At 36.6% G+C, this 72,089-nt stretch overlaps 1 long non-coding RNA gene across 1 annotated transcript; it reads left to right on the top strand.

Annotated features, from left to right (window-relative positions):
• The first annotated feature begins 25,243 nt into the window (after positions 1-25,243).
• LOC115427586 (uncharacterized) lies at positions 25,244-51,016 on the top strand. Its single transcript, XR_003936517.1, has 3 exons — positions 25,244-25,496; positions 33,590-33,599; positions 51,004-51,016. It is a non-coding gene; the product is annotated as an uncharacterized LOC115427586 (long non-coding RNA).
• Positions 51,017-72,089: the final 21,073 nt, after the last annotated feature.

The raw sequence follows: 72,089 nt of genomic DNA, 5'->3' as shown, positions 1-72,089 counted from the left end.
ATTTTGACATTTAAAGGGGTCATATTTTGCCAAACCTACTTCCATTAGTCTTTGGTTCATTTATTTGTGTATTTGGACCCTAATAGTTCAAAAAGTTTAAATTTGAACCCTCCAAGTGCTGCAAAGGTATCTGTATATTCATTCTGGCAAAAATCAAATGGATTTCTACAACCTGTTTAAATTCCTTCTTAATTTGTTACGTCTATAGCTAATTACGTCACAACATTTGCACATATAAGGTCAAGACTTCCGACGAACATTTCTCAGAGTACGCCATCATTGTTTGTCAGCAGCAGTGGTTGTAGTAAAAACTGAAAATATGTCCAGACTTTGAGCCAATTACCTAAAATGTTCAATTGTTGCTTGTATTAATGAACACAAGTGGCTGAACGGGACAGAGCAGCACAACACAGGTGTGAAGTGGCTCATTTGCATTTAAAAGGCCAGCACTCAAAACGACCTTCCTGATGTCATTACTCAGAAATAGAGTTGAAGATGGACCTGTGGAGTTGAATTAATGAAGAATTCAGACCCAAGGATAGCATTTACAATTTATGTAGACTACAGGGAAATGTTTTAAAAATCATAATTCCATTTAAAAAAAAGCAAAATATCACTCCTTTAAATACCTTTTAAAGAAATTATTTGTAATTTTAAGATTAAAAAATGCACAATCTGTAGGAGGCCGTGTGCACTAGAAAGGTGTATCACTCACTGAAAATTGTGTAATGTATTCATGCCATTAAACATCACAGTCCAATAACCGTTCACTCTTATATTCACACCTATGGGTGATTTAAGATCTTTGGACCTTATGAGGAAGCCAGAGTACCTGGACAGAACCCACACAGACATGAGGAGAACATAAAAACTCCACAAAGAAAGGTCCACAATGGCTGGCACTGGAATTGCTGTAGCTGGTCACGCTAACTGTACCACTAGGGATGCACAGATACTGATATGAGTATCGGGTATCGGCTCCGATACTCAGTGTGTGTACTCGTATTCGTACTCGTAAAAGTAATCCGATACAAATGCACCGATACCACTTACAGCAGTGTGACATTCACAGTTCAGTGCAGCAGGTACGTGGTGAATTTGTAAATGCGAGAATTTGTAAAACTCTACAAAACTCCTAAAATGCAAACAGTCAAAATTGATTGCTTTTTACCAAGGAAACAGTGACAACAAAAGTGTTTATTGTCACTTAATTGTATACTCAGTGCCAATGAAAATGCAACACTTGAATGTGTTTTATTGTTCCTGAGCTGCATCAATATGTTTAAGTTTCACCTGTAGAAGATAATCCCAGACAATTTCTTAACCTGAGACGGGTTGAGCTATTGTCACGCTTGAACGAACTTGTCTGCATTCATAAGACTTGTTTTTCTCATTGCTCAGCAATGAACTGCTCAACTTAAGGAATTGTGGTCAGTTAAGGAGTGGTCATGCTCTGTATATAAAGGCAAGCTGAAAAGCACGAAAATCATTTGCAATAACTCAGCGATGCCTAGACTGACACGTGACCAAAGATGCCATGCTATGGGGCTCCTGGAGGCCGGAATCTCTGCTCGGCAGGTGGCGCGCCGTTTTGGATGCAATGTGTCCACCATAGTCAGGATGCAACAGAGGCATGAAGAAACTGGCTCAACTGCAGACAGACCTGGTCCTGGACGAGCACGTGTGACCACGCCACAGCAGGATCGCTACATTGAGCTGCAGCACCTCCGGGACCGCTTTGTGACTTTTGGTTTTGGGGGTCCTTGAGTTTCTTTCTTTATCCTTATTTTTTGTCAACAAATTTGGATATGATTTTTTTATTTTTACTTTATAGAAATGGTCTATGATTAATTCCAAAGAGCTTATGGAATAAAAATCCTCATCGATTTAAAAAAATATATAAGAATCTTCAAGTGTAGCGTTTTCATTGGCACTGAGTATAATTGTACAGACAACTTCAGTGACTGATATATTTGGTACACAAAGTTGCCTCAGTTGGTTACATAACTAGTCTGAACTGCATACCGGCAAATATTGACTTAAGTGGTGCCAGCCACAACAAACCCCGCCCCTTGCATTTAGCTTATTTTGGTATCGATCCAGCTGATGTCATCATGTCTGTGTGTGCGGATGTCATATCAATTGTCTCTCTATCTGTGCCAAGTTTGAAGTAAACTGAAATAAAATTGATGTTTTTATAGACATATGAAATTTTGCCCATTATAAGTAAATGGAGAAAAAAAGATTTTAAAAATACATGAAAAATGTGAACTTTGACCAACTTTTCCCAAAATATATTTAGATGTATTCTGTGTCACTGGGAATCTATAAACCCAATTTGGTATGAATTCAACCAGTAGATTTGTTGCTAAAGTGTTCACAAACAAAGAATTTATTTAGTTTTTGTTGTTTATCCTACCTAAAGTGCCAGGGATCAAAGGAATATTACTTTATAGTACACATTATCATTCTAAAAATATGTTAATTTTTCTGTTTGAAAGTCTTATCCCACTGAATCAACACAAAACCTCAAATGTAACAAAGCAAATAAATATCAGGCACTGTCTTTATGTCTTCAGTACAATGGCATCTTATTGGTTAATATCAGCAAACACTGGGCAGTACTGATGTTCGGCCAGTAGATTGTTTCATCCATACATGCAGTATTCATAATTGTGTTTTCATGAGCGCATAATCGCCTGAAAAAAGTGTTTTCATTACTTTGGAATGGACTGTTCTATGTACAGACGTTACATTTTCATAACAGCTGTTTAATGCTATTTCTGTCCTCTGCTGAAGTGATTGCCTCTGTCATAATGAAGACAATATCATACTAAAGCTGCATAACACAACTGATTAACTATACAACAAACCATATTCAGCACCTGAGAACAATATATGAAAACCATCAAAATATAAAAGGAAAAAAAAAAACAAAAAAACACTCATGTACAGATGGGTAAACTGCCAGTTCTATCAGCTGCTAAAAAACCAAAGTGTTATTCAGCCAACAGTTGTGTGGAAAAATGCTGCAGAGAAAATAAAGTTTAGCACCAGAGAGAAACACGACTCGGTATAAATGGAAACTTTAGTTCTTAGGCCTAATCACAGGTGACATGCATGATGTCTTCACTGATGTTGTACACAAACAGCATCGAGTTAAATTTAAAAGCAGTGTCCTTGGCAAGTTAAAGGAATACTGATTATGATTCAGCAGTTGGAAACACCTAAATCCCTTTAGAGTCCCTGCAAGTGGATTCACTGTCAAGGTCCGACGGTGACAACAAGACTAATTACTCCATAATGGGAATCATCCCTCTCTGTCTCCAACGCCAGACAGGAGTCTTGAACGGCTGAGAACTGGCTGGGTGATTACAATGTGGCCTCATAAGCATTGGCCATACATACAGATTAACCGTGACCCAATCCATCAAAACAGAAAGCTGACTGTTAGTGAGGCGACGGAGCATGCAGTTACATAAAAATGCCCCCTTGCACGATTTTTGTCTAGTCTGACTTTGTTTTCTTGCGGGTCTGTTTCAACTGGAGCTTACATGAGGTGATACATATTCAAAAGCCTTTAAGATATATGCTGTCTGAAGGGGAGATGGAACACTTTTGGAGAACTTTTCCTCTTTGATGTGTTCATTTACATGTACAGTAGGTTTGCTGAGATGTCTGCGCCCCCTTGTTTACCCAAATAAAATCAGTGATCTTTACTTTCAAATCAGACTTACAAAATGGTGAATAAATTCAATTTTGATGCTGTGTGTTCTATTTCATGTGGCTTTTATTCAGGAAAAGTAAAAGGACATTGCAGGGATGCTTCTACTTTCCTTGTCATCTTTTTAGATATACAAAAATCTGTTAAGAAATAGAACAATTGTGGTAAATGGTAGGGATGCACCAATAGCAATACCAGTATCAGTTTGATACTGAGCACATGTACTAATACTTGTACTTGTAAAAGTACTCTGGTACAAACACACCAATACCACTTGACAGCAGCATGACATTCACCTCATAGGAGTAATGTCAGCAATGTGAAGATTTTTCGAAATAATCGACGGTGACAAAAGTAATGGTGACTGCAAGTTATGTTACCCTATAAAGCTTGAAACATTAAATCATTGACAGAAAATTCCAGTTCCTTGAAACGAGAGCCTTTATTGGTCTTTCTGAACAACCAAAACATTTTTTTTCAAATATCAATTTCCATGTATGAGTTTCAATTTTGTATCATATTTGATACATCGGGTCTCAATGCTGAAATATTATTATTTTTGAACAAATACATAATATAACACAAACATGTCAAATAAATTGGTAATTCCTTTTCAAAATTGGCAAAGTTCTGCCTCCTTCCTCATTAATGACAATCTTGTAGTGTCACTGGAAAGGCCTCTGGTGAGCAAATTCCTCCCCCCTGGTGGATTATCTGTGTATTGTATGTATCTAATTGTATTCATCAGGTTTTTCAAGAAAAAAAATATCACACTGATCATGTAGAGAGCTTTGAAACTCATGTATCAAATATGATATGTTTGGCGTTATAGGGTTAAAGACACAGACTGATACAGATGGAGTGAAATGTTCGTCCCCTTGTACAATCCGTACGTAATTCTGTCCTTTTTCTGGAAGCCTGCAGATACGTACCCAGAGCCATATAAAGATCATCATAAGGCTCTGTGTGTGACCAGATGGAGAAGCAGTACCACCAGGAACCGTGGAGGTAGTGGATCTTTTCAAAGAGCGACTGTGTGAGTTAATGAAAAACTACTGACATATTTATGACAACAACCCTCACCAATATCAATATCAACATTAGTATCCACATTAGTATTACCTCCTCTGTTGTTGTCATGTTTGTTATTACTGACTTTCTTCTTCTCAAAAAACTTTACTCTTCTTTGTGGTATTTGGCAAATATAGTTAATTAAGAGCAGCCCCCTCTGGTGGGTTGATTTAGAAACGCTCATTCCAACACATTAAATGTCAGTAGCAGTACTTTGTTACAGTCAAACTAATGATAATGACAATAAAGCACATTTTCAAAAGTAACTAAGAACTGGAATAGTATTATTAAGTACTTGTATCGGTACTCGGAATTGGCCAGTAATCAAATGTAAGTACTTGTACTCAGTTTTGAAAAAAGTGATATCGGTACATCCGTACTAAATGGACATATGTCTCCTAAACTGGATTATGTATAAGACATGCAGATGAATAAAAACAAGCACATTTGTTTGGAAATTCTTTTGAATTCTTGTATAATCCTGTAAAATCGATCAATTCAGTCTGCAGTTCCCACGATAACAGAAACAACCCTTTATCTGAGTAAATTTAACTTTTCAGATCCCTCATCTGTCAGAACATTATTGAAAAGCTTAAATGTTTCAACCAACAGAGACTTGACTTTCCATTTTTCTCACAGCAAACACTTAAATCTTTCCTTAAAATCAATTTTTTTCCCTCGGTAAGTTTCTCCTCCAGAATTGTTCTCTTCACATTTTAGTGCTGTGTATGTATTACCCCGGTGTCAGATGACAGCTGGCATGAAGTGTAGACTGACATTTCGGAGTAGATAGACAGCTTCCATCCCCACTCCTGAGCACCAGAGACAAATGTGACGAGCAGTGAGGCAGAGAACCAAGCTGTGGCGTGATTGATACAGGTGCCATCGTGAGAGGTCAAAGCCATGCCTCAAAAAACGGGGCCATCGATTCTCCTGCCCTTTAAACAAACAAAGGGACATCTCTCCACTGAGCCTCTGTGGTGCTGTTATAGGCTCCGACTTGTGCCAGCCCCTTTTAAAACAACATACAGCTCAATGGTCAAAAGTACTTAAATAACACCCATTGTGTTTTACTAACACAGGTTTGTCAAGTGTTTTTGCATTGTCACCCTTCTTTGTGCGGCTCAAACCCAATTTGGCTTCACTTTGGAAGAAAAAGCGCGCTGCTATTTTTAGTTTTAATGCCTTTCCTCTGTCTCCATTTGCCTCATGTCTTTTTCCTGATAGAACACTGTTGAGAGTTGCCGGAGCATTGCCGAAATCTATTCCCCTCCTGCTAAGGCAGCTGTTTAGAGGCTCTCATTAATAAGAGAGGACTGTAAGGAAACCAGCATGAAAAAAGCCCCTTAGTAATACCCACCACAACCAATCTGAGGTGAAAGAAACCACAGTAAACACGAGCCTTGGCGAGAAAAAAGAAAAAAAAAAAAAGTCTTTAAGTCCTCTAGTCTCTTGGTGGGCTAATAAAGGGAAATGAGGCCTGTTATTTGCTGCATATGTGCCAATGGTGTAATCCAAAGGAAAAGGTGTGGCAGGCTGGACACATGTTTTCTGAGGTGATTATCTCTGGAAATGCAGAAAGAATTTGGCGTGCATGTAGCGGTTGGTGGCCTGCAGTAAAGGTCAGGCTTTAAGAGTGAGTGTAAGAGGTCTGTACACTTCAAACATCCTGCTTCACAATATGAACACTGTTCTGTTTTACATCTACGTCTCCCTGCGGTTCAGCTGGCATATGTTAGAGCCAGATAGCCTTCAATAATACAGACCGCAATCATGGGTTTTTTTCCTCTCCACTAACCACTCCAAACAGCCTCATATCAGAAATATGCCTTTGTTCAAGCCACGTTGGTGCCATATGAAACCATTTTTGATGAACAATGTGGTTTTGACACCAAAGCGATGTTTGATATAAAAAAGCTTGTGGTTTAGACACTGTTTGGACTTTTGGCAGCATGTTTATGGAACTGTGAACTGAAAAAGTTTGTCATTTTCTTTGCTGTTTGTGGTGGATTCAAAGGTTCAATGTGTTAGGTTCAAGGGAGTCCTATTGCAGAAACTGATTATAATATTCCTTAATATGTTTTCATTAGTGTCTGATTATTGAATTTTCCTCATCTTAAATCAAATTATTTATGTCTATACAGGGTGGGGAAGCAAAATTTACAATGAACATTTCGTTGTTTTTTCTCAGCAGGCACTACGTCAATTGTTTTGAAACCAAACATATATTGATGTCATAATCATACCTAACACTATTATCCATACCTTTTCAGAAACTTTTGCCCATATGAGTAATCAGATTTCAAAAATAGTTGGAGTGTCCATAAAGACTGTTTATAATGTAAAGAAGAGAATGACTATGAGCAAAACTATTACGAGAAAGTCTGGAAGATACTATTAAAGAAGAATGGGAGAAGTTGTCACCCCAATATTTGAGGAACACTTGCGCAAGTTTCAGGAAGCGTGTGAAGGCAGTTATTGAGAAAGAAGGAGGACACATAGAATAAAAACATTTTCTATTATGTAAATTTTCTTGTGGCAAATAAATTCTCATGACTTTCAATAAACTAATTGGTCGTACACTGTCTTTCAATCCCTGCCTCAAAATATTGTAGATTTTGCTTCCCCACCCTGTATATATATATATATATATATATATATATATATATATATATATGTATATAAATTATCTGCATGTGTTTCAGAGCAGATGACCTTTTTCTCTCAGCTACTGAACCTTTAATAAATAAGCTTATCTCTTAAAAATAAAGCACAGTTACTTTGTGAAAATGGCTTGTATTCATGCAGGTCGAATTCATTTTGCTCAATTTTAAGTTATAAAATGCCATTAACACCATTTTGTCTAGTTAGTCTTAAAAATGGATTGCATTGTGAAGTTAACCTGTAAATACCTACAACTATTTTTGTGGGAACTCTTCATTTAACTTTTCCTAAGTAACGTATCACCATTTATTATAATATTATCCTCTGAATTAATACTTTTCAGAGAATGACAGTAATTTTCCTATATTTAATTTACTAACCATGTTGATATTCATAAAAGTTCAGAGTAAATTCAAAGGTTATTAGGTCACAGAGAAGCAAAAGAGGCAAAACATATCATTAACTGAACACACAAACCAAGTGTTTACATCCACTGCCATTTGTCAAATGACATGGATTTTCCTGGTGAGTCAATGTTGGAGAACATGACAGTGTTTGTACGTTCACTACGGAGCCTCTGAACATTGTATGGGTCATATCTGATGCTGCTGACAAGTTGAGAAACTGTATTTTACCTGAATTATTTACATGTATTGTTAGATTAGTGGTTCAGAAGTTGTGGTTTCTTTGTTTTTTTGCAGTTTAGATCAGTGATGTTTTTGGTCTGGTGGCTGCTTAAGTGTTTGGGGGATGACATTATCTTTGTACAACTACATTAATTTCAATATTGGTATTAATTTTGTTTTTGGAAAAATTCATCACAGTTCTTTAAAAAAACAAAACAAAAACACTATTTTGTGAGTGTTTGTGTGTGTGTATGAACATGGAGTTTCAGCATGATGAGCCACTTCTCAAAGTATGTGTTGTGTTCAGTGTTTGTGTTAAATGTGAATCGTTCATTTTAGGGATGCACCAATCCGACTTTTTCAGTTCCAGTGCCCATAACATTGTTGGAGCCTTGCGTATTGGTCGATACCCGATAATGATCCGATATCATTGTTGATTTAGAGTCTTTGTAGATCATCTGTCAACATTATCTGTGTACTACCTCCAACAGCGGCCGCTCCTTTTGATCTGTTGAGCTGCTGAAATTCCTCATCCTCCTTTGCGTGGTGCTTCTGCAGGGGCTTAATTAAATTTGTTGTGTTGTGTTTGGCAGTGCTACCACCACCCCTGGCAACATTCGCTTTACAAGCATTAGCTACAAACTGCCATCGAGCTAGCTGGTGTGGTAAGGCTGAAATACCTCCAGTCACAGACCCCTTAGGTCGCTCTATGTTGCCACTCAACTGTCGGCATGCATGATGTAGCCCGTGTCGCAAAAATTTAAAGGGGAAGGATTGGCCTTATGAATCGGTTGCTTTTACAGATCCTCGATCCAGCTAAAATGTTAATATCGGGGCTGATATCCGATCCTAATATCAGATCGGTGCAACCTTAACACTCTAAGAAATGATTCATGGGGTTAGTAAGTTAAGGATAAAATCAAGAGCTTTTTCTGCTTAAAAAATTAAGTTTGTTACATGTACGCATTGTAATCAGTTATTTTATTAAATTGGTCTAAATGAAAAACAGCTAAAACAGTCTTAACTTAGTAACACATCGATTTTGAACAAACATTTCTGCCTTAACAAAGAAGTGTAAGTTAGTACAGCTTAAAAATCGTGTAAACTTCCTCTAAAAGTTCAGTACAAAGCTGACGTACCTGGACATGTTTAACTGACAGACCGCACCTGACACAAGAAATGGAGGGAAGCACAGAAAGAAAAGGGAGAAACACGATTTTGTACAGAACTTTACTAAACTTTAAGGCTTGATAAGTATAATTTTGCTTTGTTTTATTCAAAACAGCTAATAACTATCAACACACACGACAACATATTGTTTTTACACCACACTAAAGTCTTTTCGTCAGCTAGAGGTGGTAGTGTTTAAGCTAGTAACGTAAGACTTTTAGCTAATTGATGTAGCAGTTCGACCATTACATTAGCCTTGTTAGATTTTGTTTTACGGAAGCCGAATGGTGATATGGTTATTAATTAGCACTGAATTTCTGCAACAAGTTCATTTCCTATAGAAGTAATTTCCATATCTGACATAAACTTAAACTGCATTCATAAACTGGATTAAAGATATTTTAAAATGTCTTAAATTTAACTTACTGAAAACTGGTATTAGTGCATATGGTATTTATTAAAATGTAGGTTAGCAATTATTCTCCTGTTTTGTTGCTTGTGTGATTTATGATAATAAACCTCCTACTGTTTTGAGTCTTTTTTTTTTGGCTTCATAGCTGTGAACCCACTAGCATCATTATCTTTCAACATGATACCACAAATTTGTTAATATTTTAAGGGTGTCATGTTTATGAGAACAATGAGGGAGACTGTGAGAGCGCTGTTCTTCGAAACGTCTAACAATCAGTAGAGATTTTTGTCATTACTTTTGAGAAGAGAATTACAACAAAAAGGAATAAAGTTCAATACAACATATATTTTATGTTTTAGTTCCCTTAAATATTACTATTCCTCCAAAATGTTATCACGGACAGACGTGACAGTTGTGGAGTGAGGATGGGAATCCTGTTGTAAACACACAGAAAATGATTAATAATTATATGGATAGCAATAAAATCACTTATTATTTCAAATCTTTAACAATTTCCATCTCTAGTGTGTATGATGTAAAATAATAAACATGGACAAATCGGTTGAGAGACAGTACTTGATATCATTTAATGAGACAGATTATTCAGGTGCATGTGGTATTTCCACCCTGGGCAGTAAATATAATCATTCCCTGTGATTAATTTTATAGAATTAGATTGGTGCGCTTTATTATATAAATCTATTAAGACCTTTACGGAGATGAATGTGCCTTATTTACCATCATGGAAATAGCTCACCATCCATAATGTAATGTACTCAACGACTGCAAAATTGAACTTCCAGGAAAGAAATCAAATGCATTAAATGTAAAATTAGGCTTTGGTGGAAAGTCCCAGGAAGGAGTTACTAATAACCGGATTTTTTTCTTTTTTTTTTTACAGATTTTTTTATTGGAGTCGGTGATTTATATGTTGTTCTCCAAAGACATGTCAAATATTCACAGTTTCCATGAGATTTGAATTTGTCAGAGCGTAGAAAAACCACTGAAACTGCCTTAAGACCATCATGGGACAGAAAAACTCTCTGCAGAAGTTTGTGTAAGTGGATTAGTAGCTCCTCGAGGAAAGGCTATTGATGTTTCATTACACGTTTTACAGAACAATAAATCTACTTGACCCCAGTTAACATTCAACTTGTGTCTGTTATGTAACTTGTTATATTTTTATATAAGCGCATACACACACGCAACACAAAAAACCAAGTCAGGTAGCAAGCTGTGCGAAAAGTAATTGAGCTGTGCTTCAGAGTGTATTGTCGAAAATAGAGGCGAGCTCTCAGTGGGGTGTCCACCAAGTGATGTAAGACATTGGTGTATACAGTGAGTGGAAAGGTCATCAGTGAGGGACCCATAAATCGTTCTGACACTCAAACACTCAGGCACATGTTTCTAATCAGCTCGGGTTCAAATAATATTATGGTTGAAGAATTCACCGCCGCAGTCATTAGCTGTTATCAAAGACTAACTTTAGTGTGGGGAGACTTGTGTGTGTGTGTGGTGGGGGGTGGGTATGGGCTTTAAAACCACTGGGAACCTGAGGCATGAAGAATAATTATGTACATTCACGGTGAGTGGTTAAGGCAGGTGGAATGCTTTCCGCTTTTCTGCCCAAACTCTCTTGTATTTTCGACGGCCTGATCAAATATTTTAGTTAAAACGTCAGCCCACAGAGGAAAACATTTTGCAGCGTGTTTTCCACCTCTTTTTACACACTCACGACACAAACACACATGCCCGTCTTGCTCTCCAGCTCCTCCAGCTGGATCTTAACCTTCACGTTAACCAATCACAGCTGCGAGTCCGAAAACCTAAAAAGTTAGCATATTTGTCTCCCTTCCTGTCTACTGTGCACAAGCAATTATTCCACTCCATATATCTCACTGAAGACTGTTTGGATACCCATTCTGCACCGGGGGGATGAGCTTGGCAGCGGTGTGTTGACAGTCATTTTCACAATGGACTCCCTTTTCAAATAACTTCAGCCAGTAATTTGCTCATACATCTTTGGGAACAGCTCACCCAACCATAAAAAAGCCTTAAATCCTGGAGCTAAAACAGCGATTCAGCAGTAGAGGAGATGCTTCTTTTTGTTTTTACTTTTTTCCCTTCTTCCTTTTGAAGGAGTGTGATAGAGGAAATGAGGCTGTTTCGAAAAGAGAGTCTGTACTTCCTGTGTGTGTTGGTCTCTGAGGTTAATATTACAGTACAGACAGTAATTTGCTCTTTGTATTGGTACTTATCTCCCCTCACAGCTGGTGTGTTTTGCCGAGTGGACGGCCATTAATCAAGCCTTTCTCCTGCAGGAAGTTGGACTATCCATCACCTCTCTCTCCCTCTCTCCCTCCCTCTCCCCCCTCGGCTGCCTCTTCTGTCCCACCAGGCTGTAAACCTTTTCATTTTACATGCCCAAATGCAACCTTGAATATCATTTTGGCATTTTCCTGCACTGATGGGTTGAGTGAATCATGTGTGCAAATTGGAGCGTTTTACAGGAAGTGGGTGTGATTGGTTGAAGTGGGCTGTTGGTCTGCCATTCAGGAAGAATGGGCAAGAAAATGCAATAATTTTACATCCACTCAGCTTACACTGAAATACCTATTCACCGACTCCAGTATTAATCACTGAGCTGTTAAATTCTGATTCATTTTACGTGGCAGTAATTGCTCAAGAAATAAAGCAGGAGTGAAAAACAGTCAAAAAAAAAAACATTGTTGAAAGTGTGGAAATTCATAAATACACCCAGTCTTTTAGCTTTGGAGCCGTCAAAACCTTTTCTATCATATTTTTATAGTGCAGGTACCAAATGTGCTGAGCATCAGATAATGTCAAGGTTCTGTTTTTACAACTGATGTCACATTATGTTAATAGGAAAGTATACTACACACTTCCTCATGGTGTTTGTTTTTTAGTTTAACCAATTAATTGCCCAGTATGTAAAATCAACCACCATGGGGTTCCCTATTGTTTGCAATCATATTTATCAGCAAAGTAATGCAATCAAGCTTCATTTTATTCTTTTAATTTCATTCTCATGAGTAACTTTGACCAAGTCATACATTACATTTAATAAAATTACATAGATCTATGGATTTGTTGGAGACATATAGTACTATGCAAAAGTCTTAGGCCACCTTTAGCTTTGTTGTTTTGCAGGATTGAAATGTGCATATATTTGGGTGCTTCTATGAAATTGGGTTCATTTTGGTACCTGGCATTTTGCCAGCTTTTTTAGACACAATAATAAAACAGAAATTTAGACATATGTTCCCCCAGGATGTACCTAATGATGACCTCAGATAAATGTAAAAAAAAAAAAAAAAAAAAAATTGGCTCTTGCTCTGAGCCATCCCAAAATTGATGATTTTTTAATAAAATATTGGGGCCAAAAATGGGACCAAAATTGGGACAGGAAAAGCTACCTAGGTGTCAGTGCATTTGATCTGGAACACATGGCTGTAAATGGTCTTAATACTGCTATATATAAAGACCCTGTGTTAAAATGGATGATCCTAGTGTTTTTTCTAATCCAGACATGTGGGTTTTTCATGAGTCGGCAGTGTCATTCCAGATTTTGTGTGTAGCCCATCGTGTCCACTCGTATTACATGCAGAACCTGCCCATTTAAACACATATAAATCATGAATAATTCTGCAACAGCAGCCATTTTTGTGAAACACTCTGCCTTGCATAATTAGTTTGATTCCCAAAATGTACCTGTGAGAGAATTAAAAGATAATCTAAAAAAAATAGTAGTACATAATTTTTGTGTCCTTTTTACCGTGTTACATGCAGATTTTTGTATAAAAATAATATGAAATTGTGTTTTATCTAAAAAAATACTCTTTTCTCTCAGTAAATATTTATTTTTAAAATAGACCCAAACTTGTGTCATAACATTAGTCCACATCTTGTTTGAATTTTTAGCCCCATGTCCTGTTTTTAGGGACCAGCTTCATAGAAGCACCCATATGTATTTGTCATTCTTGTTGGATACGATAATAAAATACAATACAAGGAATATGTGCACAACCTTAAAAGACACAGAAAAACTGAACTAAATGAGTCCTAAAGGTTTAAAGTCACAATTTAATGTGACCTCTGACCCCATGACAAGAGGCAGCACAAACAGTTATAAGTATAAGCATTTGACATGTTTTGAATGAAACCTGGTATAAAACATCAGAAAATTAGTGCAATAAATCTCATATTTTCTCAAAAAAGGGTTAAAGACGTTAAGTATAAAGGGAGGTCATGCTAAATGGTGCCACTTTTATAGTTCATAGAGTCTGTTCTATACTGCTGTACATACTTCCCATATATTCAGATTGGATCTTAATACAATGACAGGAAAATCTATTACAACTTTACTTAGCCAACAAACCTAATGCTGGTCTAGTACATTTGCACATGACTGTATGAGGTAACATAAGGACACAAATGAAAAAAATACATTATATAAGCCTTGTAATGTTTAGACATGTGAATGTGGAAATCTTACATATTTTATCTTAGTGGATTCCACACTGAAATAAAAAAGTCTCAATAAATGAATGTGGGTTCTAGTCGAATGTTTAAATTTGCAGCTCTGCATTACTGTACTCCATTTGTGAAACTTACATATTTATTGTTGTGATTTTTCTAATAAATAATGGAGTGGTACCAGATGGCAACATTACATAATTAAATATAGAAATGAAAACATGAAAAATTCTTGTTTACGCTCAGCTAATTACTGAGACATCCCAGTTTGTTTATGTTATCATGGTAGTGTAATGTCACATCATGTGGCAGTGCTTTGGCATATGCTACTGTCAGCTCCATAGTTAGTGTCACGAACTAATCCTTTATTTAAAGCTGAGGAAAAACTCTTCTGTATTTACTGTAAAATGTAGCTTGTGTGGGTACTACAGCAACATCTGATCAATGAAAGAGTTTCGCCATCAGAAACTATTTCTGGATGGCAGCGTTACCACGATCTGAAGAACTTTTAACTCAATAGCGAGCTACATGTAGCAAAGGCACCACAAAGAATAAAGAAAATACAACTGAATGAACTGTATTTCATGTGTTAAACACGTCCTAATGATCACAAGAACACTGGTGTATAAATAATGCTTCCAGAATAAAAGTAGTAAATATTTACCAAATTTGGGTCACTAATACAGAAAAATTAAGTCAAAAGTCGATGTGGGCGGGAGATTTGAAGCATTGAATCTGAATTAAAATTAATAAGGGAAGTCTCTGAGCTACCACAAAACCTAGTCTGCATACCAGAACACAGTCACTAAGATTTATATAAATATACAGTATATTAACCTATATATATATATATATGTGTGTAATAACACTTTATATCATCATATATCTCAAAAATATTAACCAACCAACACTTTTATCATCTGTTTTCCAGTAATTCTTGTCATATGTATGTAGTAAGTATGTAATTTAGCACATTTTATTTTTGAAGCAGATAATTCCCCCATAAATATAGATTAATGTAATGAGCACATTCAATTTGTGAACTTGGACTCTTTACACAAACATATATGAAAGAATTACACGTATAGCCGAATAGCTTATTATTATTACAGGGTGGGGAAGCAAAATTTATAATGAACATTTAGTTGTTTTTTCTCAGCAGGCGCTATGTCAATTGTTTTGAAACCAAACATATATTGATGTCATAATCATACCTAACACTATTATCCATACCTTTTCAGAAACTTTTGCCCATATGAGTAATCAGGAAAGCAAACGCCAAAGAGTGTGTGATTTGCTGAATGCACTCGTCACACCAAAGGAGATTTCAAAAATAGTTGGTGTGTCCATAAAGACTGTTTATAATGTAAAGAAGAGAATGACTATGAGCAAAACTATTACAAGAAAGTCTGGAAGATATTATTAAAGAAGAATGGGAGAAGTTGTCACCCGAATATTTGAGGAACACTTGCGCAAGTTTCAGGAAGCGTGTGAAGGCAGTTATTGAGAAAGAAGGAGGACACATAGAATAAAAACATTTTCTATTATGTCAGTTTTCTTGTGGCAAATAAATTCTCATGACTTTCAATAAACTAATTGGTCATACACTGTCTTTCAATCCCTGCCTCAAAATATTGTAAATTTTGCTTCCCCACCCTGTATTATTATTATTATTATTATTATTATTATTATTAATAATAATAATAATAATAATAATAATAATAATAATAATGGACTGGATTTCTTTAATGCTTTTCAGTGCACCCAAAGTGCTTTACATTATTGATCTATTTTTGTTTGTGTAACCTAGATCTTTCTTGACCTTCTGAGACCCAGGAAAGTAAAACTTTTGGCTTTTTTATGTTAAATATTTACCTTGATTGGAAACGGTATGATGCCACAGATTTTCAAACACTTTTTTTTTTTATTCTTTGCAGCGGACATCTCTCTTTTGTGTGAAACCCTTGTCCCCTACAGAGGACAAAAATGCATTGTGGGGTCTCAGGAGGTTAATCATAATATTTTAATATGTGACTTATGTTGTAAACCTCAAGCAGATCTGGCACCTACTATGGAATGAAAACTGCATTTATTTATTTATTTATTTATTTATTTATTTATTAAATTAAAAACCAGAAACTTTGTAGTGGGGCAAATCTTTATTTCACTAATGAATTTCATATAGAAGAAATGTAGACATAACAAATGTAAATGTCCAAATAGTGAATAGACTGACATTTACAGATACTATTTAAAAACATGAGGAAACAGGGAACCATCTCCAGTCTGTACTAAGAAATGTAAAAAAAAGCCTTTATCACATAACGGCATCAAAGTGGCTGCACCAACGTTTTGTTGTCATGGGCTTCATACAGGGCGTCAGTGGACTGCCATCACTATCGGCTCTATTCCGTTCGTCTTTGCTCTGCCACTCAGTATCACATCTGTAAAGCAGTGGCTGATCTGCTAGCTTGCGCCTCTGAAGACCCCTTTTAAGTCTTTTGTCTGAGATTCTGCACACATACTGACTCAGTCACATCCACACACTCGAATCCTCATCAGAGTTATGAGCTGTAACCCCCTTGCATCCTAAATAATCAACAAAATAATACAAAAGGGCCTTCAAGATGTAAAAAAAAAAACAAAAAACAAAACAATCCCCTTCACACTCAACATGGTACTGAGAGGACTTGAGTAACAGCGATTGTAAACCGCTGCTTCTTGCCTTAAACTAAAATGCACTTATTCTGTTTTTTTGCGTGAGCAGAAGCATAAGGGCTCAAGCTGAGTAAAACAATGATTCAAGGTTGCTGTGATAAATGAGCGTGTCTGCTCTGATAGCAGAAGGTCATGTGCATCGGCCCCCAGTGAGCGTCTGCCATCTAGCACGCAGCAAGGGTGCACTGTTGGCATGCCACGACACGACAACGCTTTTTCCAGCTTCAGCGATCGCCACGGGCCAGTTTCATTGTTTTGTGCATCGTGCTTGAGGCACGCTTAAGATGAGCTCAGGACACAGGCAATTTAGCTTAACTTGTCCAGCGGCTGTTGGATTATTATATTTTTAGGCTTTTAAAAATGAAAGCGCGGCAGACGGGTTTTTTAAGGACAAATACTTGCTGGTACATGATTTTTACTGCAAGGGTCAAACCTGAGACTTGAAGTGAAGAAACAGTCAGATAGTGCCCAAGTACGAACTGCAATGCAATTATTTTTTATGTGCAGAGGGCAACGAAAAATCACAAACAACTACATTAACATATTGAATCATTTTACTGTAGGCGTGCCTGCCTGTTCTCATGGTTTCTTCAGTGTTTTAATTAAATAAGCAATTGAAAACTAATGTATGAATACAGGCAGAAATGAGCTAACTTCACTGTCTTTGCAAATTCTGAAATTAAATGTGTAGCAGAACATTGACTTCAATACTGTACATTTAACTTTTTGCATAAGGTTTTTGCATAATGATTATGATAAGACTGTGATAAGACTGGTCTACTGTACTGTATATGTAAGTATATGTAGTATATGTAAAGTGTCATGAGATAACTTTTGTTATGATTTGGTGCTATATAAATAAAATTTGGTTGACTGATTGAAGTAAAGTGCTTCCAGAATTAAAGTAGTGAAATTTTACCACATGTGAGTTGCTGACAAAGAAAAATCAAGTCAAAAATGCTGTTTGGCTGAAGTTTCCAAGATACGTACAGTCTTGGGTCAAAATGTGAAATTTGAGAATTAACGAGAGAATGGGTTTTGTGTCAGAGCTACCAGATCTACTTCAAAACACTGTCTGCACATGACAATACATTCACTTTACAGAATCTATCTAGTGGAAGATTTATAAATCTATTATGTAAATGTACATAAACCAATATATATATATATATATATATATATATATATATATATATATATATATATATATATATATATATATATATATATATAATATATATGTGTGTGTGTGTGTGTGTGTGTGTGTGTGTGTGTGTGTGTGTAATAACACTTTAACATATACATTGAAAACATCAGCAAACCAGCACTTTTGTCATTTATTTTCCAGTTAATCTTATTAACCCATAAAGACCCAGTGATACTTTTGTGGCAGTTCGCAAATGAATTTTTCTTTCTAACTTCAACAATTTTTAAGTGATTTATCACCATGAATGATAATATTATCCTCTGTATTTTGCATTTTTCAGTCTAAATCATCCATTTTCCTATATTTAATTCACTGATCATGTAGATGTTCTTAAAAACTCAGAGTAAATTCAAAGGTTATTATACCAGAAAAAGAAAAGAACTGAAGAAAAGGTGATTTTTTTTTTTTTAGCATAGATGTCAATAACTGAATGTAAAACCCAGTGTCTCCATCAACTGTCATTGATCCAACTCCATTGGTTTTACTGATGAATCAATGCTGTAGAAGATGACGGTACCTCTGAACGTCCGAATGGGTCACATCTGATGACCATGAAAAGATGACAAACTGTATTTTACACTAATTATTTACATGTATTGATAGGACTAGTGGATCAACAAATATTAAACTGTTTACATTAGTAGATGGTTTTGGTCACTGGTGGCAGTTTGGGTCTACGTAACATTTAGCACATTTAATCTCTGTGGCAGATCATTTCTAAAAAAAAATGTAGATGAGTGTAATGAATACTTAACTAGTACTCTTCACATGCAGCTGTGTGCACATCTACATTAACGTGCCATTTCGCCTCCCGTACAACACTGAAGGAAGAATAAGTGAATGCAGCTGCTTGTGCCATTTTATTTATTTATGTCACAATAGTTTTCCTCTTTGCTCCAATAGTGTTCTTTAAAACATCTGCACTATATCGTTGAACATGCACATTATCTGCTTACATCCAAAAACTTCTCAATAGCAAAGCCTTTAATAATATTGTTGACTGCAAACCTGTGAAAAGAATACTCCTAAAATCTTATTCATTATATTATACCACATGTTTTAAAGGTGTGTAACATTTAGGATGAATAGAATATAACACCCATAATTATGTCTTCATTAGTATATAATCACATAAAGCTATTTTTTTTTTTTTTTTATCATGTTCCTTCATCGAGTCACATTTTATATCACGTTTCCACCATAATTTACAGCCATATTTCTACAGAACAGACTTCTTTTTCTTCTGGCATACAGTATTAACGTGTATTATTCTCACCTACTATGTTTGAGTGCAGACTAAAGTTATTTTCCCCTAAACAAAACAAAACAAAACAAAACAAAACAAAACAAGCAGTGTCTCCAATGCAGGCTTTTGCATTTTTTACAGCCTCTGTAAGTGAAGATGCAGGGTATTCACTTGGATGAACGTGTAACTTCACTGCTAGATTTCAGTCAATATCACACAGTGAACTTATAATTAGAAAATGTGGTGTTCAAGATAGGGCTTTATCTGAAATATCCATACAGAATAATGCTCGTATGTTCATCTGTCATCAATACGAAACACAGAAGAGTAGTATTTTTCAGCTCAACCAAAATACAGTTCTGTGCAGAAGTCTTAGACCACCTTTGTTATTATTGTAATTACAGGGTTTTACTCAGCTGCATATTTATTTCTTAGTATATTTTCTGCAAACACAAGAAAATATATTCACAGTATCAGTAACACATAAAAATCTGAATTAAATTCCTTCTATTGGCTATATGTATGTAGTGTGACCAGGTTCATATGATAACAAGAATTCAAAGAATAAGAAACATCTGTGTAGAATGAAATATGTCAGACATCAGCATATTAAAGTAGTAAATCACATATTGTCTGAACAAAAGAGGTAAAGATATACTGAGTGCAGGTGGAGACCGTACTAAGTAGTCGACACATTGCCTGTAGAACTGGGTTTTTCCTTAAACTGAAGGTATTTGCTGTACATATTTCCTGCATTTCCAGGTTGAATCTGAGAATTGCATGTGTGGTCCTTAGAACTTTGCCAAAAAAACAAAACTAGTGTTCAGAGGTTGCGCTAGACATTTTTATTGTCTGTCATTTTGACGGAGAGGGTCGTAAAAATTCCGTCATAACATATTTTCCGTCATTTCAAATTTTTATTTTTTAATGATAATGAGATAAATTTAGTAGTATTTAATGTTCAAAAACATCTCAATGATGCAGCAACTGTAGTTGCTGCTGGCTGATAAACCAACGTGATATCATGACTTGCATAATTATATACACCACTTTTAATTGGTATGTTATGCACTGAGGGTTAGAGTTCAGGTTATGTGAACCAGAGATCTACGCACAAATTGACATGCCATCTAGTAACACATGAAAGGTAGAAAATGTGTACATATAGCACACCAAATGCCGTAAGAACTGGCGTATTCTTTGCTTGTCCGTCATCCTTCACCGCATCAGTTCCTCTTTTTTCACCACATTTATCAGTGCCATCACATTTACTGGGCTTTAAAATAACTAAGGAGACTCGGCTGTCTGCACATTTTGCGCTAGCAAAGTAGCATCTAATTTTGGCTATAGTCAGCTAAACAACGACACAAGACTGACACTGACTGATTAATATGTACACTCACCATTAACTGGACAGGGGGTCTACTACAGGTGGACTAACGGTGAGTCATGTGACTGAAGTACCGTTGTTGTATTCAGTGTAGTTGTGAACAGTGGCGCTGTTGGGTTCTATACAGGTAGTATACTGTTATGGACTGTTTGATGCCTTGTTAAGAGAAAGACAGACCAGCGATCCGGCAAGCAGCTTCTGTTCACAGTGTTGTATGAAAACTTTCTTTGGTAGATTACCATCAGTATTTTAATCTGTCAAAATGACGGACGGCCTTCAGAATTTTCTGTCATTTAACGCGACCTCTGCTAGTGTTGACCTCAGACTTTTGCACTTTACTGTAACTTACATCTAAAAGTGAAGACACACCAACCCAACTGCCGATCGTCACCAGAAAAGGTAGCCCTACTAATCAGTCAGCTCCCACCCCCTCCAACACAGTTAAAACAGTGTGAAGAACACACCAAATTGACTACCGACTTCAGCGTACATTCTGCATTTGCGCGAGACGTAAAACCAGAAAATGACGAATAAACACAGAGCTCGCTGTTGTCAGTCATTGTTGTCAGCAGAGAGTGTTGTTACCAAGAAGGGTTGTTGTTGTTGTACTTGTTGAATGGATGACTAGTAATAAGAAGATTGGCGTTGTCAACTCTAGGGCTTCTTGTGGAAGAAGAAAGATGTCGCAGGCGAAAACTAAGGAGAAATCGCACTATGTTAACAATGCTGTGTTCATTTCACTGAATGAATGAAGTCCATAGAAAACCCTCAGTCTCTGTCTCTCTCTCTCTCCTTGAGTAAATCCTATTCTTCTGATCATTAGCCTATTAAATACTTAATAGTTACAAATCAATCACTAATTAATTACAAATCGTAATTACACATATGCTACAACTGACTGGCATTCATTCAGATATGATATGAGCAGTGAATGGTCTATTATAGAAGACAATAATAGTGTGAAGTACCTTGGCACAGCTGTATTCACATGAAAACTTCTCCTTCACTGATTCACTAGTCAAGGGCTATCCCTCTACCATTTCACATGTTGGATCGGCCAAAAAGACTGGCAACGGCATTAACAATGGCCGATTGCACGGAACACACCAACTAGACTCAGGTCACCGACCTCGCCAGACTGCCCGACGACGTCCGACTGTCGAAAATCGGGTTGGTGTGTCTTCACTTTAAGGCTATGTTCAGACTGCAGGCAAATGTGGCCCAAATCTGATTTTTTTGCCCATATGTACCCTGTATCCAATCTGTTAAAGACAGTTTGAACAGCTTAAATCCATTTTTTTTCAAATCCGACCCAGGCCACTTTCATATGTGGTCCTAAATCCGTTACGTATCTGATATTTTACAATGCGACTTCAGTCTGAACAGCCAGGTCGCATTTAACCTTTACAGGATTGAAATTTGACAATCGTCACAATTCCGCATCCCAGGAGGAGGAGCAGCGGGAAAAACATATTTACTTCTGTAAACACAGTGCATGCCTGCATGGTCATGTATTAAGTCAAGACCTCTTTTGCACATGCGGGTCACTTCAGGGTCACATTCAGTTCATACTCAAAACTGATGGAAGTCGCATTTAACGTGTAATATGAACAAGCACACAAAAATTTCTGATTTTACCAAAAAATCCAAATTGTGCATTAAGACCTGCTGTCTGAACGTAGCCTAAGATATTTTATCCTCTTAACATCCAGTCTTTACCAACAGTTTGATTTTAACTCTTTGCCTCTCTGGCTCTTCTTAATTTTTTCGTTGCATCTCTTTTCACCTCTACTCTCCTGGGTTCAGCTCCCTGTTTGACAAGTGCTTTACTTCTTCCAGCTTTTCTTCCACAAACAGGTCAGAGGAAGATCAATAATGTGTGTGGATAGGCTCTTATCTCTGTCCAAAGGAGGCCTTATCTGTCCTGCTTAAATGGTGTTTCATGAAAATTCCTTGAGACGTAATCCTCCTGGAGATGGAAGACAAAAGAAAAATGGCCCTCTATCAAAATCTCAACAGTGTTCATGCAAATAAGTTTTCACTTATCTGTTTGCTGAATATCACAACAATAGCACCTCCAGAAAAAAAATACTATCACTTGAGGTAAAGAAGTGAAAAGCTTGTTGCACTGATGAATATCCAAAAACAGAGTGTTTACACTAGTATTTATCTTTCAGAGTGTACTTGACTGGAGGGGAGGTTGTGCTGATAAGCTCTTTCTATTGGAGTTTAGCAATTGCAGGTAACAAAGAGAAGGTAATGTGGAAAACCAGAAAAATGCTAATGTTTTTTTCTAAGAATATGGCAACCAACACCAAAAAACATTCATAAGTATCTAAACTGCATTGGAAAACTGTGACAAGTACTTGAGTTGAGCTTTTAGCTGCAAATACAGCAATTACATTGGTTACATTAGCACCCTGCCTGAACAGTGAAGCAGTGTCACATAATTGAACAAATGACTGTGGCGCTGGTTCATTTATACCATCCAATGGGATAAAATTATGCTTTTACACACTTTTATTTTTTTTTAGCAGGCTTATCGAAAAAGAGGTGAAAATTATTTTGCTTTCAACAAAAATGAATGGAAACTATGGATTCAAGTTGTTTTAAGTATCAGTATTCCATTACTGCGAATACAGGCTATTTTATAAGCTACAGGAAGTAAGCTGCTACATGACACTAAGTATTAGGTAGAGGTTTACTTCAGTCTTTGCAGTTGAAAATGTGCTGAAAGCTGTTTTTTTATATCACTAAAAAGCTAATATCATTTTTCTGTCATTTTTGTCAAGTTAAGAGGGTTTTCAAGTTTTTTTCTTTTTTTTCCAAGCAGTGGATTTCAATATCAAAAACACCAATGCCAAATGTACCTTTTGTCCTCGATCTCTGCTCACTGGAACATTGAAGTCTTTTGAGCCACAATCACCAGAAAGACTCATGTGCTATGAAGCGTACGTGAAACAGATTCAACATATTTTTACAAATGTCAAACTTCATAAAGGGGCATTTAGCAGCCAGCAAGAAATCTATTACAAGAAGGTAGTTAAACCCAACTCCGCCAACAATAGAAGACTGGTATGGGATCATCTGGCACATATTCAAAATTGAAAAACTGACTTACTCTATCAGAATTCAGAGGGATACAGTTTATCATATTTTGGACAGCTGGATCAAATTTGCGTCCAGTAGCCGCCCAGAACTTGTATCACTTCTCTAAAAATGTCCTCTTTTATATAACCTCCTTGTATTTATTCTTTATTTTATGTTTATACAGGGTTCCTACGCAAGTATGGATAGTATGGAAAAGTATGGAATTTGATTTTAAACATTTCCAGGTCTGGAATAGTATGGAAAATGGAAACAAATGTATGGAAAAATATTCATGTTTCCAAGACTGTTACTTGTGTTCTATTTTCTAAAACTCTTGAACACGCCAGTAACAGTAAATCTCAAAAACCACAATTAATTTTGGTTGATGAATTTACCGCATCAGACATCTTTATATTTTATACACCGGGTACTCTTTTCACTTTGCTCAGACTTAAACTGCGTGCCCATGCAAAACACATGACTGCCAATGTTTCTCCACCATACTCCAATACTTCTGTAAAAATGGCTGTCGGGTTAAATCCGGGCTGCCCCAGAGGGGGGTTGCGTAATTTAAGTTAACTCACCAGTTATGTTTCGGATGGACGGACCAACCCAGGAGAAATGGAAGAATGCACCAAAAAAGAAGGTTTGAGATTTTTTAAAAAGTTAAAACAAAACTTGATTTATTTGCTTTAGGCAAAAATAGAAAAAGGTTACAAAAAAGAAAGAAGTCAGTTATCAGTTAGTCTAGCATCAAACACACTATTCGTCTCCGACCTTGTCTCATCTCATCATCGCATTTTATAGTCTTCAGTCACTTGGAAGACTTCCATATTTGGTACATAATCTCAATGACTTGTTGAACACTTGCTGCTGGGTAAAACATGTCACAGCTTACGTCAATAACTCCACGTAAGCTAATTCTAACAAAAAACACATTAGAAAGTTCACCTGAGTTAATCACACCTTGGTTTGATATTTGCACCAACAATTTAGCTTACACTGCATAATTAAACCACAAAGAGTTTTCGTAAGTACGTCTAGTTCTAACACTTGAACAATTCTTGACCACAGAAAGTCCCTAAGTTCATAATCAAGATGAACTCAGGTCGCTTTTACCACAAAGCTGCAAGATAAGATCTTTTTCTGACCTTTTCTCCGAGTTCAGCACACACGAACCTGACCTGACACTGACTGTTCAGTACAAAGGACACATCTGCAAAAATAAAAGATTCTTCAAGCAAAACAACCGGCAACATTACATTTTTCCTTCTCCATTTTGGTTCATGATGTATGATGTATGATATTCACCTGACATTGTAGAGCAAAATTTAAAATCACATTCAACTCCCATTTAATACAATCCGTATCACAAAACATAAAATTATGAATATCTAAAAAAAAGAAATGGATCGATCTGTTTTTTTATGGTGCTTGCTAGTGCAGCTAAAATGTTTGTGTGAGAGCACATACAGTAGGCTACGCATCCCAGAAAACATTTGTGCAGATTGACAAATTGAACGCCCAGCCTTCTGCTCTTATCCAACCCATTTTAAGCCCCGCCCAGGTGTCGTCAAGTTTCACTGCTGCTTTGACGGACAGGTGATGTCCGCACACTGTTGGTGAGCAAGCTATTCACCATGCCTTGTATGATCGTTGGCAGAACTCATAATGGGTAGATGTATCCCAAATATAAAGACTGTTTGGCTGGTTGGAATTTTTTTACCAGGACATCTGGAAATTAGGGTCTGGAAAAAGTATGGAAGTTTAAAATTTCAAATGTGTATGAACCCTGTATATATATTTATTTAATTTTTTCTATAATGTTTAAAGAACCCAGAGGTACTGTAACACTGTGATTCTTTTTAAGTGAGATATACCGACACTGTAAGCACCCAGTTCATACTTTCATCTTTTACTTTTGTATGTGCAATATATGAAACATGAAGGGGGCTCTAATAGATATCATCTGTAAGAATGGTAATGTTGGAGATATTTTGTCACCTTTTCCAATAAAATTAAATTGAAAAAAAAAAAATTAAAAAAAATAATGATAATAATAATGTCAAACTTCCAGTAAATCTAAATAAGGTAATAGATGTGATTCCATAAAAATACCACACTGGATTTAACAGGATGTGAATGTAATCTGTTAAATTTGTGCTGAACTTCCTCTGTGTCTCTTCTTTCCTCTCCAGGCAAATCCCTGCCCGAGGGTTCCTGCAATGAGGAAGCTTTGAAACAGTCTCATTTGGGGTTAGTTCCTAAGCTCTTTGTCTTAATCTGCAGATCGCGTCTTTATCTGATCACTCGTGTCTGGATCAGATCTATTTGTATGCAAAACAGGGAGTTCTGTGTCTGTGTACAAGTCGAGTGCTTCGGTGCTCTTTGATAGCAGACGCAGGTTTTTGCATTACTGTTTTCTGGGCGATAACCGTGCAGTGCTGAGTGACGGAGCATGTACGAAGACAGTAGAGATGATGTACAGCAAATTTCATGAGTCAGATTCAATCGTTTATGAGGTAGCAGCTTTATCTATTTCTATTACCTGGAGCTGACACTGCAGCCTGTCCCTTCAGTATTAAAAAAAAAAAAACAAAAACATGCATGCAGTATTTAATCAGATGTTCAGCTAGTATTCTTTTGACATTATATGGAATAGATTGTTGATTAAATATGTTTTTATGGTTTTATCTTTATCTTATGGTCTATTTCCATTATTATTATTTTTGCATACCTTTCAATATAAACCTTTTAAATTCTCATATTTTCACTTTTATAATAGCAGCGGTTGAGGCTATTAGTCGTAGTACTTCTTCAGTAGAAGTTCTAATCAATCAGTGGAGCAGAACAGCAGCAATATCAGAGGTGTGGAAATTTCTCAATTCAGGGTTGCATTGCGATGCAGACATCATTATCGGATCTCCAAACCTCGACTTGTAATGCGCTACAGATGATTTCTCTTTTTTTTGTAATGTTTACATACTGAGGCAAGTCACACGGATTCTGATGCAGATGCAGTCGCTTATATCACAGACTCTTTTGGAAGGAAATATGTACCTGGCTGCTTGTATTAATGGATGAAAAAGTAACATCTGAGATAATGTTGAAAGCTGAGAGTAAAATAAACTGAGGTGTGCAGTTGAATTGTTGAAGACTGAAGATTCACTCTAATTATAGCCGCTGTACTTGTATTTCATCTTCGTAGTAATAATGATAACACTACTGTAATTTGAGTTGTCTCAGTAGCTCGTGTAGTTTTAGAAGTACACCATTAATTTGTGTTATTTATAGTGGTGGTAGCTGTGGGTGACTTAGAAAGAGCTGATAAATTGCTTTGTAATATCTGTAAATGTGTGATAACATGCGTTCAGCACAGACAGAGAAATTCACAACAACATAAAGTGTATATGAAACATGGATACTAGTTCTGAGTATAGTTTTTCTGCCGTATAAATCATTTAATTTATAACATATAGACTTTTACAATGTGGATGATGTATCCACTGTTCAGTTTTCATGTTCGCTTCTTCTCTCAGGTCTGGACTGCGTCTGCTGTCTCCCTCTACTGTCAGAAAAATGCATTACAGTTGGAATAACAGACTGTACATGTAAGGATTCTGAGAAGAGTCTTAGATGCCTCTTTTGAAGGTTACTCTCCTAGCAAAATGTTTTTATACTCATCTTCACATTTCATTTATTTATTCACATATCTATTAAAAGAACTAAGTGTGAAAACATTGCATTTTGCATTTACATTATGTGAAACGGGACACCCTGGGAAGTAGAGCTTTTGAGAGGGGCCCAGGCACAAAAAATACACATATCCTTTTGCAGTCTAAGATGGTGTAAAGAACAGTAATCATGTAAGATGTCTCTCCTGCGATTACAAATAGTTACTCTTTTTATCTTGATCATCGTAAAGATATTATCCATATATAAATGTTGACCCATTTGTGTTTGACCTTTGAAATCCCACCTGAAGAAAGACGATGTCCTTCACAAAATGTGCCTGTCTTTGTACTCTTAGTCTGTTCTTTACTTAAATGCATTTAAATGCTTAAATGATGTTATTATTATTATTATTATTATTATTATTATTATTATTATTATTTCTCAGAGATTGAATGTGCTAAATATTACATACTTTAATAAGATAAATTGGAGAAAATATGCCATTTAGCTGATGTTTAAATGTATATTTTTAAGTGTTATTACACATATTGGTTTATGTACATTTATACAATAGACATAAATCTTCCCCTAGAAAGAACCTGAGTAATGAATGTATTGTAATGTGCAGACAGTGTTTTTTTTTTTTTTTTTTTTTTTTTTTTTAACTTAATTTTTATTAAATTTTCTCTTTTTTTTCAGTACAGTACAATTATACATTCAATTATACAGTTCAATTAATTTCTTTTCCCCCTACACAGCTGCAAATATATTCTCATACACCTCCACAGACACATATGATGAAAGTTAAGAAAGCAGTAACAATTATAGCAAACAATGATTACTTCAAAAAACAAAAAAAAATAAAATAAAATAAAAAAGGCTGTAGATATAAATCTTCGTCAGAGGTAGATTGACAGCACTTTGATAACATGGAGTGTTCTTGCAACACCAGTAAATATTATTGCAGTAGTAAAGGTAACATAGGTTCCCATCTTTTAGTAAATATGGTTTTCTGAAGCCGGAGCAAGTGTGTGATCTGCTCCATCTGGTAAATATCCCAAACTTTTTGAATCCATGTATTATATGAGGGAGGTTCTGGTTTCATCCAGTTGATGGTTATAGACTTTAAGGCAGCGGTGAATAATATATTCAAAAGGTATTTATCTGCTTTTCTATCCAGACCTTCAGGTATTACTCCCAAAACTGCCACTGTGAAGCTTTGTGGGATGTTCATTTTAAAAACCTCCTTCACGGCATTGAACACCTCCCTCCAAAACACACTTAACTTAGGACAAACCCAAAATATATGAGTGTGATTAGCTGCAGACAGTGTTTTGAAGTAGATTTGGTCACTCTGAGACAAACATTCCTTTTAAGTAAAAACCTGTTCTCTCATTAATTAATAGAATTTCCCATTTTGGTCCAAGATTGTATCCTGGAAACTACAGCCAACCAGCATTTTGTTTACTTATTTTTTATTTTATTTTATTTTATTGGTTTATTTAATACAAACCATGCATATTTATGTACATTGCTGTATAAAAAACATACCCATGTAAATATGCCAGAATTAGTAAAAATAACTACTTTTCATCTACAGTCCCTAGGCAGGTGACCGAACAAGACATATAACAGCCAACACTGATTTAATTTTTAACTTAATTTTTCTTTCTTAGTGACTCAAACTTGGTAAAGTTTCACTACTTTTAGTCTGGATTGTTTTACTCATAGGCCAGTGTTGTCATAACTTTGTGAGTGAACAAAACATGACCCCCACTTTTACTACAACGACTGCAGGAGGAGTTTCCAAGTCTCCTGTGCGATGGAAGTATAATCAGAGTACGTTAGCCCCCTCTTGTGGCTGCCTTAGATAGCGTAGGTAAAAGCCTGGTCTGTGCAGGTTTAGACATTACGCCCTGTTCATGTTTTGACCTTATAGAATCTTATGTGCATTGACTTAAAACTAGTCCCTAGTTGCAGATGCTCCCCTCGTATGGCTCACAGGACTCTTTGAATCCAGTAAACTCACTTACAAGACGATTATGGGCTGAATAACCAGTGATGGGATTTTATTTTAGATGAGAGCAGCAGGGTGGCTGCATTTCTCCTCTGTATACAATTACAAAACCCAATTAGAGAACAAACCATTAAGGAATTACCAGAATTTTCTTAATTTCCCGCCAGTGTAATAGAAGTTGCTTTGAAATGTGTCCATTTAATGGTACTATCATTATGTCTTTGGGATGTAATCCACTTTAAATGCACTGGGGAAATAAGACACTTAGATGAAAAGACAATAAAGACTTGAATTCGGACAAAATAGCTCAGTATACTGTTATTGTATGGTATTAATTTAGATTTTATTTATTTAATATGGAACGTATGACGTCTCCACAATTGGTAATCTGTTGTCTGTTTCTTGAGCCGGTTGTACTTTTACACCATTTTTATATTCGTATGATATGAAATGTATTGGCGGAATTGCTGTTTAATTTAGTTTTACGCTGCAGTAACAATTATTTCCATTAATCAGTTGAAATTCTTAAAACTGCAATACATTACAGTACAACCAAATACATTATTCATTTAATTATTTCAACCTGTATTTAAGCGTTTCAAATATTTAGGTGTTTCTGATTGGCAATGATGTCGATACAGAGACATTTTTAGACAAAACACACAACATGAAGAATGGTATAATAAGAATAAGAATAAGAATAATAGATTGGATTTTGCTTTTCAAGGCACCCAAAGCGCTTTAATTTTTTTTTTTTTTTTTTTTACATAAACCTCTTTTTGTCAATGTAGCTTATACTGAAACTGACATTTTTTTCTCCAGGTAAGCCTTTTTAGAAGACGCTGAAGTATCGTTTTTATGGCCCACCATGTCTTCGGTTGCTCATCGATTGTTTCCGTGCTAATGTTCCTGTCTGATCCTCCACACCTGGTCCCTGCTGAACACCATCTACTGCAGGTAATACACTCATACAACCCCACACATCTCTTCACACCTGCTGCATTTGTCGATAAAGATAATAAAAGTCGAAGAGGATTGATTAGTAAGACTGAAAAGCTCAATAATAATAATGGGAAGTGTGGGTCAGAATGTTGTCTTTGTGATCACCAAACTTCTAGGAAAGTTTGAACCTTATTTTCCAGAGATATAGTAACAATGAGGGGGAGTACAACAGTAAAAGTTAGGCTGAATCCCATTTCACACCTTGGCCCTCACCCCTATCCCTCTGTTTTATGCATACACATGAAGGGCTAATGTTGTCCCAATTCTTGATTAGACAGGGAGGGGAAGGGCTGAGGCGGAGGGCTGTAAAACCCTCGAAACGGAAATTTTCCAGGACCACACTACGAACGGAGGGATAGGAGAAATTTCCCATAATTCTGTTCGAATCATTGGCAAGATGGAGGTAAACACAGCAAAAAAGTGCTGCAGTGAGATGAAAGAAACACACAAATGTACGTACTTTCTTCATAAACAACTTAATCATTTGATCGACTGTTTAATGCCGTTTCAATGTGTTATAGATTGCATTTCTGCGGTTGACAGTTGATAGCCGCAAAAAGACGACCAAAGCCCATGGAACAGAGGCGGTTACAGCTGCTGACAGCATGGTCAATACTTTCGGAAGCAAAGTTGTTGCAGTTGTTCATAGCGACATCGTTGCCTGCTGATGATGTAACAGATCTGGAAGGGTTGTCCCATTTCATAGTGGAAAGTTTCAACCCCTACCCCTTGCAGCTCAGTTTCAAGGGGTAATGCCAAGTGCAAGAGCCAAGGGGTAGGGGTAAGGGGGAGGGATAAGGGGTGAATATGGACTGGGCCTTATTGATGGTATGTAATCGTTTGTTCTCTTTTTTTTTTTGTAATTTAATGACTGATCTGTCCTTTGTTATGGACTGTATACATTAACCCCTTTAGCCCTATCAGCCCACCTGTGGGCTGAAAAAATTATATTAATATTCATCTACTATAAAAATATAATAAATCAGGACAATGAATGTTTTTTTTCAACTTTTGCTCAAAGTTTAGACCCTAATGTTAATAAGAGTACATCAAAAGTGTATTTTAGTGCAAACTTTAATGTTCAAACATGATTTTTAATCTTTGTGGGGTGAAATATACGCTATTAAAAATCTCCGACACGAACAATTAAGTTATGCATATCATCGTCAATCCAGCCAAAAAAAAAACAGGCGAGGATAAAAAATTCCAATTTCTCTTTTAGTTTGTTCCAGTTTACTCAGGCATAGTAATAGATGCAATATTTTAGACAATGGGAATGGATTTTGTGAGGTCTCTAAATGTCCATAGACACCAAGAACATCCATATGAACCTTATTATTGTGAAGTAATTCTTCATTTACTTTGGGTATGTCTTTTCAGCCATTTTTCCCCTGAAAGTGTGGTCAGGGTTTAACAGGTTAACTGATGAGCCAAGTCATGTGACATTGGGGTAGGAAAATATAAGCTCGACTTCTTCCAACTCCTTTTTGGACATAAAGTATTGTTAAAGAACCACAATGAAATAGCTATACATTTCTTTTCTTTGTTGGTTGATTTATTTCCATATATTGGAGTGTCCTTTTGATTCTGGAACTTCTTTTGCCTACTTATGTTCAAAACAAAGTCTATCTGTATCTATATCAGTTCAGTTATCAAATCACACATAGTCTGCAAACAAAAAAAAACAGTTTGACCACAGTGAGTTTTGTCAAATCACTCAACGTTCAACTCGACTTACTCAGACGCTTGAGAGAAAATAGTGCAGGCAGCCGAGGCATTCTTCTGCTCATGCACTGTAAGCATTCCACTTCGAAAAGAAAATATTTGTTCCTTGACAAAGTGAGGTCATTTGTAACAGCAGAGTCGATCTGCAACCGATCACAGCGGAGTTTAACAGCATTCATCACCACGTTCATTTGTCATGGCGCTCGCTGAAGTGATCCATCAACACAAAGATCTGTTTGGCCCTCTATTGTTATTTCAGTTGATTACTAAATCAGGACCTGCTTCAGTTGGCAGATCTCCTCTCCTGTGGTGCCGATGACTGACGATTTGAGAATGAATTCAAAATACAGCGGCAGGTTCATTTACATTTTCTTTACTGCTAAGAATTAGAGCCGTGTTTTACTTAAATAGAAGCGGATTTACCTCGTCATATAATATCTCTCTGTGGGAGGTTTTGGTGCTTCATATAAAGGTCTTCTGTACTAAATACTCTGTGCTGCTCATTTTACAAATAGGAATCTTGATGAAAGTTCAGTACGAAAGATCATTTTCCTGCTTTCATTCAACTATTTGTGAATCCCATTACTTCCATCCCATCCACAGATAGATATTGGAAGTCTCTCCTGCCATATGCCTTTTCACTGTACAATAAACTCACCTCTGCCTGACATTTAAACCTGGTCATAAACATATTTCCACTATGTACTTTATTTATATGTATGTACCTGCATCTTACTGAGAAAATTACAGTTTACTTCGCACTTTACAGTTTATTGTTGCACGTGTTTGATCCTGTTTGTTCAGATTTCTACCTGTTCTTTCTTTATACTTCTAATTTATCATGTATAATGTGTTGCTCTTCTATTTTATTTTATTCTTATATTCTATTTTGTACTGTTTGTTTGTCATGCTTCTGCTGCACTGCGATTTCCCAGTTTGTGATCAATAAGATAGATAGATAGATAGATAGATAGATAGATAGATAGATAGATAGATAGATAGATAGATAGATAGATAGATAGATAGATAGATAGATAGATAGATACATACATACATACATACATACATACATACATACATACATACATACATACATACATACATAGATATATACATAGATACATAGATAGATGCTTTATTGATCCCGGAGGAAATTCTGTGAACTCCATTGCTCACATACATACATGCAAATGAGATGTAAGAGTTAAATATAGAGAATAAGAATAAATAAATAGCCATTATATATAAATAAAAGTGACATAGCCATTATATGTAAATAAAATGACATAGCCAGAAAAATAAATAGCTAGTCTATACAATAAAAAACACACAATAAATGCACACGAAGTAGTCAGACCAAAGTCTGTCTGTTTGTTTGTTTGTTTGTTTGTTTGTTTGTTTGTTTGTTTGTTTCTTTCTTTCTTTCTTTCTTTCTTTCTTTCTTTCTTTCTTTCTTTCTTTCTTTCTTTCTTTCTTTCTTTCTTTCTTTCTTTCTTTCTTTCCCAGGTAATCATATCCTAGATGCTGCTCTTTTAATACCTTTCATTTCTGACACATCAGATCTCCTTCTCATATCTATTGCCACCACCTTTCAACCACTTGCATTCAAGCAGTTCGTGCAGAATCTCCCCAGCACCAGACTCCAGAGGGATCTTATCCTGTCTCGTACATTGTTGTGGGTCTACATATTCTGAAGATGCTGAACATTGCTGGAGTCTAATCACCTTTTTCTACTCTTTTACTTATCTCACATTTAAAAACTAAGATAATCTGCATTTCTCTGCTGAAAGGACCGTGCTACCACAAGTTAATCCTCTTACATTTGAGGCTACGGGTGGGCAATCTGATAATCTTATATTGATTTTAAAGATGTCCATAATCTCTTCAATGAAACATAAAGGTTGTGAAATTTAATAAGGATAACTTCAGCAGAGCTGTGTATACTAAAATATGATCATATGACTGAATAAAGTCTCTTTTTCCTAAATGTACGTACCACTTTAGTAGCAGCATGGCTTGTAATAGTATGAACAACAAAGACCTGATGATAAAACCAAAACATTTGTCTCTAATGGATTTTTCATCAAGTCAGCAAATGCAGATCAGTGGCCGAATGGTGGTTTCTAAATGCTAATGCAGATTGTAGATGTGTGACTTGACATGGTAAGCTGCTAAAATGTTTCCAATCCTGCTGTATTCTGCTTTTATGTTGAGTGACACCAAAATATTTAAGGTCAGTGTCCAGTGAAATGTCAGTTTTATGTCACGGTGTGATTTTCAACTATTACAATTTGTTCCTTCAACTCTTCAGTCCAATGAAACAAGGTATTAATAACTGTTTTAATGCCAAAATAATAACCTATAGCAGAAATTGTGGTATCTATAATGTAATATTGTATTTTAATTGTACACATAGTCAAATTTATCACTTGTTTCCAGTGTTTTTGTACAAAATGACGAAGCAAAATTGCACTTCAAATCGTGGATGATGATTGTTTTTAGACTGAGTTTACTCTTCCTTAGGGCTGTACGATTTTGTCCAAAAATAAAATCCAGATTTTTTCCTCTAAAAACTCAATTTTTGATTTCAATTTCGATTTCTGGGTAAAACTACAAAAGAATCAGCATGTTGTTTTGTGTGCAGCCTGCAATGCAATGAACTGCTCCCACTCTGGTGTGTGATGATGTTTGAGGTGCTGAAATAAGTTGGTTGTGCTGCTGTCTTTGACAGATACCGCCTTCAGGCAGAGTTTGCAGCAAGGAATAGTTTGGTCTTCATCAGAAACTTTGAAGCCGTACCAATTCCACACAACTGACTTGCTCTTGCTATTTTTAGCCACAAACTTCTCACTCCAATGCAATTTGTGTACTGGTGTGTGGAGACCAAAGACTATGGAAACCACTCCCACAGTTAGGAGGAGGAGCCTACGGTAGCCTGGAGGTACAGGAGAGATGAAATTGGATTTGATGATTACCCTTTTTTGAACACCGTCCTAATTAAATAATCTGATTTCGGTTTAAAATAGATTAATCGTGCAGCTCTACTCTCCCCTGTTGAAGCCTCTCTGGTGCAGATTTTTCATGATTTTCGGCTGCAAATTTAGTATGTGTTTAGCAACCTGTTGGGATCATAATGTCAAGGCTTTGATATATATATGAAGAAGGGATTAGACTACTTAGCACCTCCTGTGTGTAAAGGGTTACACAAGTTCAGCACCAACACATAATGCCTGTGGATTAGGACTCTCATATCTCCATCACTCAGTTGGAAGCGTGTTGGAGTGTCAGACTTCCCCAGCAGCACAGCTGTGTGTGGTATTTAGTGGGTGGTATTTAGTGTTCAACCCTTAAATTCATGGATCAAGTGCATTGACTGCTGTCCACCGTGGCATGTTACAAAATAGTCACCCCCCTCTTCCTCCCCCGTTAACATACAGCTGCTGAAGTTGCTCCCTGAACATCTGCTCACACTGTTCTGGGTTATTTAAAGTGAGACCTGCTCTTAATGCTAAATTAACTCAACTGCGCTGCACACCCCTCCTTCTCCAGGAATTCACAGAGGAATCTGAAACACGTGTGTGTTTCTTTTTGTGTGTGATCATCGCTGCTCTGTTTTTCCTTCTCTGACATCCAGTATGAGTCACCGACTTAGATAAAGATTGAATTTTCCAGGAAAGATTAGTTGTTTCTTCATCTTTCGCTCACTTGCAGCTGGCGTTGCTCTTTTATCATAGTTTAGAGATCCTGAATAAGTAAAACATTCCCACACTGACAAAAGTGTATTTTTTCAGTAAAGTAGAATGCTTTTTAATGACATTTCAGGTCTTATTATTAAACTGGTCAAAAGCTGCTTATTTTACTAGCAAACTGAGTGACAGTGTCATTTATTATAAGTTGTATTTCTAGCTAAATGGTTATTGTTAGGACAATATTCCCTCTACATTTAGGTGGGAGACACTACCGGCTCTGAAAGTAGGACTTCAGATGTAGAAGACCAGAATGTGTACCTCTGCCAAGGTCCCAGAATTCTCTAATTCAGTCAGACGCTACAAAAATTAGGTTCTTAGGTTGGACAGACTAGGTACTACAGTCACACAGAGTTCCCTTCCACTCTTTGTTAGTACTTTTCCATTCAACAGTTATTTATATGTAACCAGGTCAGCGCCAAGTTCCATGAAAATCTATTAAATCTTGTTGATAGATTAAGCAACAAATCAACCAATAAACAGACAAAACAGAAAACTGATACATAAAGATAAGACAACCTCCACATCATCTTTTCCTGCTCCTTGTGGACAAACCGCTCTCAACCAGCATCAAAATCAAGAGATTAAGCTCGTCTTTCCTCCCATTTATGGACACCTGCGCCTCCACTTTTCTACACAAATCCACTTCTAGTATCATCGGATTTCTGACAAAGGATTGCAAATCAAAGTCTGTAGTTCTACCACAGGAAAAACAGAAATATGCCGCTAAAAAGAAACAAGAATACCTATCAATCATACCCCACAAAAAACACAACTAGAAAAACAGATGAGCTCCTTATTTATGTTATGCTTGGTTTAGAGGAACCTGAGAGACTCCCTTCCTTCCCGGCTTCCAAAGAAGACCAGTGAGTGTGCAGCCAAAAATAATTCACTTTTATGTAAAATGAAAATACTGCATTAGGGTGGACTGTACCTAATCATAAATAAGATCCCCCCATGTTAATAATTACTATATAATTTTTTTAAATTGCCAGTGTACTTTCAGTTGAGTGCATAAAGACCACATAAATCTCCTTGTGTCCTGTTTCCATTAACTATAATCAGTTTAATAATGATTCTTTCTACTTGTGGTTTGATTACAGGGTTAGTCTTTGCTTTATGGTCTTAGTTTGTGCCCAACTCAGTGTATGATTTAAAGGGGTCATATTTTGCTAAACCCACTTTTATTAGTCTTTGGTACATTTATTTGTGTGTTTGGACCCTAATAGTTCAAAAAGTTTGAATTTGAACCCTCCAGGTGCTGCAAAGCCATCTTTATTTTCATTCTGGCAAAAATCAAGTGGATTTCTACAGCCCGTTTTAATTCCTTCTTAATTTGTGACATCTATAAATACACTACCAGTCAAAAGTTTGGGCTCATCTTCTCATTTAAATGACATGAGATGGACCGCAGATGGCCAACAAGTGCTCAACATCACTGGGAACTCCTTCAAGACTGTTGGAAAACATTTCAGGTGACTACCTCGTGAACCTCATTGAGAGAATGCCAAGAATGTGCAAAGCAGTAATAAAAGCAAAATGTGGCTATTTTGTAGAATCTAAAATATAAAACATGCTTTGAGTTATGTCACACTTTTTTAACTACATAATTCCATATGTGTTCATTCATCGTTTTGATGCCTTTAGTAAGAATCTACAATGTAAATAGTCATGAAAATAAAGGAAACCAGGTGAGTCCAAATACTTGACTGGAAGTGTAGTTACATCATGACATTTACAAAAGGCTCAGTACTATAATAATACTACAGGGTGTCCCATAAGTCTCCATACATAGGAGACATAATAGATTCCATACATATATGGTTCTAACATGTATTTCTTTATATTTCTTCTTTATAGTTCTTCAGCAGACATGCATTGAAATGTGTTCCCGACAAAATGGCAGTCATATAGAGCATATTATATAAATAAAAATGGTTTATGTCAAGAAACGTTTATTTTCCTATGTATGGAGACTTATGGGACACCCTGTATAATAGAGGGTATGCACGTGACATCACCGCTAGCAGAAGTCACCGAAGTTCCGCCCACTGAGTGGCAGAAAGAGGGAGATGAGTGACGGCGTTGGCTTCAATACTGTCGAAACTGAAGAACAATATTTAATAAAAAATGGGGAAGAGCTGTTGTGTGATTGATCGTATGAACAGGTTTGAAAAGCAGTCAGAGCTATCGTTTTACTTCTCATGAACCCAAACCTAGATCTGTGGATCCAGTTTGGTGTCAGGTAACATTAATTTATGCTGTATTTTTGGGTCCAATCAGACCTTAAATGACATATTGTTTTGGCTAACGTTACTTCTTAGTAAAGCTCTTGGTTTCATGATCAGATTTTTCATGGTTTTTGTCTTCATTTTGTGATTCTGAACCTTGTGCTCCTACATGATTTGTAAACTAACTTAAACTGAGGCTAACCTAGTTTTTCAAATACGGGGGAACTGGAGAATAAAGCTACGACAGAGTATTAGGGCCACATAAGAAAATAAAAACACTGGTCACTACGAGTATAAAGTCATAAAATATCGATATAAAACCTGTAATTTTATGATAATAAAGTTGAATACAAAAAGAATCACAATGTCATGAGAATAAAGTCGTAGTTATAAAAAAACTCATAATTTAACAAAAATGTCATTCTTCAATGAGTCATATTCCGACAATAAAGCCATAATATTACAAGAATAATGTCGTCCCCTGCTGGTCCACAGCAGTAGTATGTGTGTTGTATAAAGTACTTGATCTGAACTAGACGTAAATCTCCTCAGTCCCAGTAGATCATGCATATATTCACTGGGGTCAGTCCATGGTCTGCCGTAAATGCACTTTGGATCAGCTGGTTCTGGGCCCTAGTTTTGGACTCTGGTTGTCAGTAATGATGAAACCATGTATATTTGTTTCAGTTAAAAATAGTGATGATCCCCTCCACCCTGGATGTCAGGATACTCCATTTCTGTCCACATGTCAGTGTTCATGGACCACTTGTTCTTTGGTAGCTCGTACGGATCCATGTCCAGTCCAACTGTCCTTCATTTAATTTCATATTTCACATTTTTCCCATTCTTGCTGTGTTTACTGCTATACTCCGTCATGTTGAGCAGGTTGGTTTTTGCCACTCAGTCTGACTTAGAGGGGCGTGGCCTGGGGGGAAATGACATATGTGCATATTCTCTATATAAGGTCAAGACTTCCGATGAACATTTCTCCGAGTTCACCATAATTGTTTTCCAGCTGCAGTGGTTGTAGTAAAAACTGAAAATATGTCCAAACTTTGAGCTGATTGCCTAAAATGTTCAGTTGTTGGTTGTATTAACAAACTCAAGCGGCTAAATGGGAATGAAAGCATGGTCAACAACCTGGAGGGGGCGGGGCCTGAAGTGGCTCATATGCATTTAAAGGGCCAGCGTTCAAAACGACCTTTCTGGTGTCATTACTCAGAAATAGAGTTGAAGACGGGCCTGTGGAGTTGAATTAATGGAGAATTCAGACCCAAGCATAGCATTTACAGTTTATGTACACCCCAGGAAATGTTTTAAAATGCATAATTCCATTTTTAAAAAAGCAAACTATCAGTCCTTTAAGGCCAGATGTGTGAAGAAGTCTGCTTTTTTTATGTTACAGCTGGCTTAACTCCAGCTGCACTAAAATTGAAAGTAAAAAATACGGGTTAAGATTAGGTTACAACTGAGGCCAAAATACGACCCAGACACTGTTCATCATTCAACCCACAAAGCAGCCACTTTGCAGGATTCATGACCGTGTTTCTAGTTGTTAGCCTCCGAAAAACAAAAAAGGAAAACACAGCCTAGGCAAGCATCAAAACTTCTCCAACTGCTCAAGTGACTTTGAGGTGAAACTTTTCCATTGACACTGCCCTGGGTTTATGTAAGTTTGGAGGATCACATGCAGTCGCAGACCACATTCTTCGCTTTTCCCCTTTTATCTGTATGAGCTGAGCTGTAATGTAGGACCAGTAAATCACAGCCCGGTCTTTGTGTGTGTGCAGACAGAGCCGTCCACTGAGCCCACAGCCGCCATAGCTGCCTACTTAAAGACCTTATTTATGCTCTATGCCTCGCTGCACACTTTTCCCAACACGGCCCATTAATCTGAAGAAGAACTGGAAGGAGCTGGCTCATAGGGGCGCATTATTTCTCACAACACTTTATCATCGCTGGAATATGTAAAGGAAAGTGCATAATCCTTTAAACATAATCCTTTACTCCTTCCTTATTTCACCTTTTCATGCACCGTTTTATCTCTTGAGTAAAAAGTGCTGGCCGAACTTTCGATATGTGTAACTTAAATGAAACACATTTAGTTCCAGTTAACAATGATGAATTAATAATATGGGATGTTTAAATAAATAAGAAGCAAAGAAGAATGCAGAGAGTGTCCAGTTTTCAGGTTTTATTGGTGAGAAGCAAGTGTTCGCTCCTCTTTTCCCACTCTGCTTTATTTATTTCCAGCCGATTGTCTTTCTGCACCGTCTTTTACGGCTCTCCCAGCTTGTGTCTTTATGGAGCCATAGGAAAATACACTACGTCTCGCTTAATCATCAGTCAGCCGGTGGAGAGGAGCCATTCTTCTGTGTGGTCCTCGCTGCAGCGTCTGAAACTCCGCCGACGCTGCTGGAAAACAGTCATCTCTTTGGCCGTCACACTCCAGTGGCGCTCTTCTCGTCACAATGCTGCGGCACATCATACGTCTGGCTCCGGACTTTGAGTTGTGGAGGGGTCCTGAGGGTTTGTGTGTCAGAGAAGAGGGGGTGAAGGGTCAGCGGTGGGGTCACCAACACCTGTATTATTTAGCTTCAATCATAACACCTTTTTAGACTAAATGGATGGATGTGGAAACAAAGAAAATCCTGCAGGTCTGTGTCGTTGTGTCTGATTTATTTTCATAGATATCATTCTAAAAACTTGCAGGTGTGTTTTCGGTGCCTTTTTATTTGACTAGCGGAGGTGTTCAGTAGACATAACTCGCATGCTAGCAGCACATTTAACACATGTATATGTTTACCATGCCAATGGGGCAACATTTATCAAGCTAGGTACATAAAGGTACACTGTTTGACTCTGAGCACACACACAAGTGCCTCTGCCTGCACGTACACCCATGACAAATCAGCCAATTTGTTGGTGTGTTAGTACGGGTCCCGTATCCAGAAATGCCTCCATCCTGTGATAGATAGGTGTTTTTTAGCAGACATGACATGTGAGTAAAGATTGAGAGGGTGCCAGTTCCTAATGGAAATAAAATATGATACCCAATATGGTGAAAGAAGCACTTGGTCTGTTTATGATTTTTAACAAATGACCATTGTCACCTTGTTTCCGTGATTATCATAGCACCGCTTGTTTGAGAAGAGAAGGATAACTGACAGACCCAAAATGGTTCTATTCACCACTAATGGCTGCACTAATGTAACCCTTTCCTCTGTTGTGCATTTTCAGAACATCTTTTAAATGTACTGTGGGTAATGTAATTTCTGCCGCCATGAGGTCTCTCAACTAAAACGGTAACAGAAGACGTTTTAGTACACGCTAGTCTTGATATTGCGAAGTAGCTGGGGATCATGGGAGTTGTTTTTTTCACCATGTTTGTAAATCTGTCTGACATGATTTGGGCTGAAATCATTTTTTATCGTCGACATAATGTATTCAGATTTTATTCCCATCATATATAGTGACGTATATTAACATTATGCTATAAGTAACTTTAAACATTAGCATTAGCAAAAGGGAAATGACACCATTGAGAAGCGACTGAATAAAATGAGTCATTATATTGAACAAAATTGCATATTTTTCTTCTTTGAACATTTTTGAAACATTTGATATAATTGACAAAATTAATGGACAAAATATGTAAGGTATGCCTAGATTTTATTGGGTATTTTAATGTATAAATGCAACACATTTTAGGTTTATTCAGATAACACCTCAGCAGAAGTCGTCCTTGCAGCAAATCCCACTCTACACGCTAATGTTTTAAAAATGATACTGTCATCAAAATCAGTAGGTGGACATTTTACATCCTGTATTATAAAAGGGAAGTGGACTCTGTCTGTGTGTCTCGGGCATCACCCAAAATCCGGACAGAGCTGACTGCTGCAGTTTGGCAAACTTATGTATTTTTGGTCAAGGAAGAGACTAGTGAAAATGGCAACTTGATAGGACCTGTATTTTGGGAGATATTAGTAATTTTGGAATACAGTGGTCTTCAGTGGCCAATCACGTTGCTTTGCCCTGAATCATAGAATCATCATTGAAGTGGGTTACCTAGCAACAGATAAACAATAGGGCCACATTGCCATGGTGTCAAATTTCATGTGCAGAAACTTACATGCCAGCTGAGAGGTTATTCAACTGAAAATACCAGTGGAGTTTACCAAGAAAGTAAAGGAATGAACTGTATCAGAGGATCTAGAATGCACTAGTTTTGTTTACAAACGTATCCATCTTGGAAGATTTCCTGGCAAATGCAGTTCATATTTCTTTGCCATTTTATATCCTACAGTACATTTTTGTAAAATTCTCTATTTTATATAATTCTTTTAAGACTATAACGTCTCACCAATCATTAATTTTGCATAATTCCTATGTTAGAACAATGAGATCTTAAGTAAATCCTCTTTTTTTGTACCGTATATAGGCACTAATTAAAGATGATTCTATGGAAATAATAACCACTGGAAGGCTGTGAGGATCATGTAGAGCTGTCCTGTTGTCTTTACTCGTGTACCGCTTCTATAAAATCTGTGGGATCTATATGTAAGATTGCAATAAATCCTGAAAGGCACCTCACTTATCTATTTATTTATGTAGAAAATGTCATGTATAACATTTTAATTAAAAGACAAACTGTCTTATCATCTCTGTAGTAAAATTAACTACACTTTCACCCAGTTTACATTTTAATTTATTTGTTCACCTCTGAAATAGGCATGAAATTATAGTTGAACAATTCCTTTAACATCAAATTTACTTTATTTTTTATGAGTATCCCATTAGATAATACTGTTCGTCATTCAAATATGACTTTATTTACAAAGTGTCATGACAAATTTGGAAAAACTACACAATAGGATAACAGCTGTAATAATATAATTCATCGACATCCTTATAAAGGGTATTAAAATGTGTTTATTAGTGTGTTGTGCATGTGTGCCATAGGCGTAGCTGCTGTAACGAGTTCAGATAATAAAATTCAGGTCCAGTTCGTCGCCTGGTTTCTGGTTTGCTGTCTGCCTGGGAGCAGCTGAGTACATAAAAACCCTCCTGAAGATCTCCAAAACAATGACATTCCCCTCGGCGTGTGTTTAGTCTGTCCACCGCCGTCCCAAACTTATCTGTTCCCTCACATCACTTGACCCGGAGGCGGGGGAGCTCGTCTGCTGGCAAAGGGATTTTGGGTGGAGACGGAGGTAGCGGTTCTGATGGGTCCGGATGTCCAGACCTAGAATTAATGCACCTGATCATGAAACATTACACTTACAGTAAAAGGGATCGTTGGGGTTTTGCGTGTTTTAGCTCATTTACTAGAAATCATATAAACTTTATATTATTGCTGATCTTTTTCCAAAGCATTCCACGGCGTTGGAGATTTTGAATGAGGATTTCTTCTTCCTGCCAGGCAGCCACTGGCCTCATTTCTGTGGATATAAATATACGAAATAATACCACTTTCAGAGACTTAAAACCTGTTTTAAATGGCAAATCTACATCTAGAGTACCAGGTTTGATATTTTTAAGCTGCATAGCAAAGAATCTCAGTGAAATCAATGCAGATTCTCGCAACGCTTTTATTAATATAAATAAACATTAGACTTATAGAATCTTTCTTGCAGGAATTATTAAATTTCATCAAATAATCTCATCGGGAGAAACCAAATTAAAGAAATTAAGAAAATCATCTTTCTAGAGTGGGTGGAAAAAAGCTCATTTGAGACTGAAAAATTTAGTTTAGAGACTGCTGCAAAAGTAAAAGATGTGTCTAAGTGTGACGTCCAACTCAGAACTGGATTTGATGTTGAAATATCACAGCCCCGAGAAAACAAACTCCCAGAAGTCCTAGTGCTGAGATTGGACCACTTCTTGTGCAACATGGTGCTTGTTTACATCAACTCGTATTGTTTATACAACCCGCCACTTTGACAGGAACCCTATGGTAGGTTAGAAATATGTGTGTGTGTGTGTGTAGACCGAGAAGAGTGTTTGTTAATGTTCATAAATGTACAGTCTAAATAACAAGACAACTGTAGTGTATATACAAGTACATGCATCCAAAGGTCAAGTGTGTGCTTCCTTTAGTAATTGTCCATGATTTGTTTCTGCGTTCATGTGTATGGTTTTCATCTAAAACACATGATCTGTTGTCAGAAGAAGTTGAAACAGTTCATTACTCAATTTTATTTAAAACAGTTGAGAAAATATTCTTTAAAATGAGTAAAATGTCCACTTCTCCAAATGAAACCATTTAATATTTAATGTTAAAAAGCTGAATTTCTTGAGAATCTAATTTTTTATTGACATTTTATTTAATTAAATGAGCAGATTTAGTAACAAGAAAAGCACATTTCCTGAAAATTTCATGAAAATCTGTCCATAACTTTTTGAGTTATCCTGCTAACAAACAAACAAACAAACAAACACGCACGCATGCACGCACGCAGAGCAAAGTGATCACAATACCTCCTGGCGGAGGTAATAATAATGAAAACAATCATCAGCTGTTGCCGTATGTAAAATCACTTTTATAACTTAACTGATAGACGTCATCATGTCTAGAAAACAAATCTACCAGTGGAAGTTGAAAATGTGGCTAATGTGGTTAAATTAAGATGAATACATATAAGTTTATAAGATGACCATGAGATAAAACATTAGCAAACTTCAAAGAAAGTCTTGAGCAAGATGTTGCTGAAATTACAGCAACATAATGACAAAAACAACAAATATGAATGAATAAAAAAGCAACTGTAACAGTCAGGAATAGTTCCCATTAGGTTAGAAGTAAAGCTGAAATAAATCAGGTCAAAAGAAAAATACAATGTAAGGGCAGTAGAAATGTCAGTGAAAGTGTATGTAAAACTGAAGAATTAAGCAGTATGTGGTACTTCATATAACTGCTAATGATATCGCCTAAAAAGTACCTGTATGATATTAAATCAGAATTAAACTTTAGTCCTAGGGAATATATCAAATCAGTTTGATTAATCAAGGTCTGTTTGAAAACTGAAAAAATAATAAATTAAGATTATTCTTCTGGAGATTTTTCTTGCTCAACAGAAATTCTAAATCCACCCTGTTCGCTTTTTGTTACATGTTCATTGTAAATGTGTTTGTTCAGTCATATGTGTCATGTAGTTTGAGTAAAGAAAGTGTGTCTTTGTCTTCAGCTCATGCAGCAGAAAACACCTGATTAAAACAGCAAATCATTGAAAAAATTGGAAAAAAAAAGATAAATAGATAGAATAGATAGATAGACAGACAGACAGACAGACAGACAGACAGACAGACAGACAGACAGACAGACAGACAGACAGACAGATAGATAGATAGATAGATAGATAGATAGATAGATAGATAGATAGATAGATAGATAGATAGATAGATAGATAGATAGATAGATAGATAGATAGATAGATAGATAGATAGATAGATAGTAGTGTAATAATAATTTTGCCAATATCACCCAGCACTACTTGTTACTAAGAGCACCACTTGCATTCCATCATGGAGACGTACCTGCTCATACAGTAGCTGCAACTTTTAAGCATTATTGAATTTCCAACTCAGAAACCAGAAAACTAAACTGGGACAAAGAGCCCGAACCTCAGGGACTGAAAAATTGCTAGACACATCCTAGATTGTATTTAATGAATAATTACAGTGTCTGACTGTGTCTCTTAGGCTTATACTCATATTTGTCATTTAAGAATTTCAGAGAAAATGCGAGAAGTAATTGATACTCATTTACGCCTTCTTTCTTGGCGTCTGGTCGGGCTTTAGGTGCTAACTTTAACAAATGAATTGTCTGGTTTTTTGCCAGACTCCTCTGTCTCCATCTCGTGTCTCTGTAATTTGGAGGCATTGTGCTGATGTGAAAAGGCGGTTGTTGTTTCTTGCCGAGCAGCCCGGCGTCCCCCTGCCTCTCCCATACATCCCCGAGCTGCTCCAGGAGGCTGTTTATGTGTTGAGTGCAGCACTCCGTGGAGCTTAGAGCCTAATGGAGTGTGAGAGAGGGGCCTGGGCTTCTTCAGCTTGTGTTCAGCTGTACAAACATGCTGCCACACCGGGGCTCTCGCTCCCTCTTTCTCCGATTGCTTCACTGTTTCACCCTTACGTCTGTCCGTCCGTCTGCTTCATTCTCAATCTGCCACATGACTTTAACTTGTCTTTCAGTCTTTGCTTTTGCTTTGTTGCTTGCTGCTCTGTTTATTCCTATTTCACATGCAGTTTGATTGAAACAAAAGTCAAATTAGTAAGAATCTATTTCTCTGTTGAGCTTCTTTACAAGATATTTACTGAAGTAATGAGTAGTACTACTGAGTATTGCATTTACCTTACGCAAGAGTTTAAGTGAAATATAGCATACAATAGCTTTTTAATATTTTTTTTTAATATATTCATACTCTTTTATAGTATCTTTATATGTTTATGTATGTCAGTTCCTTAAATTCTTTAATGTTTAACGCTGCTGCTCTTTTATTTTTGCACTACTTGAAGCCAAGGCAATGAAATCTTAGTCTCATGTGCGCTGTATGGTGTAAATTTGATTGACACATAAAGTCTAAGTCTAAGGAAGATTGGATGGTGCTTTTTTTTATTACATAAGAAAGATAGGGATGGCAGATGAAGGTGAATTTAGTTTTCACTAAAGGCTCCTGATTTAGTTTTTTTTTTTTTTTTTTTTTTTTTGCATACTTTAAGATGTTGTAAATATGTAAATAATATGTAATTTTTAATTCTAATTCTCTATTTATAAAAATATATATATAAATACCAAATTTCTTATTTTTCTTTATTTTCATTTTCCCTCATTTTCTCTACCTGTCTTTTTCTCTGCACATCTTATCTTATCTTATCTTATCTTATCTTATCTTATCTTATCTTATCTTATCTTATCTTATCTTATCTTATCTTATCTTATCTTATCTTATCTTATCTTATCTTATCTTTTCTTATCTCTCAGTTGCATTACAGCAGCAGTGATGGAGTTTAACCACCTGTTTTACAGAAGGTCTTTATGCACCAATTTTAGGTCATTTTTACCCTTGCTGCAGGGTATTGTCATCAGTTCGTTGTCCATCCATCTGTCCATCCGTCCATATGTGCAGATACTTTGGCCTGGACTGAAGGCCGAGGGTTTTCAAGTGCGGGCACGTAATGTTACTTTTAATACTTAATTTTGATGCTAATGCTTCCCTCATGCTTCAAATATGGTATATTTTTACTCTGTGATACTCCTACTAAACCATAAGAGGACTTCCTCCTCCTCCACCACTGTATCCACACCTGGACGCTGCCCAGTTCACAGGCCTCCGTGTCGGCCACTGAGCAGCTGCACTGCACCAATTACAGACTAAGACCCTTGGACAAGCTTAAAGCCAAAGTGTTGTAACTGCTTGTGTTTCTATTAATCCATCATGTCCAGGAGCTGAACCGAGCCCGCCTCTCTGACCTCTAAACTACTGCCACTTATGTTTTTCTTGCAGGAAATTAGGCTTTTAGTTTTACATTTTGTCTATTAGCAGTAAATAAAACCCCAATATATACATTTCATGAAGTTATTTAACAGAAAAACAACACTACATCTGTTTTTTCTAAAACAACTGAATACATAACCATGCTTATGTTTTACTTTTTTCTTTTCATGGTGGACCTTAAAAAGTCCTTATGCCTTTGATTTAGCAAGGCTGGTAATATATAAAAATAGTTTCAACATCATAATAATGTCAAATAAAAATAGTACAAATGGTATTCAGCTGCAGTTTATTAATAAAGCCAAAACGTGACCCAACATACTGATATAATTAAAGGCAGTGTGGTGTTCCAGAGATGACCCAACATCACAAATCATATTCATTTCAAAACTGAACAATGCCCAGTATGATTCAACTTTTAGCTCAGATTAATAGATTCATTTGGTTGTATTTTATCGTGAAGCGTGTAGGGGCTGTGTAGGCTTTCAGTCGAGCCACATTGCCAGAGAAAACGTCTATTATATGTTTCTATAAACCACAGATATATATCATCTCTCAACATTTGTGAACTGAAAATCCGTTTCATATCAACACTTCTAGATGTTAAAGTGTTTTAAAGCTGCAGGAGCCAAAATAAGAGGAATAGATGTCAGAATTTGGGGACACACCTTCCCTCTGCAGTTCTCCCTCTTCTCTGTCCAAATCAAGAGACTAAAAATACAGTAAATATAAGCTTCTGCGTTGAGCTATAGATTATAGTTGACCATCACTTATTCAACCCCCCCATCTGAAAACACTGCAATCAGCCTAAATCTGATTTTCTACTGCTACTAAATTCACAGAAGTTGGAAGAATTCTTGCTTCCACTTTAACCCTTTATAGGGCACTCACAGAAATACTCCCTAGTGTGTTATGGAAGGACATAAAAAGAATGTACTACCTATGTAAATTTTTTTAAAACTTTCATTGTTATGTAAATCAAGGTAAATGAAATTACCATATTTGGTTCCTTACTCATAAGTGAAAAGAACAAAAAAAAAAAAAAATCCAATAAATAAATATAAAAAATACAAGAAAAACTCATGTAAGGTTAAAGGAACATGTATTTTAGAACATTAGATCACCACTTTTAGAACATTACAACAACCTAATACATCTACATTATCCCTTTGAACATCATTCCTTACATTAGTACCATTACTTCATGGTACCTAACAAAGCAGGTACACTCACTGTTCATGCAGAGGTGGACCTAACAGACCCTGTAGACCACATTGGACTGTCCTCACTGTAACTGGTGCTGTCGCTGTTTTGTATTGTATGCGGAAATTACCAAAAATAGTCACTTGGCTGATAAATGGTTAATGTTGATAGTTTATGGAATATATGCCCAGTAATGCAAAAAATATGATGACTTTACAAGATTCAGGAGTTTACAGAGACTAAAGTTCATATCCAATAAAAGATCTGTGGTTAGGGTTAGGAAAAGAACATGGTTAGGTTTAAATATTATTAAATACGTTGAGTCATTTTATATCACATCTTTGCAGATGGTTTCTTTATAAAAACCAAACCCTGGTGTCTTTCCCTAAATATGACAAAGTCCTGCCAGGACAGAAACGTAACCATGAAACGTTTAATGATGCTTTTGTTTCTGATTCTGACACGTGTTATTATGGAATCCTTTTCCTTCAAAAACACCAAAAGCACCACGAGTGGTTGAATGAAATATTGATATAAAAAATACTTCTGGTTCACAAACATTGAGGTGTTTACCCTGTTACCTATAAAGTTTGACTGATTTCTCTTTTTATTCCTATTTATACACATTGGTAAATTAAAAAAAATGTATATAGTATCCTGTATATGTAGAGCCAGTTTGTATTATTGCTGCTGCCTGCTGAGTCAGCTGCATCAAAATTTAATTTTTGTTGTAAAATCTGGAATGACAGATAAAGTCAGTCTAAATCTAATAGCCTTTGACCAGGAGTAATGATCACATACACTTTATCTGTCAAGAATAAATCACATTAGTTGCTTTTCCATTGACCCTCAAATTGCACAATTATAACTTGCGCATAAAAACTTACCTAATGGAAAAACGACAATTTCGCCAAAAGCCTTATTTTTCGATTAAAAGTTTTTGCACTGGCAAGAGGTGGTTTTTCGGGCGTAGCGCAAATGATATATCACGCAAAACTGCAATGGAAAGACCTTTTTTTGCAACTACAGTCAGGTGAATAAAAACAACAGATGTTGACGTATGTTACAAGTGAAGAAGAAGAAGAAACATGTCATAGTATATGTGGACACACCAGGAAACCCAATAGTTTTTTTATTTAGTGTGAGATAGAGGGGTAATATATAATAATAATGAATATATCTGTAAATCAACACCATATTTACGTTCATCGCCATGTTTATGGGATGACTTCTGGTGTCATTTCGCGATAATAAATAAACAAATCATTGCATTTGTGATTTAATGGAAAAACCGACATTATGCACTTCTGTTTTTTCGACATTTACTAAATATGGGTAAAGTTTTGCACAGATGTCCAATGGAAAACAACCATTGTCATAATCATTTCATGAGAAGAGCTAAAAATATTATTATTAGTAGGATATTTATTTATAGGGAACAGTGGAGTATTTCACATGTATCTGTATATGAAAGGAATGAAGTTTAGTTTTCTTTATTTTGTGACGTTTCTTTCACATCTTATGTCTTATGTAAAAAAAAAAAAAGTAAAAGAAGTGAGAAACTGTGAGAAAAATGACAGACTCATGGGTTGTTCCTCCACATTTCACTTGGTTAAGACCTGAAGCTAAAAAATACAAGTAATAAATCATTAATAATGAGTGAAATGAGAGCGTCTGACAGGTTGCCGGTGTGAACAGGAAGTGGATCCATAGCGTGATTAACTCCCACTTGATGACCTCACAGGTGTTAACGAGACACCGTAAATAAGTCCGTATGCGTCCATGTTTATTCTGATGCCGCCATCTTCCACGTCGCGCACTCTCCCGCTCTGCAGCATTAACCGACCATGTCATGATTAATTGTTGCATCATTATCCGCCCAGCTGTCGCCAAAAGTCCTGCCGACACACACAGCCTTCCCAGAAGTCTGTGCTCTGGAGTGAGCCCGGGTCTGTGGAGTGGAAATCTCCAAGGTTGTGGCTCACCAAAAGTTCTCCAAAGTACAAGCACCTGAAAAAATAAGCTAGCCTCCGCTGGCCTGTCCAAGTAGAGGCACCGCTGAGTTAAATATAGACGTAATATCCCTCCCTTTCAGCTGAATCCAAACAAATTAAAGATGTCTTTCTTACAGGATGGCTGCCACAGAGAATGATCGTAAAAAACGAGGGAGGTATGCATGGCCTGACACCAACATCCCACAACACATGGACACCAACCTGAAACAAAGCCTTTATTTTCTACGCTTTTATGAAAGATTAATTTGGTCATTAATTAGTTTGGGCACATTGAGAGCAGCTGCTATGATTGGCACCCGGAAAGCTGCTGGACAAGCAGAGCAGGTTTCTTTAAAGCACTTAGTGGGTAACAGAGGGAGCCGTGGCTCAGATGTGGCCAGAGTGGGCAGAGTGGAGAGCTGGTGAGTTCAGCTAAAGCCCACAGTGGCTCAGTAAATGAACAGAAAACACAAGCACATGGAGTCATTTGTGAATAACCTGGCCATCTCTAAATACAGAGACATGTTAGCCTGCTCTGTGGTTTGGAAAAAATACAGATTGTGTATTTTTTTATTAGGAAAAGAAATAAAAGACGCTGCTTTATCCTGGACATTATTCCTGTAACCTGACATGTTTGATATTTAGAAATGACTGGTCAAAGTATTTCCAAAAGGGTGAAGAATTAAGTTATTATGTATCAGTTAATCTTGATCTGCTCTTCTTCTTCTGCTCTTCTCTTTCTCCTTCTTCTTCTTCTTCTGCTCTTCTTCTTCTTCTTCTTCTGCTCTTCTCCTTCTTCTTCTTCTGCTCTTCTCTTTCTCCTTCTTCGTCTTCTTCTTCTTCTGCTCTTCTCCTTCTTCTTCTTCTTTTGCTCTTCTCTTTCTCCTTCTTCTTCTGCTCTTCTTCTTCTGCTTCTGCTCTTCTTCTTCTTCTGCTCTTCTCTTTCTCCTTCTTCGTCTTCTTCTTCTGCTCTTCTCCTTCTTCTTCTTCGTCTGCTCTTCTTCTTCTTCTTCTTCTTCTTCTTAAATTATTATAAGACAAAATAAATATATATACATGTTACAGCTGCAACTAATAATTATTTTCCTTAATGATTTATCTGCTGTTGACTTTTCTTTACCAATCAATCACTTCATCTAAATGTCAGAAATTTGCATAGATGCAAATTTAGGGCTGCATCTACCAATAACTGATTAACTAGATTGTTTCCTCAGTTATTTGATTAGTGGTTTTGTCTGTAAAATGTCAGAAAATGGTTAAAAATGTTTCTAAAAGCCCAAGATAATGTTCTCAAGTGTCCACAATGACCAAACATTCAGTTTACAGAGGAAGAAAGACATCAGGAATCAGAAAATTTAGACTCATCTGTCTCTCAGCTAAAATAATTAGCATTAACTAATGACAAATACTCAACATAATCCACTCAGTTTTAGTTTATTTATGGAAATTGTCTTTTTTTTTTTTTTCATAGAAGCAGTCCAAACTACACAAACTATTCATTTCTATCAGGTAAGATAAAAAAAAAAAAAAAAAAAAAAAAAATACACGGACCAAGAAATGAATGAACCACAACCCAAAGAAAAATTGCAGTATGTTCTGATCATTTAAGGTCATTTAAGAAATTCTCTTGCCAGTCAATCCTAGAGAGTTCAAAATGTAATAAATCCATACAGAGGCCACAGTAAATACTGACATTTACCTGTAGAAGCCAGTTACTTCTGATTATTTTGATCTTTTAATATTGTGCACATATTTCCCACTAATTCTTGTTTATTAATGAGGACTAAGTGTTAAAAATGCACACTCATAACAACCCTGTAAAATGGGCTAAAAGCCAAAACAACTGACTGTAAGACTTTTGCACAGTACTGTAGATTCAACCATTAAAGCAAATGAGTTAAGAATCTACAAATGCATTAAACCATTAAAAAGAATAAAACCCAAGGCATTATATGATAATCTACTGTGATGATCATTAAGGAACAGAGATAAAACTAAAATCAGATTAATAATGTATATATATATATATATATATATATATATTTATATATATGTGTGTGTGTGTGTGTGTGTGTGTGTGTGTTATTCTCCAGCTGTTCTCTTGTATTTTCATGGGTTTTGTTATTTTAGTTCCATATCAGCCAACACAGTGGACACTTATGCACCATCCCATACACTGTAATTCTTACCATTACTGTAACTTTGCTGTTCTTGATAAACCTGATCTGCAGTAACATGTTTCAGTGTAAATCAATTGTTATTTGTTAGAAAAAAAAGTTGTTTGTTTTTTTTTGCATATTATCTCCATGAAAAGAGTAATAATTAGCGTTAGAAAATGTTAAAATGTGAGAAAACATTATATTTTATTTCATTGTTTTAATATCAATTTCTGATATTGGGTTTTTAAACACGTTTCTTTACTTCAAAAATTAAATGCATGGACATTTTTGTAACTTCATGAAAAAAAAACAACTTGATCACGTTGTTTTTTTTTTCATGCCTATGGAGGAATAAAAACACCCAAGAAAAAAATCTTAACTAAGGTTCTCATAATTAATGCATGAAAGGGTTAAGCTATTGGCATAAGTATCAGTTTAATATCAGTTTCTTTCTTTCTTTCTTTCTTTCTTTCTTTCTTCCTTTCTTTCTTTCTTTCCACTCTAGCAGCAAAGCCATTGACTGAATTCATACCAAACTGGGTTTATAAATTGCCAGTGACCCAGAATAAATCTGATTACATTTTGGGAAAAGTAGGTCAAAGTTGAAATTTTTTATGAATTTTTTTACATGTTTTTTCCCCTTCCCTTTTACTTATAATTGGCAAGATTTCACATGTCTATCAAAAGAACAATTTTGTTTCAATTTTCTTCAGACTTGGCACATATATAGAGGGAATTGATATGCTGACGTCAGCACATGCATAGACATGATGACATCAGCTGGATCAATGCCAAAATAAGCTACAATACATGCGTAGGACAGGGTTTGTTGTGCCTGGCACCACTTGTCTGGATTTATTTTTTACCATTTATGGGTAAGGAACCAAATATGGTAACTTCATTAACCTTGATTTTCTACATAACAATAGCAATTTTTGAAAAAGTTCACGACAGGTTGTTAGGTCCTCCAATAACACACTAAGGTCAGAATTTAGGATTTCAGAGTATTCTATGAGTGCCCTATAAAAGGTTAAATGCCTGTATATCCTGAACTCTGTGATCCTCCTGTGATATTTCGTTCATATGTGATATTCATTCATTTTCTGAAACACTTAGTCCTCAAGAGGTTTCAGGGGGATTTCCAAACCTATCCCAGCTACCAACAGATGCGTCACCAAGTATTTGGAGACAATCCCGTTTTTAGATCTTTACTTGTCATGACAACCTGGACTATAAGAATACACTAAAGTGACGACACATGAATGACAATAAAAACAGTGAATCATGAAACAGATCTGGAGAGGAAGTTCACATTTAGAAAGTGCCAATCTAGTTCCTGGAACAAACACCAGCTGTCAGTCCAGTGACCTAAGTGAGTGATTGATTGACTAATTTTTATGGATGTAATTATTGTTTTTTCCAAATTAACCACATTTCATCAGAATTCACCAGAGGATGCTGACGTGCCAACAGCTCATGTAAATGCGGTCAACAATGTGCAGTGAAACACCTGTTGTCTGAGTTTTATTTGGTCGATGTGTTTTCCATATGTCCCTCCGCCCACAGTAAAAGGACGTGAAGTGCTTCTGTATAATTGCCGGTCCAGCTCAGCGACCGAAGTGCACAGATTCCCCTCGTTGACAGATTCACTGCTTCATAATGATGCATTACGAAGAAAAACACGTTTGAAGTTCCATTAATCCTCTGTGTGTGCGTGCGTCATTTGGAGTAATCTCATCCAGAAATGTATTTCACTTCCAATATAGCTCACAATGGACCATTTTTATGGTACTTGTTACATATTTTCCATTTTACATGTCCCGTCCTTTCTCAAACTTCATTACATCTTCAATGAAATGTTTTGCTTGAGCTGCAAATGAAACAGCGGGAGCTCAAAGTAATGATTTGTGAAATGAAATTTGATTCACCATATCACTGCTTTAACAGTTTTATGAACTCATATAACCGCTGTGCCCCTAAGATGACAGTCATAAAACAAGGCATGTCACAAAATAAAATAAACTCAAGTAAAAATTCACATTTATGAGTCCAGCAAACAGTAGTCAGCTCAATATTAAAAAGTTAATTTTCATCTATTTGTTTTATCACTTTATAGCACCCAAATCCCTAAATAACATAACAGAAATTAAATCACATCTATTTACAACGTTAAATTAATTTTTTTAAAGGGTTTTATACGTGTCTGAATATTTTTAGTTCTGTCTGTGATACTCGTCTGTGTTTTTCTGGTCAGTTGGATGTTTTGCTACTTGAACGCACATATAGAAGTCATATTCTGCTTAATTTAAGATTCTCTCTAGTGTAGCAGACAAATGTCCAAAAAACCACAAACAACTCACACAAAATTCACTGCATGAGAAAGAATGTGGTCAGTTTCAGGGATGAGGAATTTGTAGAAAAAAACATCAAAACTGTAGAGAAGTGACACATAAAAAAGAAGTATTCGAAAAAAAGTCAATTCTATGTTAAAAAGTCCACACAAAAAATGTGTTCGTCATCAGCCATTATAACTCAGGATGGGAATGCTGTAATCTAATGTCTAAAAGGTTTAAAAATAATAATAATAAATAGCTGAGGCTGCAACTAATGAGTATTTTTTATAGTCACTTATGGTGTTGATTCTCTCAATTGATCAATTCATTATTTAATCTATAAATTGTCATAAAATCATAAAAAAAAAAGCTGATCAGATAAAAAAAAAAAAGCTAAGATGACATCCTCAAATGTGTTGTTTGGTATCAATGCAAAGATATCCAGGTGTAGAGGAAGAAAGGAAATGAAGAACATTCTCATTTAAGAAGGTAAAACATTTCTTTTTTTAAATCATTTATGAAAATAATTATCGATTAACTGAAAAGTTAACAACTAATTAATTAATTGATGCAGCTCTTGTTACAGAGTTCCTGCGGGGCATTAAAAATGTGCATTCAAAACCTTAAAAAAGTTTTTCAAAGGTATTAATTATGGTAGCTATTTGATATCGTAGGCCTTAAGTTATATTGCCATAAACTTGTTCACTGTATTGTGTTTAAATGTGTCTGTTAAATGTCCAACCTGCAAAGAATGTTAGTTTGTCGACTCAGCTCCACCCTTTCCAAACCGACAATTTATATTGAAATTAGGAACCAATTATCGCTAACTTTGTAGCCCCCGTTAAGGAGTGACTCGGAACAGGGGGAATCGAGGTGTTGGAATAAATAAATATATTCTACTAAATTCTAAGATTCACTAATTTTTGCCAGTATGGCTGTGAAACGAGCATTAACCCTTTCATGCATGAATTATTAGAACCTTTATCAAGATTCATTTTTTCCCTAAGTGTTTTTATTCCTCTTTAGGCATGAAAAAACGCAATGTGATTGAATTTTTTTTTCTTATGAATCAATTTTACATGGAGTTACAAAATCATGCATTTAATTTTAGAAGCAAAGAAACATGTATCTACTGATATACTGTGTGAAAACTATGAGATAAAAACATTTTTAATGCTGCTAATTTGATGTTTTCTCACATTTCAACAATACCTGCATGGAGATTATATGCAAAAAAACAACAACAAAAAAAACAAAAAACAAAACTGTTAATTACAGTTCAATAACAATTTGCTTTTTTTTTTTTTTTTTTTTTTTACAATCAAACATGTTAGTGCAGATCAGGTTCATCTAGAACAGCAAATTTACAGTAATTGTATGAATTACAGTGTTTGGGATGATTTATAAGCGTCCACTGTGTTAACTGATATGGAACTAAAACAACAAAATTCATAAATATACAATAGAACAGCTATAGAATAACTGTCCACTGTAGTGACCACTATACATGAATGGGTTAAATTATGTTCTAAGTAGTCTTAAAAAGGTCTTAAAAAGTCCTAAATTTAACTTGTGGGAACCCTGTTAAAAATGATAAAGACAGTTTCCAAAGCCTCTTGATAAATTCTAAACTAAAAACTATCAGACATCAGTTTTACAGTGAATAGAAGTTGCATTATTCCCCTGCTCTTCCAGAGGAGTCCTACTTTCCCGTCTGCTCCATCTTCCCTCTGCAGAGTTTGGTACATGTGTCAGACAGAGACCCAGTGGGTGAAACCAGAGCCTGGAAGTTAAAGAATGTGTTCACACATGGCCTATTAATGCCAGCTCACTGCACAGGATGTAAGGGTCATCAGTGTTTCTAAGACAACAGCCCCTCGGTCGTACCAGCTGCAGAGGAGGAGGCTTTGTGTAAAACTGTCCATTGGTGCTGACAACGCACACGGCAGACTCAGACTGAACTCTAACAGGAGGATGCACATTATGACCACAAATAATGTAGAAGTATTGGAAGCAATGTTGTAGATATTTATTAATACTCTATATATGTTATTGCGTGTCTGTTTGTTTTGTTATCAAAGCCATTATCACTAAATTCAAAATATCATATTACAGAAGTTATGGTTATTTTTTTGCATGTTTGCATCCATTGGCACCAGATAGTCACATGACCACTCACTGCAGAAGCTCCACTGCCTAAACAGATTGATCAGTCATTTCTTTATTAAAGGTGTTGATAATAAACACAGTACTTTGAATATCAGCAGTAATATGTAACAAACAACTTAATTTAGCAGTGAAATGAATCCACAAACATAACATGAAAAGGTGAAAAGGATAGGCAAAAATTAAGCTTTTTGGTTTTTGTATTTATTATGGTTGTTGTGATGTGTGCAGCAATTAATGTACAAATCAAAAATAAACCATTCATTCATTCATTCATTCATAACATATCATCATTGATATGCAGTGATATCCCAGTGAATAAATGTACTTTCTATTCTCCAAGTATATTCTGCTGATAATACATATTTTTACATAAGGAAGGTATTTAAAGCAGAACTTTTCTAAGCTCAGTGAAGGTTGTGCACTTTTAACAGATCAAGGACACAAAGATTTTATAAAATAAATAAAAATGGCATAATTTAAGAGGATATTATCACTTATGTGTGAACAGTGTTGAAAAATCCCAGTGTAGAAACAGTAAATGTGGACTATTAGAGGAGTAGAGTATTTTCAGTGTGGTATTAGTACTGTTACTTAAAGAATCGGAATACGTATTCCACTGCTTCATATATTACTGATCTGACCCTTCGAATACAATATACAGCCACGGAAAAAAGTATTAGACCATCCCTTGTTTTCTCCAATTTCTTGTTCATTTTAATGCCTGGTACAACTAAAGGTATATTTGTTTAGACAAATATAATGATAACAACATAAATAGCTCATAAGAGTTTAATTTCAGAGCTGATATATACCCATTTTCCATGTTTTCTTGATAATAACCAAAATCACTTCAGTTCTTACATCAATATCTATGGCATTGTACTGACAAAAACAGTGCTTTTAGGCATTCCATGTTTTCTTTTCTGTTTGTTTTAGTCACATGATACACACAGGAGTTAGTACTTGATTGCATAACCGTTGTTTTTGATGACTTTTGCTGGTCTAATAATTTTTTCGCGACTGTATACAAAAATAGCCCCAAACTATTCCATTTCCACATTTATATATTAAACTGAAGGGGTTTGTGTCATTTTCTGTAAATCCATCCATTAGGAATAGACTCTTTGTCACCAACTATAGCTGCCGTTTCACCTCTTTACCCTGATGTTCTCCAGGGGTTTGAAGCTTTAACTGTCTCACTCAGAATAATCATCAGCTCCTGCACAGTGTATCACACAACCCACAGTGTAGAATGTAAAAGCCTCCAGAAGAGGGCACTCCGTCTCTGTTTATCCTCCTGCTTTTTTAACAGAGCTCTCCTTCTCTCCTTCGCCGGTCGACAAGAGCCCCTCAGTGTGACAAGTTTACATAGACCATCTGCAGACCTCCCTACCGCCATAAAAACACTAATCACAAGGTCATAAAATGTGACTCCATAACGACACCCAGAATGCACGGCTACGTCTTAAAATGTTGGGCACGCTGTAGTGTGTAGCAGCAAGCAAGTGTAGGTGGACATGAATGTGGTTATTGATGTAGATATTAATACAGCTTTTAAAGCTTTTTTTAGGGTAACTCTGCAAGGTGGTAGTAACAGGTAACTGTGTAAAACATTTGAGCTTAGATACATACAAATCATGATTCAGGTGCTGGAATTTTATTGTAAAACATAGTTAGAAGGAGCTGTTTTTCATTCATTTTTGGGGGTATAAAAGTGAAATATCATCATATCCTCCTGAAAACCAGTAATGCATTTTTGTCCTCTGTTGTGGACAAGAATTTCACGGCTTTACTTAAAAAAAATAGATACTGTTCACAAGGATATTCCATAAAAAAAAAAGAAATGTGTCTGAAAAAAGTTTTGCATCTGCTGTTTCAAATTAACACATTAAATTTTTTAATGTAAAACATTAAAAAAAAAAAAAAAAAAAAAAAAGCCAAAATGTTTACTTTACTGGGTCTCAGGAGGATGTTACTAGGATTGTGGTTATTTTTATTTTTTATTTTTTTCTTGCTTGTTTGTATCTGACCACATCACAGCTCCAGTGTTGGAACAGAGACGGATCAGTCATGTCTTTATTAAAGGTGTAAATACACTACAAACAAAAAGTTAAGGATATTTCTTTTTTTTGGTCATTTTTTGGCCATTTTTGCCATTTGTAAACTATATCTGGTCATTAAAAAAATGTGTTTCAATTCAATTCACACACAAAAAAGTAAAAAAAAAACACTGTGCAGGAATCCCAACTGGAAAAAATAGCCCAAAAATGAAAAATATCCTGAACTTTTTGTTTGTAGTGTATGTAAACACAATAGTTTGCCTTAAACATCAGCAACAAACAGTTTAATATAGCAGTAAATTGAAGTTATTGGTGCAGATATTAATAGAGCTTTTAAGTTCAAGTTTAAATTTCACTTTTTTGGGGTGTAAAAATGAAATCACTTTGAATAAAAACAGATGAATCAGCTCGTTATCCTTCACGGTGATGGTGACGTACAGAGTGATAAAGGAGGGGATGTTTTCAGACACAAGCGCTACTGCAGTTAGAGAAAACATTTCTTGGAATTTTTCTAAAAGCCTGACCTCAACATCTGCCTTTATTACCGACCTCTTTCTCTTCTTTTTCTCAATGTTTCAAAGGAGAAAGCCATGGGAGAGCGGTTGATGGACAACTACCACAGAGCCAAAATTTATTTCAACAACAAGCTGACACATTATGGGAAATCAAACATGGTGGGATATTATCGTGGTGAAATCACTGTATACCACCCACTTTGTTCCCATGCACAGCAGGAGAAAGTGGGAGAGAAAGAGCAAGAGAGAGGGAGGGAAGTAGGGAAGTAGGGAGGGAGGAGAGGCTCTTCTGATAGATTTGTTTGGAAGTCATGGCGCTTGGCTCATCGGCCCGGCCCCGAGCTCAGCGGGCCGGTGAACGGGCACTTGTCATCTGGAGTGTGAGGCAGCTGGGGTTATCCTCAGAGACACGGTGAGGTGAAGTGGGTGACCATGTTTGAGGTCCGCCCAGCTGTTATTGCCCCTAATATTCAACAGATGTCTGGGAGCTCGGCCCGCTAAGTCCTCGCACATGCCGGAGCAGGGAAATCAAAGCAGAGACCGAGCAGCGGCGCTTACACACACACAAACACACACACACACACAGCTGTTAGAGTGCACACGCTCAAAAAGCTCTGTGTGTATTAAATCACTGTCATTAACCATTTAGTGAAATAATGGAGGCAATTAAGATCATTCTTGATTTTTGGAGGGAGGATCAGTGGTACTTTGACTTTTACAAAACACAACCACTGATTCATGATGCCCAACATTCACTTTTCTCTAAAATGGAGCTGCATAAGCAAAAATAAACGATGTAAATATGTATTACCTATGAAGATGTAATGTGTGTCTTTAAAATTTTATCATGAAATACCGCTCTGAGTAAGGGCTTTTTAACTTTTTGCTTTATTTCCCCTCTAAAATGGCTCTAAAATGGAGCTGCATAAGCAAAAATAAATTATATAGATGTGTATTACCTATGAAGATGTAATATGTGTCTTTAAAATTTCATCATGAAATACCGCTCTGAGTAAGGGATTTTTAACTTTTTGCCTGATTTCCCCTTTGTTTGTTTCACTTTCACACCAACAAGCACCTTTAATCCTTTAACCACTTCCTAGCACTCTAGATTCTTGCTTTTTTTTTTTTTATATAAATGTGTTTTTTTACATCTCTATGAAGAAGCCAAGACATTTTATCAACTAATTTTTGTGCTGTTTTACCTTTTTCTGTCTCCTTTACTTTCCAAGCAGAAAACTCGCAGCTGGAGTGGCTACTTTCATGAAACCGATACACTCTTAAGCTCCCAAATCTTATCAGATCATCTCCAAAACATTCACCTTGAATATGTTAGTAGTGGCAGTATCCCTTATGAAAATATTTGTTACACTTCGCCTGTTTATCATCCTAAAAATATTGCCCCTGTGTTAATCATGTCAGGCCCCCTTCTTGGAGTGAAACCCTACGCTTTCAAATGTGCAAGCGAAAATCAAGTTAAATAAAAAGCACCACTGTGTTCAAACACATAATCCATGCAGAGGCTCTCGTTTGAGGGCGAAAATAAGAAAGTGGAGAGTTGCTTTGCTCCAAGTGGTCACAAGGGGGTTGAGCGTTTCGAGCTCCGGCTCACGCAGCTCGCTTACTTTGGAGAGCGCTTCAGGGAAAGCAACATTAGATATAATGAAACATTCACTGACCTGCCCTCTTTCCAGCCTCCTCTCTCATTTGCTGCAGCGGAGAATATTCTGACTGAAACCTTTCTTTAAGTTGTTATAATGTCTAACTTAGACTGTGCCAGAGCTGTATGAGGAGATTAGAGCGAACGTTTATGACGACTGTCCTCTGTAATTCTGTTTTACCACTCTTGTTGCAGTGGATGAGCATAATTCTTCAGGTGTTGAGACTTTAAGAGCCTTTCAGCCCCCCAGAAGCTAAATAAACTCCAGTGATTCCATTCGTTGATTACTAACTGCTTTTGACAACACAGACAGAAGAATAATGTGAGCTGAAGTTCATTAAAAGCAGCAAAAAGACTGTTTCATTTTTCTGTTTTGTGGCAAGCTCTTGGCTCTGCATATTTTTCATGCAAAGGGGAAGTATAGGATTTCATGATGCTGAATTACTGCAGGAGAAGAGGTTCACATGTGATGTTTTTTCCTTTTTTTCCCCCCTCCTCAATTAATGCTGTTCCCCTAGTTTCCGTTGTGGTGCTGCATGTGTCCCACTCCTGGCCACTGCGCCGGCCGTGGAGACACTCCCAGGTATATAAATTCACTTAGTCGCTGTGAGACACATTGATTCGTACCCAAATTCACGGTCAACTGTGAAAAAGATAGACTCCACAAATCAACCCCTGCACATAACGAGCATTTCTTGCCATCTAAAGAATATATTCATGATTTGGGGACCTTTTATGAGGAAGGTGATGGCAGATTGACACCAGATGTGTCATAAATTATCAGCAGAGAGATGCCAAGCTAAACAGTCCAGCATAAATATACAGTGACTCCAAATATACTGGTCGCTTCATATTCAGATACTGCTCGTCTGTGTGAGACTATTTCGACTTGTATGACGTCTTAGAATGTTCTCGACACATATGCATTCAGACAGATACTGAAAATATGATAATATCCTTAAATCAACTTTAATTGTATTATTTCTTCTGCTGACACTGGTATTAGAATTTAGATTTATGACAGAAATCTGATGCTATACAGCTTTTTTAGTCTGTCACAGAGCACTGAGATTTTTTTTTTTTTTTTTTTTTTTTTTTTACAAATTAAACCTTTAATATATGATTTCTTTTAACTGCATTTAACCCACTGATCTGCCTGAGAAGTTCTATTTTAAGAATGCTACTAAGATACATTTGTTTTGCTCAAGAATAGCATCTTATAATATGTATGAGCTAAAGCATAAACAGAATAAACGGTTAAAGAGGTTGAAATTAGAATTAAATGTGCTAGATAAACAGTAGGTTTAGTTGTTAAATCTTCCATAATCAAATAAACATAGTCTGGCGGTTAGTATCTTTCTATATAAAAAATGTGGCTGCTCATATCCAGTGTTTTTATTTTAATTAGATGCAAGAGATTGGTAATAACCAGGATTAAATATGAAGTGACGGAATGAATTTGCTCCAACAAATAAAGTAGGTAAACAGTTCCAAGCGAGGCTGTTAATTTTGTGACCGCCATTACGATCTCACAAACCCTGTCCAATCAATTTGAGTAATCCCTCTGAGTGACCCCACGGCTTGTGAACAGTTTCTATGTGCAGTGGCACCAATGACGTCTCTCAGCAGGAACGTGTCCCCCTAGTTAGAGTGCCAGACACTGCGCAGTGTAAGTGAGTGTGAACGTAAATAAACCCCATTATACCAGCCATCTCCTCGGCTCCTGTCACACACTCGAGGTAAACACAGAGCTTCCTGCAAAATACCTCTGGTGCTCTAGCAATTAGATCAGCCACAACAGCGCTAAATCTTACCGAGTCTGTAGCAAACGGCAGTGGAAATGAAAACGTCCAATCGTGTGTTTCTGAAAAGGTCAAATCTTTTGCATTAAATATAAAAATCCAACACAGCCACTCTGGGATAGACGTAACCTGGGTAGACTGCATGTAAAGTGGTCCTCATGAACTAATGAAATGTGACAAACTGTTTCCACACAAACACTAAGGTGTTCTCTCCATCACCTACACATGTTGTTGACGTGACCATTAGGTCATTCGACACAGCAAAAATTAAAAAAACAACCTTTTACACGCAAAAACCTAAAAATATCCCCCTCGAAACTCCCCCTTAGGTCTGGAACTGTGCCTAATAATTAATACTGGGTCATGTTTTGTAAATATATCCTTCATAAATGTGTGGACTAAATCCAATTAGCAGTCGTTTGCGCTGTGACATTTGCAGTAAAACAATCTGAGGAGGTTTTGACAATCGTGTACACGGTGTGAGTGCATGGACGAGAGCAGAGGAGCAGATTCTTGTGGTAGCTGGTTATTCTATGAGGACAGCAGCTCTGACAGGACCACCTAGGCCCTGTGTTTATTGTTTGAGAAAGTGTTTTGGTGGACAGAAGCCGGGCACTGCTCTTAAAGACGTTGTAAGTAACTGATAGAGGCAGATCTGGAGAAAGGAAGGCAGGGGATGGTGAGAAAGAAAGAGCAAAGGAGTGAGATTGTGTTAGAGAGGAGAGACGAATGAGTTTTAGGGGTTTCGAGGGGCTAAGGGATTGGTGGTGTTTCAGGCCAAGAGGGCACATAGGAGCCGTGGCCTGAGGATGGATCCCAGCCGACCTCCTCCTAGGTGTCAATGTTATGACATGTGTACGGCTCCACTGTTTTCTCTCACAACAAGAGCACTTCATCTTTCAGGGTGGCCAGCCTCATAAAAAAAGCTTGATTTACATGCTGGGGATCAGACCGTCCACCTTCTCCTCTTCCTGTTGCACTTACGCTTCACTTCCTGTGGGCCCGATCCGACCGTCAGGGGTGATAAATAACCGCAGAATGGAGTGGGGAAAAGCTGAATTCCCATTATGTTGTACACCCAAAAGAGGAACGCCTTTTCTTCTCTCTTTGCATGCTCAACATCATAAACATTTCAGTGCTACATGGAGGGTTAATGCAGGAGATAATGGTTCCTTTGGAGAACAACTGGAATGTTTTGCCAGTGATGCTTTGTTATATCTACCATGACCGCTCCTCAGATGTTCCTCATGATGAGTACATTGTTACTATAATGACGACTCATGCTAAAAATGGACTCGGTTGATGTGAAATCACAGCAACATGCCCAGAACAAATACAACATGGAGGGGATTTTGGATGTCCGTTCTCTGTTCTCACTGAGTGGAAAGCTACATATGGAAAACATAATGTCGGTTAATAAATATCATACACAGTTTTCAGACTGAAGATGACTGCGGTTGTCGACAGGGTTTTAGGATGTGATATTCATTGTCATGAATAATGAGTCATCAGTATTTGTTCAGATTTATGCTGCTCTATGCAATTTATGAATGCAAAAATGTGTCCTACATTCATCTTGATTAAAATCACAACTGCTAGGACAAGATTGTACAGTTGTGGCTGCAACTTTTGGCATTGACACTTATTTTTCTTTGCATAAATGGCATTTACTTGTCAATAAAAGTCTTAAAAACTTATAATTGTCTTCCAGTGTACTTAAGAAAAAAATACTGAAGTGCAAAGTTGTGGAAATAAAATTTGTGTTGGTGCTAAAACTGTATTGATATGTAAAAGTATTTTAACTCAGTTTGTCAGGCCTTTCTGTGGAGTTTGCATGTTCTCCTTGTGTTTATGTGGATTCTCTCCGAGTACTCCGACTTCCTCCCACCCTCGAAAGACGTATACTTAATAGATTTATTTGTCAGTCTACATCACCCGTAGGTTTGAATATGAGAGTGAATGGTTGTTCATCTGTATGTCAGCTCTGTGATGAACCGGTGACACATCCAGGGTGTACCCCGCCTTTGCCCGTTGGTGGCCGGGAGAGGCTTCAACACCCACAAGACCCTCTTGAGGACTAAGCAGTTTGGAAAGGGATTTGATGAAAGTTTGTCCCTGCTTTCCAAAATGAGTCACTTTTTTGATCTACCAATGTTGTTGTGGAGGTTTTGGTTCAGAGTTTGTTTAATTGGTTTTCTTTCTCATGGAGCAGAGCCACTTCAGTATCATATAGTAATACTGGATTCAGGCTGCACAGTACTGAAAACCTCACATTACAATATGTTTTTTTTTTTTTTTTTTGTGATGTACTGCAGTGTAAAAAAAAATACAGCCGTTTTCACCAGATGACGTAAACATCTGCACAAAGAATTAATAAATTGAGAATTATTAAGATACTCTTGTAGGAAATGCATCTGTACAGAAAATTAAAACTGGAAAATGAGTTTCTGACAGTAAATGGTTGTGGCTGTGACATCTTTTACAAAGTGCTGTTGACACAGTAATCTAATTTTAATCAACTTCATCCTTTCTGGAGTAAAATCCTTCCATACAACTGACTTAAACTTGTCTACTTACAGCCAGTCGTTCCTCTCAGGGTTGTTCTCCTGTTCTTCTTGCTCATTTGTAGGTTGTGGTTGATGGCTCGTGGAGGGCAGAGCCTGCTTTTGTTATTTGATAAAGAGTCAAGGATGATTGTAGTTGGTAGAGATAGCCTGCATGTCATTCTCTGAAAACACAATCAGACTTTTTATGTTGCTGTAGATTAATTTACAGGGAGAGCTGTGCAAGTTTTCTTTTGTATGAAGCAAAGGACAAATGTGGGTGGAGATGTTTTTTCTAATTGATTGAACTGGGTTCGGCTTTGAGATGCTTTTAAAGAACAATGTTGTTATACTTTTAGTACCTTTTAAAATAATGGTGATGCTTTTTTATATGTATGTTCTTATCAGTTTTAAGTTTGTTTTTAGCACTGACTTTTATTGTGTTTATGTATATTAATGTGGATGTATGGCTGTGATTTCCATTTTGTGTAACTTCTGCTGCTGCTATGTTTGCCAGGACACTCTTGAAAAAGAGATTTTTGAATCTCAGAGCTTTTTTTTTCCCTGGTTAAATAAAGGTTACAATAATAATAATAATAATAAAGTAGCAAAAAAGTTGCAGCTCTATGGGTTTGATGTAATTTTCTGTACAGGACATTACTCATTCTGTCATCTGACTATTGTGCGTACATTGTTAGCCATATGTTGTGCAGCCCTGGTATGTCTGCAGCTCTACTTTCCCAGCCATGTTAGCAGTAACTTCATTTTCTAGTGCCTACTGAAGCTATGGAAGCTCTTGTGTTTCCTTCTTGTTGTATTAGGCAAAGTAAATGCTGGCTCTTGTTTTTGGTAAAAAAAAAAAAAAAAAAGGAAAAGGTCACAAAGTTTGAGTTGATCTTGTTGCCAGTTTTCCGGGCTGAGAGCTGGTTCTTTGGCTGTTGAAATACAAAGAACTAGTTTGAGATTAGGCAGGGGCAAACCTTGGTGGAAAAGGGGGTGAATATAAAATACATCACCTTTATGCTTCTTAAAAAAAACACCAAAAAACCCATCCTTTTACTGTTGGTAGGAGACAGGAACCACAGTTTGTTGTGTCATAGTCACACTCTTGCCCAAACACCGACCTCCACCTTGTCCTTTAGGAGTTCTTGTGGCAGTAACCACGTCATACAACTTCAATGTTAGAGAACACTCATTACTCATACAACCACAAGAAGCCGGTCGTCGGTTAAATATACGTAACCATGAGGAGTTTTAAACATCTTTGATGAAATGGCCAAAAAGTTGTTTTTCTGAAGAGGACTGTCTCATTTCAGAATTTGGTGAGAACGAAGAGTCAGTGGTGTTTTATCAGATGTTGAATATAGCTTTAAAAGATGGTTGTTAGCTGGTGGGAAAAGGAAAGTATAAGCCTTTTGTCTTTTTAATACTTAAATAAACAAGGTATTGTGTGATCCATATTTTAATTAAGGACAAAAAAATTTAAAAAATCAAGATTGATAATATTGTGAAGTCTTACATTGGATACCAAACATGAACTAGGTGTTGTTACATCTCTGTCTCTATATCTTAGATTCCTGTCATTTGTATCGTATCGAAACATGGGTCATCAAATAATAATATATGAGGTAAAGGAATTACACATGATGCCAAAATAAAATTGAAGCCAAGGTAATTTTTTTATGGATTAAGGGGTATTTGGATAAAAAGTTAGTAGTTTTATACTTTTGTTTAGTAGATGTAGTAGAGGAAATGAAGCTTCACTAGAAGTTTTGTCCATAGTTTCAGGAAAAAAAAGCTTCAGTTCTTTAAGAAAGCCCCATCTGGGCTTCACTGGCTAACAGCTGAACAAGAATATAAACCAACAATGACATCAAAGGAGTTGAGCAGGTTATTAATATTCATAGACTGTATAATTACTAGACGGAAACTGTGACGTCACCCATTGATTTCTGAACATTTTCATTTTGAGGCCAGTATGCTGAGATTTTGTCACCATAGGCCCTTTTGCACTGCAGGAACTTTGAGCATTACCCTGAACTTTGAAAAACCCTGGTGTATTTCCATGTAAAATTACCCAGATAAAATTTTTTTCCCTCACCCCCAAACTTTCCCCAAAGAAGTTCCTAGTAGGGAGGTAGTTCTTTTCAGATTACCCAAAATTCTTGAGGGGTGGGGCTGTGTGCTGGAGAACTCTGATTGGTGGATTACACTCAATTCCGTTCACCCTCCACTAAGCCACTGTGCCACAGCACCATGTTGGATTTTTGGAGCCAGAAGTGACCATATTTGGATAAAAAGGGCTGAACAACTGGAGGCCTGAGGGTCAGAGTTAGGCTAATGCTAATGCACAGTGTAACAAAGTAATGTTACAGTATTGTTAATGGAATCTAGTAATCACAACTACAGTCAAGGTATTTGGCAGGAAAAAAAATGTGTTTGATTAAAGATCAGCATTATGCCACAACCATCTGTCAATCAAAGCCCAACGCAGCTGACATTGCATCATTCTATTTCCCCAGAAATCTAATTAACAGAGGAATAATTTAAATTTAGACCCTTTGATCACTTAGAAGACGTTCCAAATAAAATGGATGAGTCCTGGGGAAAAAAATGAAATGGTATTTGTAGAGGTAAATTAAATGCAAGTGTATGGGACCCCAGTGGCCATTAGTGGAATTCCAACTTTAACATACTTCTACACTGGCTTCATTTTGGAGCCAAGGTCTTTCCCCTGTGATGATACTACTGTCTTGTGTTCAGAAAAGTCTAAATAAAGAAAGTGAAAATGACTTTTGGCCTGTTTGTAGGTTGCACAAAGAGGATAATATGTTTAGACAGTCCTTCAGAGAGATTCTGAGGTTAACATGTTGCCTATAGTTGTTTTCAGCAGGGTTCTCCTCTTGGCCAACATCATGTAATTGTTTGAACCTACTGCATAAGATGACTATGTAGTCCAGTGTAAAATATGACAAAATGATAGATTGCATTTCCTAACATGACCTGACTACATCGACCAGATCAAGCGGATATAATATAATCTGAACCCAACATAAAACATATCTTGCTAACCCGATATTTCACTTCTGTCAGGCAGTAATGTCAGTGATCTGGACAGACAAAACCACCCAAAATCTTCATGGCAAGAGAAATAAGTGAGAAAATATGCATTTCTGTAATTTGGGTGAACTGACCCTTTAAATATTCCTCACCGTGCGCCAGTTACACGCCTTGAAGATGTTTTTAAACACGTTTGTTTGACAGGTACCAAACCAGCGGTGAGGTGTGTGACATTCTGTACATGAACTGACAGATGATCACTTAAACCACAAACCTCAAACAGACGTCTCATCCTTTCCTCTCGCTGAATCCAAGCTCATTGTCTCTGACACTCGGAGCATTATTCCAGCACGCCCACTGTCAGCATGAACATGTGATCACCCGTTTAATCAACTCATGGTTCACAGGGCCTCTGGCGCCAGCAAAAAAATACACCCTCTCATCTTGTGGCACAAATAGGGAAGCCCTTATGCCCTGTTGCCATTGCCAATATATTCGAACCATGATGATGTTCCCACACAAATATTTCATGTTGTACGCAGCATCCAAGACACACAGTGTATGAATGGAAGAGGAAACCTGCGTTCTATCACTCTTAAAAGGCAGCCAGCTAAAAGTAAACAAGAAAAAGTCTCTTGACGCACCCACCATGAAGGGTAATGCTCTTAACACCCTTTCATTTTGGTGCAGTATTTCTTCACCAAGCTGTCCACTTCTCTTTTTTTTTATTCTTTTACCCTGGACACAACCCCACACTTAAGCAGTTGAACTTTATCCACATGAGGCAGCCTCTGTTTCCAAAGATAATTGAAGTGTTAATTTTAATAGCCATTTCCATTTCATTAATTAAAGCAAACATTGCCTAAAGTGCCTCTTGAAGTAGTCATACAACATTCACAAGTGTTTCTTAAATATGTGTAATATATGCACTGAAGCGTGTTATAAATGAGGTTTTCTTTGCTAAGTGTCCCGGTCTATTTTTGTATGTCAAAGCACATGATTGACTGCACAGAAAAAGAAAACACCTTAATGCACACGATGGTCAAGAGTTAAGTCATTTATTCTAATTTGCCAATAAAAAAGCCCTTTGAATGTGACTTTTATCTTGCCTGCTGAGCTTTTCGTCCAAATATGTAAATACATAAGTGCATAATTACAGTGTAAGAGAAATATAAACATCTTTAATTATTTAAATGAGCTCGACGGTGACAACTACATTTATCAAAAGTTTATTACCAAAGGAAAAGGAAAGAAAACGTTTCCCTCTCGTCAAAAAATAACTGAATTTGCCTGCACTTATACATAATACAGATAAGCAATCTATAATTTGACTTGTTAAAATTAAATGAAAATTAAATATTTATTACGACCAGTTCAATGCCACTCAGCAGGTGTTGGTTATTCAATAAAGCAGAGCCCTGTTCAAAGCTAGTCAGTTCAACATCTAAATCAAACAGAAAATAATTTAAGACACATCACTTCTTATTATCATTACGTCCGATATCTCAAGATCTACGTGCAAATTCTAATTTGAAATCAAATCTCCCATTTAGTCTGTGGTTTGTTGAAAATCTGGCATAAGATACAAGTTTATTTATATATCACATGTGTCAGGTCCAGCTCACAGCTGGGTGCATTTCATTCCGTCAAAAGCTCCCTTTTTTAGTCATTTTTTTCTTTTTTTAAATCCTAAAGTTCATTTTCATGTCTACAGTGTGCGCTCTCAGCAATGCACGCTGGAAGAAAACATTACTGTAAATGACCATCTCCTCGTGTTTTCTTTTCACTAAAAACAGAAACACTCAATGAGGTTCACATTTGTCCTGTGAAAATATGTGATTGGCCAATATTTCAAAACATTAACTTTAAATGTCAATATGCACTGTAACACAAACCATGAAGTGACTACATGTAGCAGCTGGACAACAGCCCACTTTGAGAAAGTGGTCAAGCAGAGTGGAGCATTTCCAAGTTTTCATTTTTAAGTTCAACATCAAATTCCTGCAAAACCACGTTACCCTGTAGTGATAATGAGATAACTTTCTTCTTACGATTTAATGCTTACAGTGCATATCAAGTACCAGTGCAAACAAAAATGCAAACAAACTTTGATGTTTAAAATATCAGGTTTACAGCAACTCACTTGCCCTCAGCTAATCTGAAGTTTTTCAATCCAACAATACAGTCCCGTTCAATAAAAGTTAACAAGCGAATAGTAAAAAATGACCTCATGTCTGTGGGCTTATTAGACCTGAGCAGCGTGGGACTCCGTAGTGAAGAATCATGGTTTCCCTCTCTGTTTTGACAGGGAGAGTTATGCCTCACAGGCACCAGATTCACCACCAAGCCCCATAAGCTTGTGGAGAGCATTTAGGGCGCCACAGGGGCCTCTTGACCTAAGAGGAAGTTGGAACTATGAAAGGTGACAAATTGGGTTGTAACCAAACAAAGACATATGCAGACACCCTCATGAAGGAACATAACTGATTACAAAATAAGTCGGAAAGTGAGCAACTGTCAGGAAATAATTCATTTTTGTACTTTCTTTTAATATTAATGCCAACCTTTGGCCCCCTGCCACTCCAATTACAGGAAATGTAAGAGCAGTAGGTCTCCCTACACCAGCCTATGATGAATGGAGCACTATGTGGAGGGAAAACCAGCGTGCTCGTTTTAGAGATGCAAAAACTGACCAAAAGTCTTTTTATAAGGCAATAAATGAGAGGGGGTGTATTCAGATGTGTGTCTTTTTTGGTGCGAGGTAGCGAGAAGGGCTTGATTATGTGATGGGTTACGGCACGTGGAGGGACCAATTGCATGTGGTAAAAGGAGTCAAGTCGGTCTGTGCACTGTGGTTGGCAAAGGTGCCACCTCTGGTCCATCCCC

Source organism: Sphaeramia orbicularis, chromosome 10 (assembly GCF_902148855.1).
Source record: "Sphaeramia orbicularis chromosome 10, fSphaOr1.1, whole genome shotgun sequence".
Taxonomy (NCBI): Eukaryota; Metazoa; Chordata; class Actinopteri; order Kurtiformes; family Apogonidae; genus Sphaeramia; species Sphaeramia orbicularis.
This window is presented reverse-complemented; position numbering and strand designations above follow the sequence as displayed.